The sequence below is a fragment of the Anser cygnoides genome, chromosome 3, assembly GCF_040182565.1.
Source record: "Anser cygnoides isolate HZ-2024a breed goose chromosome 3, Taihu_goose_T2T_genome, whole genome shotgun sequence".
In the NCBI taxonomy this organism is placed as follows: Eukaryota; Metazoa; Chordata; class Aves; order Anseriformes; family Anatidae; genus Anser; species Anser cygnoides.
In genome coordinates this window covers 111715763-111778961 of record NC_089875.1, presented here as the reverse complement: position 1 = coordinate 111778961, position 63199 = coordinate 111715763, and the positions used below count along the sequence as shown (strand labels likewise).

Below are 63199 nucleotides of genomic sequence, written 5' to 3'. Positions count from 1 at the left end.
ATGAAGTTGCAATGGAAGAATTAATAACAATTATTAAATGAGGTCAACAGATGTCAAACAAAACACATTCACTACTTCCTGCCAAATTCTACATGTGTGGAAAATTAAAACAATGCCTCAGTGTTAAACAATCTTAAAACAAATTCTGAATCCTGTACTCAGGTTTTGCTTAGGAAATACTTTCTTGATTGCCAAATCCTGAAGTCCTTATGCTTTTAACCACTACCCATTCTAGAAAACTTCTATTGGTGTTCTTCTAAGTAAGGACTGACAGAATATTGACCAGCTACTTTATCATTCAACTTACTGACACATTTTCATGTCTACAACAAGAAGACAAATGGACTTTTAATTTTTGGCCCCAGACAATACATACTGATAGAGATAAGATGCTGACAGCACTCTCCTTTTCTTTCTTTCTTTTTTTTTTTTTTAATAGAGAATGTGCAATTTTTTTTCTACATATCACTTTGTTAAAAAAAAAAAAACAAAAACGTTTCTTACACTGTAAATTCCATAAGCTGTAGGTTTAACAGGCATGAAATGTCAATAAGCTTGTGTCCAGAATGCCATTTTTTTGCAAAATAATATTTGAAAATCTTCAAGTATCTCAGTGTCATGAAATAAGAAAACTTTTGAGGACTGCTGATTTCTTGTTGGATTGCCAAGTTTTTGAAGAGTGGACCATGAGACCTCTAGAAACTGTAGCTGTGCAAAGGACAGTTGCTGTTAATATTCTCAAAAAACATCACCTCAGATGTGATTTTTGGACTATTATTTTTGGACTATTTGTCCTTTTTACTGTGTAATCAGTAGATGATGAACTGTTAAGCTAAAAGCAGTACTCAAACCCATTGTATGGATATGGTTTAAGAACTGACTATATTGTCTTTATTTTACAAATGAGTCCTAATCTTTGAGATATTTATTCATTTTCTTTTGGGAGTCAGTGCTTTCAAATCTGAATTGTGCTTTAAGGGGAAAAGTTTAACTTCAAGGCCATAGCGATCCAGAGGCAGAAAGGAGACTTAGGGATTTTAGAGAGTGCCAAGTAGCCCTCAGTGGTTAGACTAAAGGTAAAAAAGCTTTGCAAAAGGTTGCAAACAAACTTGAAGTCAGAGATAATGGATGAATAATTATCTTCAGTTCTGTATATGAAAAATTGTACATTACTAGAGAAATTCTTACTAGCAGCCAAGTCTGGTGATATGTCTTATAAGTAATTAGTTTAACTGATGTGGAATCACTATAACCCCAAGACTTCAATAATTGTTTAAAGATTTAAGTTTCACAGTTGGTTTCATAAGCCAGAATAGTCAGCAGCCAGGTTTGTGTCTGAGTTGTGAAAGTTAACAGAACACTATGTCAGAACTCGCTTAAAAAAAATAAAATAAAATAAAATCATGGGACTGCTAGTGAAAATTTTTGATCAGGATGCAAAATTTTACCTGCCACAGTTTAAATTGTGAAGAAACCCACAGTCTGTATAAAAGAGATACCTAAACTGAGACACAAATTTCTTCCTGCCTGAGTTTGTTTGTGCAGGCATTTTCCCAGTAAGTTTAGAAATAAGAACAGATGCTAACTGTGATATACCAAGAAAAAATAAATACATGCTAGAAAGGAGACTTGAAGAAACCCAAGTTTTTACATGACGTTGGACATGCTTGAAGGTACTGCACCTATAGACTCAGGAGGTTTTAATTTGAAAATGTTGCAACAGCTTTTTCTGAAAGAATCATGGCTTTTTCCATTTAGCAAGACACCGAAGGTACTCCTACCCCAGATAACAACTCTAAGACCAGGTTAACTAATAATAACCCCAGAAGTGATTTTGGCAGTTATTTTTTCCCTCCTGCTTGAGGGAAAAAACAGGTCTACTGTAATAACCACCTCCCTGTACCAACAGATGTAAGCCCATTAATTAACTGAGCCTTAACTTGTCAGTTAACTGAGTTTATTCTAAAACCTTTCTTTTTGACTGCACAGACTCAACAGCTGACCTGAGCTCCAAGTTGTGGAACCTATTCCTGAGATCAGAGGAAGCTTTCTGGAGGTACAACAGACCTACTCCTTCCTTCCAATGAAATGGATGAAACTTTTGAGATTCAAACTGCCAAACGTAATCTTTCTACAAGCTTAGGGCTGAGTGGGATCTGTCTGTAGTCAGCAGAAGGAACATACATGGCTAACTTCAGCTAAATATCTGTTTTAAGCAGCTAAAATTAAATGAGAGAAACTTCAGCCATGTCTTACAACAGAGATTAGTATCTGTGAACCATCAAAAAGAAAAAAAAAGTCTTATTTTTCCTGGAGCCTGAGAAGATAGGATGTGAAATCTCCTTCTCAATCTAAAGCAGTTTATATTAAAAAAAAAAAACAAAACAACAACAACAGCAACAACAACAACGACAACAAAACGTGTGTGTGTGGGGGGGTGGGGGTGAGAATAAGCTCTGTATCAAGAATATATGTAGTTAGTTTGTATCTGAAATGAAATAAAACAAACACTGGAAGCTTCTTACAATGGTGTTCACATTCCCTGCTAAGTTCTACAGGCCCTAAAACAGATGGTGAGGCATTTCACAGTCAGATATGCCACACATCAAGATGAGGAAAATGTTTTAATTTTCAACAGACAAAGCTGATGACAAAGAAATAAACTACTGTAACAGTTGCTTTATACGTCTGATGTTCTGAAGAGTCAGAACTACAAGGTCTAACAAATTTAGGGTCATATCCTTACTGGAACATTTCGTCTGAGGTAATGAAGAACTGATTCAAAAGAGACAAAAGGAATCAGAAAAGAAAATTAAAAAAAAAAAAAAAACAAGAGAGAGAGAGAGAGAGAAAAGAAAAGAGAAAGGAAATTAAAAACCTTGTCCTCAACCTTTTCACACTTTCAGAACCAAACTGCAACCAAATATTTTCGAAGTCCTGGAACAAGTAGAGAGAGGGTTTTTATTTTGACAATTGTAACTGCCATCAAGGTCTGAAACTGTAACACCACAAAAATGATGTTTCTGGCGAGCACCTGAAAGGTGAGTGCCAGAAATCTCACATGAAATGCTGGTTTTCAGAAGACTGCCAGTTCAAACTGGAGATTTGATAGCTTCAGATAATTTCAATAAACATTCAGATTTTTAGATGATTTTCTGAACCAAACTTGCACTCTGAACCTTTCAATTCAACTGCCTGAATAGAAAATCATATTTATAGATAATAGCATTATTTTGGGAACATATTGCTCAATAAAGAACATTTAGTCAGCAACTTTTGAGACTTACCTACCAGTGAGCTCTTTTTTCTCCTCCTTACAACTTCAGTATTTTACAGAATGACAGGATCTGGGGGAACATTTTTTATATCTGAAATTTGTTTTCAGGAAGCTGGAAGCAAAAACAAAGACCTCACTGAGCTGTAAAAACACAATTAATTTATTTGTTAACCATGCTGACAATAATAATTTTTTTTTCCCATGCATGTCACCCACAGCCTGATATACTAGAACATTTGATTTTCATTTTAGATTTACTCCAGTAATATTTTCTTTTTTCCTTTCAGCTGATGGAAATCTCTGAAATGAAGAGCTCAGGTGGGTTTCTGGTGCGTAAAATAACATAAGTTTTCTGGACATTCAGAGCTTATGTTAAGCTACCAACCTCTATTATATCCCAACTTCAGATTTGTTTAAACAAGCTTCCACCTGCACAACAACCCCTTTTACTACCAGTGAAACATACTCTTCCCCAAGGAGCCCAGTATTATAAATCACCGAGGTACACATGCTGTTGCTGCCAGCATGAGAGGGGTCTGGCACGATGAATATGAGGAGTAATGAGGGACGTGGAATAGCCCACACACATAAGAAAGGAGAAACCAGAACTCAGAGTGTAGAAAGCAGTGTATCAACAATTTTTAAACACAACCTATTAGATTTAGATATGGAGCTTTAATCTGTTAGCTGTGACCATGAAGAGAGCAACCAGTCCCAAACCAAATACAAACCATCAGATAACTCAGTATGCATATGTACATACACCTGTGTATTATAAACTAAGAATAAATTATAACATCAGACTGCACTATGTGCTTTTCATAATAACAAGATAGTATCTTCAAATACTTGTACAAAAACTCTAATGAATTGAGTAGGCTAGAATCTGAGACCCGGTCCTGCCCAAGCTGCACATTCTCAGTATTTCACCAAGTTTGTTCAACTGAATATTTTCTCATCAAGGTCGCAGGAGCTGATTATGAACAAACAATGACACTCAGCCTCTCTATCCAGCTGCAGTTCCCATTGGTAACAGTAAATTGTTTTCTGTTGCAAGACTCTGTACTGCCTGTAGTCTCCATTTACCCTAGACTCCTTCCCCTTTCTGAAGGAAACCGGTGGTCTTATGGCATCCTGGGGGTGGTCTGCAGACCTCCTCTTAGCTGCAGTTGCTCTGGTTCCTGTCTATGCTCCAACCAATTCATACCCAGCTCAATGCCACCCACAGTGCACAGTTGCATGTGAATATTAGAAGGTTTTCCTAAAGATGCCAGCTCTATCTTCCTTTGATGCACCACATTAGGTCCTAATGGGCCAAATTCTTCCCTTACACACATGCAACTCCTGCTGATTTCAACCAAAGCTGCAAATTCACAACACACAGCTTTATGCTAAGTAGAGACTAACCACAGTTTCTGAAGTATCTCAGAATACAGCTTCCTGCAGTCCAAGAAGTCATGTTCTTCAACACCTCAGCTGTACTAGTTGCTGGAATCTGTTTGTCCACAAAAGAGGACCATATCTCTGTGTAAAGACATTTTTATGGGCACACTATTGCAAAATTTTAATTGCATTAAATAGTTCTCACTGCCTGTGGATTATTCTGTACTGTGTCTGTAAATTATCCATGTAGACATGAGCCATTTCTAAGTAAATTAGCTTGCACACTTCTAGAAAAGTAGCTAGAAAGGTAGCTAGAGATTCAGTGCAGGGTGCAAAACCCACAAAGAATATGGGTAAATGTCTTTGAAAGTCATGGAACTTACCCATACTTTGTTCTGTACTGAGATAACTGCACTCCTAGCAGTACAAAATGAGTTAGTTTGAAGATAACTCAGCTTCAATGAATGTCTATGAACTGCAGCGATAGTACAGACCTCAGTAAATGCATCCCTGAAAATAGCGATCATTAATCTCATCCAGTTATTTGCAGGACTGAATCTTAATTATATCATAGCTGTTCCGCTCCTTCATCCACCATATGTGCAGACCACAAAGCCAGGTTAACAGAGCATGTCATGCGTAAGTCTGTGGATTTTTGTTTAAATTTTTTTAATAATGGACAGACATTTTGCTCTAGGATTACAGTGATGAGCTGGGTACAGTTCTGAAAGCAATCAGAAGCAGTTATTTACATTTATCCTCGAAAAATGCTACATATGTTGAACCCAAGGCAGTTTATAAATTACACAGGGTAGCAGGAATACTTCAGAATAATCCTTTCTATATCTTTTCAAGATTTTTGAAAAATAAGTAAATATGCAGCTGTCAGTACTGACCTGAAAGTTTCCCATGTTGTGTATACATGTTTTCTATTTTTTTGGCAAATTCATTGGCACAGGATTATCCCAACAGCAAAGGCTATATTGAATTTTATATAGCAGAGACTCACAGAATTTGTACCCACATCACTCATTTTGTAGCAGCCTGCAATTAATTTGTTGCAGAAGGATAACAGATTATTCATTCATGAGTGGTAAATTTAATACAGACTGGAAAATCTCGTGGAAAATTAGGATTGGACTATTCTTAGTTAGCTCAGGCAGGAGTGTCTTGATAAGATAACATAGACACAAAGCAAGACGAAATAAAACAAAACAGAGCAAGGTAAGGTAAAACAAGAGAAGGTGCACAGTTATGTGGGGTTGGGTGCTTTGCAGGATCCCCTGTCACATCCCTGCTAGGGAAGTGAGGAGTTACCATCATTCAGTTTTTCTTTATGTGTTGCTGTCTTCAGAATATCTGTTCAAATAACATCTGCTCAAATGAAATATAGGCAGTAGGAGTCCAGTACAGATGAAATGGTAGGACTGACTGCTCTGTAGCTCCTTCCTTCCCTGTCTTTTTTTCTCCTCTAACCTCACAAGTTTTCCCCTTTGCAGGGTCACGTAATGCTGCAGAGCTTGTGAAGTGTGCAACTTCCCCAGCACGCTGATTGCCTTGGCATTCATCCCTCAGAGTCATAAGGCCTAAAGCTGTGACAGTCCAACAGTCATTTTACTCTGCCATGTTTCCTGGCAACACGGTGAGAGAGAAGTTCTGCCAAAACCATCAGTGAAACAAACTGACTTCATAGAGCTGGTTATTTTAGATTTTATTGAAATTAAGGACAGAAGAGACAAATTAAAACTGTTTCATCTGGACCTGCTGTTTATCCCAAGACATTAGATATCTGTATCTCCGATCCAAGCAGCTATTCCCCTAAGAACTGTTACATGAAATATGTAATCACAACTCTGTGTCTGGAGGGTCTTACCTCAAACAGGTATTGGGGGGCTCAAAAAAGGACACAGTGTGCCAAGTAGGCCCTCACCAGTGCCAAATGGAAGGATATAGTGACTTGCTTAGATTCTCTAACAACATTCCTTCTAATGAAGCCAAGTATACATTTTGCATTGTTCATGATGAGAGTACACCATGGACTCAGGGTTTTCTACCTTCCCACCAGGGCTACTATTCAAGCCAGTTCCCAGTTTGTGCTAAAGCATGGAGTTGTTCCATCCCAGGTGCAGACTTTGCACTTTTCTTTATTGTATTTCATGAGATTTCTGTTGGCCTGGTCCTCAAGTTTATCAAGTTCCCTCTAAAATGAAACTTTATTATTTGGTTTGTCATTGACTTCTCCTAATGTATTGTAGACCTCAAACTCACTGAAGGTGTGTCCTGTCTTATTATCTTATTATGGAGTAGCAAACATTATGACTATGTTCATGGCATAAAAGGTAAGGGATGGACAGAGGACTTCAGATCCGCAAATTCCCACACCAGAAAGATTCATAGCACAGTGTTCAGTCAGATCTTCTTTTCTCTTTGCACACAGGCTGCAAGCCATCTCCTGTCTTTTCTTTCAGATAGGCCAGTACAAGTAAGTTGTTCCAATATTCAATCATTCTCACTGCTAGGAAATTCTATCTTGTTTAAGTTTGTTTAAGGAAATTCTTTCTGCCCTTTTCCAACTGTTTCAGAATTCAGTCTGAAACCTTACTTCAGTGTTACATGAATTTGTATGAGAAAGCAAACATAGAATTTTAAGATTTTTTTTCCCCCCCATTTTAAAAGTTCATATTAGAAATTTTCTACTTCTCTGATAATGGGGAAATGAATCTGTGAAAACGTTGCATGTATTTTCCCACTTTATTTGCAATATTTGAACTTTTACATTTTAAAAATAATTTTACTCATTCCATTGTGAGATTACTTACACCATATCTAATAAAGGAAGAAACTGTTTTCTGAGTGTTTTATAGATCTGTCTGTATTTCATACAACAATGACTATGCACAATGAAGTCACCTCCATCTGGTATATACGAAGGATGGTGGATCTAAAATCTATGGATATATTTTCAATATTTGTGACCAATTAAGAAGTTCCTAGCCTACTCTAGACTTTATGTACTGCTTCTCAGAAGCTCTTGGTTTCAGAGTTGAGGAGAATAGGATGATGTTATTAATAAGAAATAATTCAATATTGCTGTCTTTTCACAGAAAGAAATCTAGTTATAGTGAATTTAAAAATCACAGCAGGGGAATTTACCCACAGTATGGGTAAATTCATGAGTCTTCAATGACCTTCCTTGTGGGTTTTGCACCCTGCACTGAATCTCCAGCATACTAATTTAAGAAACAGAAGTTATGACCTGTTTGGGTTAATGCTGTCAAATACTTAGTTTTTCTTTCTTCTAATATTTATTTTCCATGTATTTTCAGTGCATCTGGAACTGGTACTAATCTTTGATGAGACAGTAAGAAAGGTGAGAAGGTAGAAACAATAAAACTCTGCAATATAGATGTTCCAGCTGTTATGTACTTATCTGGTAACACACAGCAGCCTTATATTAGTTAATCTACGTTTATGGCTGTCTTGTCTCACTGGGGTAACATAAAGCCACTGGAGCATATCAGTGAATCTGGTTCTATGAGTATGCTTTTGACCAGGTCTGACATTTAGTTTTATTTTTATAATTCAGGAAAAATGATTCCTTTGACATCAGTGGAATAGTAGCTAGTATGTGCATGAGGAAGCTAGAGCATACTGCTGAGAACAAAATGCTTGTATTTGCAGCATTAAAATGTTATTTGAGATCTCTGCATGCAGTTCCTCATTATCACAACAATTTGGTGAAACTGTCTGCATGGCATCATTTTCCTGATTGTGACCTGTAGAATGGTGGTGGAATATTTTTATGTCATCCTTTTTATGTCCCTTTTACTTGCGGTAAATATTGAGATAAAGTAAATGCATCCTGGCATGTCTTTGAAAAACAATCAGCACAACAGAAACCTAATTTGTGATGAATCTGTAAAATAAGGTTCAAACTCCTTAATTCATGCTTAATAATGCTTTAAATGAGACACAAAGAAAGTTCACATACACTCTGTCTTTTCCTGCTTACAGTGTTAAACAGTTTGACTAGATCTATTCATATTTCTTCTAATATGCTGGTAGCATTTTCTATTACACTAGCCAAAAAGGGTGAACCTCTGATAGAATCCTGGAACTGCACAACACCTGGCTTTTTTTGCCAAAATATTTTCAAGGTGTTATACAGTGGTGAAAAGTAAATTTTGAAATTTGTTTTTCCCCCCACTGCTAAAGCTTGTCTATTCCCAACATAAACATTGCTCATGTCTCAGGAACTCTCTGCCTCACAGGCTACTTTATGAAGAAAAAAAGGAGGGAGGGAACACTGCATAATTCCTCACAGTCCTCTGCCAGCACCTACCTCATCAGTAGAGTTAAGTCTGAGACGTATTGTTAAATCCTTATGCCATCCTTCTGAGTATTGTATCCAGTTTTGTCTCCCTTTGCATGTGCTTCCAGGGCCAATGGAATTGTTTCAACATCAATTAAAAAAAAGAAAAAAAAAAGCAAGAGGGGGAAAAAATAATCCCCCAAACTCTTTATTAATGTGGGAGGTCTCAGCTCCCCCAGAAGGCCTGTGAGATCTTAACCATGCTCATTTGGAGACAAATTTTGGCAGTTTGCCATCATTAAAGGATAATGTGGGATCCCAAGATGTGCACAACCTCTGCCACTCTGTAGGTGTTTGAGAAGTGGTAGCTGATGGAAAACATAATGTGAGTTCAAGCTTATGTGTATTGTGGAATAACAGGATGATTTTCTCTCTTCTGTTCTCTTCAGGGGATTCCTGCATTTGTGTGCAAAAATGGGAAACTGCCTTCGTCTCTCATCTGATTGGAAAGTGCTTCTCTTGCTGGCCAGGAAACCAGGCAGGTGGGCGGATACTTCTTTCCAAAATTTCCAGTTGCACTATATTCAGCCAGGTATGAGGCTAACTTGTGTACATAACATTTCCATTCATTCGTCGTCACCCCTCTCTCAAGCTACTCATTTAGGAATCATATTTTTGATTGATTGCACCAGTCCTATTTGCCTAGTTCTCTCTTTTTTTTTTTTTAAATGCTCCACCTTGTTCCGTTGTTTATTCCCAAGCCACCTATGAACTGACTCACCTGTTGTATGCTGAGAAGTCAGATGATGAATACCAGTTCAGTAAAACTGTTCAGAAGAGGCAAATTATATGGCCATTATAAGCCAGTTGCATGAAAATCCTTGGGTAAACATCATGTAAGTCAATGAACAGAGCTCCAAGTTGGCACGTTTTCCTTTTAGGTAATGGATAACCCTGCATACAAATACTAGAGTGTTCCCTCTGAACTAATAATGAGGAGGAAGCAAAGATCATACTTGGATTTAGTACAGCCAAGTGTGAGGGCAAGAGTTTTATTAAAGGAGTTCAAACAAAAGGGCAGGCATGACCAAGATGTTATGCCTAAGGATTTAAATTTAGTTTCCTGTGTAAGTATGCAACGTCTGCCAAGAGACAAATTGTTTCCAGGGTAACATTTGAAAAGAGTGATCATATATCCCTTAGAGCCAGGCTGTTGAACAGTTGTATAGCAAGACACCACCATGACTTTGTGCGTGCATCAAGTTTTACACAGTAACTGTGCTAAGTGAGGTTATACTGGAGGGAATATCATTCATGGTAGTCTTTTTTTTTTTTTTCTGCTGTCTTCTCAGAGGAGGGCCACCAGCAAAGGATTTCCATCTAGAAGTGTATTACTCTAGACATTGCTGAGTGAAAATGTAGATGACTATATGAGAGCACTATAGCTTGAATTTTGAGGAGTGGCTGATGGGAGTTAGGTACTCAGTTCTCACTGAATTGCAGTTGAGTTTGCATATTTTTCTTTCAAGCTTTTTTGAAATCCCAGACTAACAAGCCATTACACTGTGAAATGGATAAAAGACTGATCATTTGGTGCATCTGATGTCTAATGGCTGAAGTTATGATTATGATAAAAGGAGTTCCTTATTGATGCACCCAGTCTACCTATTGCTAGTATATAACTACTTCATTTCTTACATGATAATAAATACAATAAGCAATGCATTACTACACTAGTTTTGAAAAATATGAACGTGTCGATATGAAGGGGCTCATAGCAGTCATGATGGTGACTAGTTTCATCTCTAATATATTTACACTGCTCTAGGATGTTGAAAATATTGTACTGACATCTTCACAATCATTTTCTGAAAACAGAAAAATAAATCATGAAAGAGCTTTAGCTCTTAATGTATATCCTGCTTTTTTCTGGGGTCAGGTTAGAAGTAGTTGAGAGATTGTCTGATCTTTTATCATTTTTTTCCCTATTAAAAAAAAAAAAGGAATTTGAAGTCACTTTAGTTTGATTTGATTAGGGAGATTTCATTTTTTTTTGGTAAAATACAAATTCACAAATTATTTAATTTGGTGTAATGTCTTACTTGTGTCTTTATTCTTTCTTTAGTGAAGTTGAAACCGCTTATAAGAACAAAACATCATTTTTTAATCAAAACCTTTTGTTCTGAAAATGTCAAAATGAAGTCTTTAGAATTAAACAAAACATTTCTAGGAATCAGCACCAATTTAAAAATATATTGGTTTATGAAATTTGCGTTTTTACATTTTATTGGAAAAAGAAAAAAAAAAGATGGTATTCTATTTTATTTTATTCTAGTTAGAAATCTAGTTAGTTTTAGTTAGAAAAGGATACAAGATGAGTGAAAAAACTAGACTATAAGAAAGCAGAGTGCCAGGGCATTGTACTGTGTCACAGTTGTCCTGGTGTAAATGCAAAGATACAAATTTTCAGGGTTGCATTTTTCTTCTGTTAATTCAGAATCATTTCTCTCCTGGGTGGCTGAGATGGAAGTGTGCAAATTTTAAATGTTAGCTCTCACTTTTATGCTTGATGGAGCATATTTATTTCTGCTTTCTAAGGTTGATTTAGACTTTACTGAGAGAAACTTTTGTTTTAGAACCAAAGCTAAGAAGTGTGGCTTCTTTCTACTCAAAGCTGAAATACCCAAGATCGTGATCTCCTTCTGTAAATACTGAGATAACTTCTGCTCTTGAGAGCAAAAGCGTTTAAAGGATATAGTTGGCTTAAAAAATCTCTTTTCTCAAGCATTTGCTTGAGAGAGTGGGGTGTGGGGGAAGGAGGGTTTGATTGTTTGTAGTTTTACGTCAGGAAGTCTAGCAGAAGCCACTGCAACATCTCATAAAACATTGTGCAGCTGTGTGCAGACCTCAGGGTGCACAGATGCGTATGTATTATATTTCCTTGGAAGGGGCACAAGCTGAACTTTTTGATTTTGACACCCGACAGCATCCAGCAAAGGTGAGGTCTGCTACTTGTGCTTTAGGTTTTAAAATTAAAACCGTGTGTTTTGTAGTGCTCACATGACATGTATAAATTTATAAATGAGGGCCATTAAGTGAGTGAGTTTAAACATCATTTAAATGAAACAACACACCTAACCAGATGGGTACCTAAAATAAGTAATTGTGTACTGTTATTTCTATAACGACTGCCCTTCCTAGTATATCCTCACTTCTCTTCTACATCCATCTCTTTGATTTGTAGTCCCAGACTCTGGTATGCCCATCTCTTTGATTTGAGCTTCCGGACTGGAGGCCAGGACCTTTCTTCTCTATGTTTTCTGTGAAGATCTTGATGTTATTATGTGCAACTGGAAGTGGATTTTTTCTAACCTAACTTTAGCCATCAAACACTTAGGCATTTAGTCTGAGCTTAGCAGTTTGGCATCCTCAGTAGTCAATGAAAAGAAAAGATGCTTTTGAGAGGACATTTTAACCCATTCAGAGAGATACATATAAGACAAGTTGGTCCATGTAGTCTTCTATATATGCTTAGCACTCCTTGCTCATGAGTCTGGATGACTTACTTGGACAAAGTGACAACTTTTTGATAGAAGCAGTTAGTAAAGTGGAACCAAGCTTATGAAATAATAATGAAGGACTAAAAAGATTATCAAAAAGTAGGAGAGTGGCAACATTTATGGACTTTTGAGAGATATTAAATCCTTCTACCACATATCTGCATATAGCAAGCATATAGCATATTTCTATAATATTTTATTCTACTTTCCATGAGAAAGTCTGTCAACAGTGCTGCATCTTATTATGGTTTCCAGGATGGCTGCCCAATTTAAACAGGAAAATCAGGTCTCAAATCTTGACATGCATGTAGGAGGACTTCAGAAGCCAAAATCTAGTTACATGTCTATTAAAGTTGGATAAAGCTACCAAACAAAAATAGCATGTTAACTGAACTACAATCCCTCTTTCAATTCAGACCTTAAACAAGTCAATGATGTGAAGTATAAACTCTTGTTTTTCATATTTGGTAGTCTTTGTTCTTGAAAATTAGCAAAGCATTCCATGCAAATACCTCCCTCCATCCAGATAATTCTATCCTATAAGAGGTTGTCAAAACACATCTACTTCTTTGTTTCTGTTATATCAACTTTCATTCTTTTTCTCTCCACAGATGGTTGCACTGGGTCTGGCCACAATGGTAAGAGAAAAATAATAACAATGCCAGCTTTCCTTGTAGCTCTTTTTTTCCTTAGATTTCAAAGTGCTTTACAAAGGTCAACATAATTATTCCTCATTTTTCATATATGGAAATTGAAGCATTTAACTGTGAAGTGGCATTCAAATATAGAACCAGCATATTAGTTTCGAGTTAAAAACAGAAGCTGATATTATTTTCAGTAGCATTACCAGCAGCTGAAGTGTGTCTTAAGGAGTACTAGTATTCTAGTACCAGCGTAGGAGTTCTAGCACAGAGAAAAAGAAATCCTCAAATGTCATTTATTATTGTGTCCTATTTTGCTGTCATGGCATTGCTCTTTGCCACATGGGTATGCCAGACATCTGCACACCAAAATGTTGCAACCTCTGGACTGTTCATCGATTGTTTTTTATGGTGATAAAGTGAAAGGTGAATTTAAAATAATAGCGGGTACATGCTCATGTGCACATGCATTGTGTGTAACATAGGTGTGTATCCGTATGTTATGTGTAGTTGTTTGGATGTGGTCTGAGCTGCATCTGTTAGCAATGAAAAATATGTGTTCTCTCACAGACATAAAATTCTGGGCAACTTAACGGTGAATATTTTCATCAGATCTCTCCCCATCCTGTTATTTATAATCAGTGAAACTAGTATGCAGTACTCTAAGTCCATAGAACAGATAGAAAATAGCCATGAAGGGAAAAATTTTTAATGTTTGCCAGATGATAATCCAGAAGGTCTACATGTTCAGAATTTTGATTGTTGACCCCGTTACCTTCTTCAACAACACAAGATGGAAGAAGATAATCAGATTATGTATTAGAAAGCAAGTAGTCAGCAACGTAATAGGGTAGACTTCTTTTAAAGTATGTAGACAAGATTTTATAAGTAATGGGTAGCTTTATGCACATGCTACACATATGCTGTGGGATAAAAAGGAACTGACTGGCTCAAGGGAGGAAAGGGTGGAAAGCATGTAAGAGGACAGATGCGAAGAGGTAAGTAAAGGTAGCAGAACAATACCAGCCAGTCAGCTCTCTGTGAAAAGGGAAAAGTCTTAAATGAAGGATCCTTTCTAGATTTTTTAATATGCCATATATAATATACTGCTTTGTACTTCCTGTTTATTTTTTGGTGTATTTTATGAGCTCAGGAGTGTGATTCCAGTCAGACAATGCAAAAATGGAAATGTTTTGCTGGAAAAGTGCTCTGTTCTTTTCATGTGATGAATCCTGAAATAATAATTCCTTTTGTTTTTTATTCCAAATAGTGCTGCAGAACAGCTACAGCTCTTCAAGACACTTCTTATGTCTCTCTGGCTATACAGAATCATAGAATCATTAAGGTTGGAAAAGATCTCCAAGACCATCTAGTCCAATCATCCCCTTACTACCAATGTCACCCACTAAACCATGTCCTGAAGCACCATGTCCAACCCTTTCTTAAACACCCCCAGGGACGGTGACTCCACCACCTCGCCGGGCAACCTGTTCCAATGCCTGGCTGCTCTTTCTGAGAAGAAATGTCTCCTAATTTCCAACCTAAACCTCCCGTGGTGCAACTTGAGGCTGTTCCCTCTAGTCCTATCACTAGTTACCTGTAAGAAGAGGCTGACCCCCAGCTCCCCATCACTTCCTTTCAGGTAGCTGTAGAGAGCAATAAGGTCTCTCCTGAGCCTCCCCTTCTCCAGACTAAACAACCCCAGGTCTCTCAGCTGCCCCTCATTGGACTTGTGCTCCAGGCCCTTCACCAGCTTTTTAGCCCTTCTCTGGACATGCTCCAGGGCCTTGATGTCCTTCTTGTACTGAGGGGCCCAAAGCTGAACACAGTATTCGAGGCGTGGCCGCACCAGAGCAGACTACAGGGGGACAATCACCTCCCTGGTCCTGCTGGCTGCACTATTCCTGATAGAAGCCAGGATGCCTTCTTGGCCACCTGAGCACACTGCCGGCTAATGTTCAGGTGAACATCAATCATCACTCTCAGATCCTTTTCCTCTGCACAGCTTTCGAGACACTCTCCCCCAAGCCTGTAGCACTGCATGGGGTTGTTGTGGCTAAAGTTCAGGACCTGGCACTTAGCCATGTTGAACCTCATCCCATTGGCCTCTGCCCATTGAACCATCCTTCCCAGGTCTCTCTGCAGGGCCCTCCTACCCTCCAGCAGATCAACACTTCCACCCAACTTGGTCTCGTATGTAAACTTATTGAGTGTACACTCAATTCCCTCATCCAAATCATCAATAAACATATTAATGATGACGGGCCCCAACACTGACCCCTGGGGAACACCACTGGTGACTGGTCACCAGCTGCATTTCACTCTGTTCACCAGTACTCTCTGGGCCTGGCCATCCAGCCAGTTTTTAACCCAGCGAAGAGTGTACCTGTGCAAAATGTGGGCTGCAAGCTTTTCCAGGAGAATACTATGGGACACTGTGTCAAAGGCTTTGCTGATTTCTGGGTAGTCTACATGAACAGCCTTTCCCTCGTCCACCAGGCGGGTCACCTGGTTGTAGAAGCAGATGAGATTCGCCAGGCAGGACTGGCCTTTCATGAGCCCATGCTGACTAGGCCTGATCCCCCGTTGTCCTGCATATGCTGCATGATTGCATTCAAGATGACCTGTTCCATCACCTTTCCTGGCACTGAGGTCAGGCTGACAGGCCTGTAGTTCCCCAGGTCCTCCTTAAGACCCTTCTTATAGATGGGTGTCATATGAGCAAGTCTCCAGTCATCCGGGATAACTCCAGATAAGCATGACCACTTATAGGTCATTTCTCACTCTCAGCATTACTTCTGTGCCTCTACTCTAGGATTTGATGATTCAGGATCTGTATACCCAGTACAAAGCTTTCTCTATTTTTTTCACTAGGTTAATTCTGACATGGTGTTGATTTTCATTTACAAATTGAGCAAACTTGTTCAGAGGACACTATACAAAACTAATAATGAATTAGCAGTGCTGAATTTTAGAATCATAAAATTTTAGACACCAAGATATGTGAAACTGATTTTCATTTAATAATGATTGCTAATTGCTCAGTCATGTAAAGTTTTGTTTTTCTCGACCTATGTGATGAACAATTGGAACTAGTTTCTTTTGAAATTGATGGAGTTTTTCCATTAATTTGGTTGCATTTTATATCAGTCTCTATTATGAGCATTTCCAGTCCATCCTAAAAGCTAAATTAGCACAAGAATAGTGACAGAGAATCTGAAGTGTAAAAATCCCAAATCCTTATGTAGACTATATTGTTCACAGGCATACAAATAAGCTTCTGATTGACTGTCTGTGTCTGACCTGAGCTCTGACCTGAACTGCACAAAGCTTGAAGGTTTTACGTCCAAAGTGTCTGTTCTCATAGTGTACTCTGGAGTTCTTCCAGAAATGTCCAGAACTTCCTCTTTGTCCCAGGACATATTGCCTTCCTCTTCTGGCAGCATCCCATGAAAATGTGCAGGTAGAAACAAAACAGAAAGTTTCTAGCCCACGGCATATTATGTTAAGGGAATCTATTGTATTGACATATGGGTAACTAGAGATGAATGAACTAGTTCAGTTTAAATAACAACCAGCCCCAACCTTTGCCCACTAAAAAAGTGACCCTAACCCAAATCTTTTTCCAATTTGGATTGGTTCAGAGAGATCAGCTGTCGTGTCTGTCAGCTGGTAGCCAGACACCAGAGCAGACATAACTAATTAGGACATACTCCCTCATCTGGAGATTAAGCATATTTTGTGTGCTCTTTACATGTTCTCATAGTTACAACTTGCATTAAAACCTCCTGGTCTGAAAGTAGTGTCTTCAGATCCAAAGCAAGTGAAAAAGAAATGTTTTCCCAGAGAAACTTGTGGGAGTTGAATTTGTTGTAACTGGGTGTTTTCTCCCATGGTGAAGCTTAATCTGCACAATTACTGACATCCCATCTACACAGAAGATCTGATTGATTTTCATTAAGAACTTCTCAGCTCTTTCAGTCAAGTCAAACTTAACACACTTATCATTAAAATTTGTCCAGCAAATATTGCAAATCCAAAAGTTCTAAAAACATCCATAACTTGTGACTTCAATGAGGTGCTGTGTATTCTGGGTGGCTAGAATTCACAAGTAATCTGTAGAATAAGGACAACCTATAGCACTGAGAAAATTTAACTGGAGCAGCTGGACTTAGGGACCCTACTAAACAGCTTGCTGACTGAGAAAGGCATAGTATGAAGCTTCCCTATCTTTCTAAAAATAAACATTGGTGCTGATGTATGTGTTCTTCTGCACTTGCTATAATTGCAGCTTTTGAGTGGCTTTGCTCTACCATTTGTTATTTTCTGCCCAGATTTCAATCTGGTTCCATAATTGTCAGACAGTGTACTAATGCATTTGAGTCAGAGTATATTTACTCTGTACTTTGATGCCAGAGGTATTCAGAATCTGAGGAACAGTTAATATAATGGAGGTTGGGATCTCAGTAGGTTTCAAAACCAAGTTTAAACATGCTTATGGGTAGACTATAGGCAACTTTTTGATAGGGATACTAAACTCACATTCCACATGTGTCAGTGAATGATGGAAAAGAGATCTGAAGAATAATTTCAGAGGAACTAAACATCATGTGCTTGATTTCTTTTCAATGTAGATTGTGCTCCTGAAAAACATTTTTAATTTCATATTGCATATACAGTATCAGAAATACTATAGCCATTTTGCATTCAGAAAGGTAACTATATTGTCTGAGTAGGATGGTACAGTTAGTTGTTTTTTTTATATATATATTTTTTTTTATATATATATGATATATATGCCAAACTGTGAATTGATTATGTGTAAATGATGGTTTTATATAACTGGAACAGGAAGTATATTACCATAACCCATGAGTCAAATCTGTAAGACAACTGGAATGGCTTTTTTTTTTTTTTTTTTTGTGCAAATCAAACTCAAACATCCTCTTGCTCAGTCAGTCATTGCAACAGAAATCTTCTGCTGTTGAAACTCACTCCTTAAATATTCAGTGACATGGTGACCTGGATTTATTGGGCATAGCAGAACTTGAAAACATCTGTACTAGTAGGCAAAGCAGTCAAGATTTGAATGGGTACAATATTCATTGAGTATTATTTAAATATTTATTTTATTTTTACATGACCAAAAATGCCTAGCAGCAGCTTCTAAATAGTTTGCCTCAACTTTATGAATTAAAAGTTGGGATTGATTTCACCTGCATCAGCCATGTACTTAGCCAGGTACATACGAAAGCATGCATGTTTTCATTAATACCTTACTTGCTGTCACCTGGCTGCCAATCCAGACGTGCAAGGTTCCCATGTTTACTGTGCCATATCTGTTCATACACTGCAGCTGTGTCAGGTACCCTAAAACATTTCGAAAGGCACCAGAAACCTGTATTTAAACAAATGATTCTTCCTCTAGCTGACAGCTGAATCACAGAATCATAAAATCATTAGGGTTGGAAAAGATCTCCAAGATCTTATGATCCAATCATCCCCTTACTACCAATGTCACCCACTAAACCATGTCCCGAAACACCATGTCCAACCTTTCCTTGAACACCCCCAGAGACAGTGACTCCACCACCTCGCCGGGCAACCTGTTCCAATGCCTGGCTGCTCTTTCTGAGAAGAAATGTCTCCTAATTTCCAACCTAAACCTCCCGTGGTGCAACTTGAGGCTGTTCCCTCTAGTCCTATCACTAGTTACCTGTAAGAAGAGGCTGACCCCCAGCTCCCCATCACTTCCTTTCAGGTAGCTGCAGAGAGCAATAAGGTCTCTCCTGAGCCTCCCCTTCTCCAGACTAAACAACCCCAGGTCTCTCAGCTGCCCCTCATTGGACTTGTGCTCCAGGCCCTTCACCAGCTTTTTAGCCCTTCTCTGGACATGCTCCAGGGCCTTGATGTCCTTCTTGTACTGAGGGGCCCAAAGCTGAACACAGTATTCGAGGCGTGGCCGCACCAGAGCAGACTACAGGGGGACAATCACCTCCCTGGTCCTGCTGGCTGCACTATTCCTGATAGAAGCCAGGATGATGTTGGCCTAAATTACTCTCTGTGCTTCTTAGACTATTCACTGTCTTAACTGACTACTGCAGGGGCTTTGGTATTTGGCCCACATAACTCTATACGTGTAGACAATTAGAGCGTCTAAGTCTCTCACTGAATATCTCCCTTACTCTGTTTAATTTCTCAGTCTTCTCACAGATAAGAGGCAAGAATTCCCACCCCAAACTAAGAGCAAGGTATGCTTTCTTATCTTGAGATTGCCAGTCTCCACTGATCTTTTCTCTCTGTTGACCAACAATAGGACCCAAGAGAATGACATGAACCTGCAAAAGGGGAGGTTCAGGTTGGATACTAAGAAAAGGCTCCTCACTAGCAGGGTGTTTGGGCACTGGAACAGGCTCCCCAGGGATGTGCTCATGGCACCAAGCCTGATGGAGTTGAAGTAGCATTTGGACAATGCTCTCAGACATATCATTAAATTTTCAGGTGGTCCTGTGTGGAGCCAGAAGTTGGACCTGTTGAGCTTTGTGCGTCCCTTCCAACCTGGGATGTTCTATTGATTCTGTGATTCTATGAATGGAAAACTGTAAATCTGACGTCTAATTTACCAGGTCAGTGGTGCATCCCTAACAGCACCTACACTGGACATTTTGTCTTTGGATGAATAGGGCTACAAATATAACAGGAGAAATGAATATGGAAGTGTTTTCTGTGTGCAGCATATCTTGTCTATTTCTTTGCTTATTTTTAACAGTTTTAAAGATTTGATATTTTTCAGGGATTGTGACTGCTCTTCATCTGAGAATTTCAGTATTTTAGACAGATTAAATTAGCCCTCACTTTATATGTATATGCAATGTAAGTTTTATTGCAGTTTACACAGTTGTCATTGGTACATAGAGAGAATCAGTTACAAGGTGGAAAGCTGAAGCACAGTCCAATTATCCAGTCTCCTAAAGTTGTCACTAGAAATCTCTAACTAATATACAAGAAATTCTTGTAGACAGGGTTACTGGTGTAAGGACCTTCACTGAAAAGGTCAGTGCTTGTCAGCAGCTACTATTCTGTGGAACCGTGAATAGAAATCACCAGTAATATTACTGCTTCTGTCAAAATATATGGAAACATGGAGATTAACTTTTGAATTGTTCATGTTGCCAGACTAGGAAGACAGCCCTTGTTATCAGCCTGATACATAATTCCCTTTTTAATATGAAGCTTTCTCTTAGTGTGTCTTATTTAAAAAAAAAAAAAAAAAAGAGAGAGAGAGAGAAAATAAAAACTCAAGCCCTTCTGGGTAAAGCTGCAATTTGATGCACAGTCATAGAGTACATTTTCAACCATCTAAATGCCACTCCATGATCTCCTCAAATTCCTCCATCTATTAGCAAAAATACACAAAGATTGAACAATTTTGTTGGTGTGACATTACCTATATCCAGTGAAAGGGGATTTAGATATGTCTTACTCACATTTTAATACTGGTACACAAAAAAAGTTGTTAATGTAATGCAATAAAGGAAAAGACAACCTTACCATGAAGATCCTACAGTCCACGGGCTGAGTCACATACTGCTTATTCGGTTACTGCACCAACTGCTTTGGCTATAAATGATGAGTCACTAGTCTTGGACAGAGAAATATGTAACTGTGTTTGAGCAGAATGATATCCTCATTTAGCTCACTGCAGTGAACTTAGTAGGTTAGAGCAAAATAAGATGTAAACCACTATGTTTAACTGATGTGAAGTACTGTTCATTTCAAAGTTAACAGATTTTAAAACCAGAGGTAGTGCTGTAGTCATCTAACTCTTATTTCCTGCATAACACAAGCCAGAGTGTTCTGCAGATTAATTCATGCTGTGGATTGAATCATTCTTTCTTTTTTCAAAGTCAAGAGTACTGAATTCAAAAACTTGTGGTTGAACTAGATATAGAGGTGATAGGTTTGAGTTTATTTGTTCAATTATTTCCTGGAGAAGCTGCACAAGGAAAGGTACAGAAATCAATTTTATCTTTTCAAATCTTCTTCCTCAATTGTCTTATTATAGCAGTGTTTATGATCTGGCCTATATTTATTGCATTCTTCACTAGCATAGGCCTTGCATTCCTCACTTGATGTTTGCCATGTGTTGGGCATTACTTGAAATAAATAGTTCTGGTTTCTTTTCTCCACAGTCACCGGACAATTAGCTGATATAATGTAGGCAGTTTTTGAAACTTCAAGACATCAGTTATAAAGGTAACATATTGCTTGAGTATTGATATCTAGAAGATGTCAGCAAAAGAAAGTAAAAGGCAATAAACAATCAAGCTGGCACTGAAATCCAGCAAGACTAGTAAAATGACACAAACTGTAACCCACATTCCTTCACTTTCTTTCCTTTTCTTTCTATGCATACATGTACATATATACATATATATATATTCTTGTGTCTGTATGTAAAGTGTACTGTTGCATCTGACATAAAACATAAAGGATCAGGTTTATTTTTTCCTAGCTATGAGATGAGCAGAGGCAAGTTTCACCAGTTTGACTTTGTGTGTCCAGATTTTTCCTGTGACTATTATTACTCAGCACCTGTACTTCCACTGCTTCTTGTCTCCTGTAGAAAAGTAGGTCTGTTCAATATCGGAGCAGGTAGAGTGAAGGCTATGTATGAAGCCATTGCTTTCTATTTGTACAAGCAATAGGTACAAAGTGGACATTAAACAGGCACCCTGTTGTGTACCTGATCAGTGTCTGTTTCATGTCTATAGTTTTCATATATTTATCTTATACCTGCTTCAGGAGCTGTTTCTCTTTCTCTCTCTCTCTCTCTCTCTCTCTCTCCCCTCCTCCCCCAAACACACACTTCTTATTTCTTTTCTTTAAAAAAGGTGATGAATTAGAGTTAAAAGTGGCATCTTTGCAGAAGATTAGATAAAACAGTGCCTCCGGGACAAACACACACACACACACACACACACAAAATAAATAAATAGATAAATAAATAAAGTCAGCTACAGGCTGATATTTTTACAGATAAAGCTAATCAGTTAGTGAAGACGATTCTTGGAGAAAAATTTAGAGCCAGTATAAAAAGATGGGATTCAGTCTATGTGACACACTCACCAATTCTACATCTATATTTCTTCTTCTCATTGCCCAACTTTTTAATGTGTCAGGCTCAAGGGAATTGATTTCTAAATTTAGGGATTTCAGTTCTGTGGGCTTCATTCACCTCTGAAATTACCAAAAGAGCCTGCCTCTCCTCATTGACTTCAATGGACATCCTGGCAAGATAGCTCATGGCATTAGCTGACACCTAAGAATGAAATGACTTCTAATAAGCCAGGAGGAAAAAATAAATAAATTACCTTGTGTGTATTTGTCCTTGCAGCTGGTGTCCACTGAGCCCCTTCACGTGCTCCAGCTCTTTCGGACAGATGTTGCTCTTCCAGAAGTCTTTCAGTCTAATGTTGGGATTGTTCCTGTAAGTGGTACATGGAATACATGCACAGGCAACCCCCACTAGTTGCAATCAAAGAAATCATGGATGATGCTGGTGAGATATCTAGAATAGTAATTGTATGGTGGCCTCAGCTGTCTTTCTGGGATATATCCATCCATCAGCTTTTACCTTTCTTTCTTTTGAATTGCTGACTTTAATGACTATATACAAGGATTTGATTAATTAGTTAAGTTTAGCAAAAGATAGTAGGGCATTCAGTGACTTCATAGGAGTTAAATGTAATCTAAATTTGATGTGTATTTTTTGCCTCTGCCATTTTGTGCTCTATATATGCCATCTGAAATCTTAACTTGAAAGTCAAAGGCAGAACAGATACATATTCATGTACTGTCCTACGTATAGTCCCCTCCAAAGTGCATATTTCAGATGACAAATGCATGTTCTCCCAAAGACTTTTCCTCTGATAACCTGTGACAGTAGCAGATTAGTCACTCTGAACAAATCATGATTAATTTTATTGCCCCAGGGAATACAGGGGCCAGAGAAAAGCACTGAAAGACTAAAGATCTAAGCAGACATTTTCCTCTACCTAAATGTCGCTCTGGCCCCATGAATGAATCTCATTCATGGGTTCAAAGTGGACCAGGAGGTGAGACAGGCTCTTCTTCTGAACACTTTACAGGTGTTGGTTAATGAGCTTTGCTAGAATGTGGGACTGGTGGCCTTCCACCTCTTTTGGCCAACACGGGTGCAGATCCTAGATCCTTCCCTCCACTTTGCTTGGCCTGTTCTGGATAGGGTTATATCTTCCTCTGGTGATAACCAGCTGTTGTCATTGTTATGGTAAATATCATCTGCCAGACAGATCTTTTGTGGGACTGAGTTAGGCAGTCAGTCTCTGCAACCTAAATGTTGCACACACATCTGTTCCTCTGAGCTACACCCATCCGGAGGGCATGACAAAAACTTTCAGTACAGCACCTAAGCATTCAGTCGGGGGAATTATGGTTGCTGATCTGAAAGCATGTGCACATAAAATACATTCTACGGGTTGGTCTCAGTTCCCCCAATTTACACACATGGTTTGGTTCATTGTTTCCTAATTAATCAGACTGCGTAATATAAGTGGTTAATTTCTCCATACAGTTAAGGAGGAGATACAGGTGCTTTTGAAGTCCTACAGATCATGATTCTTCTTACCTAGTTTGACTGATATGCTCTGATGAACATAACATGGAAGGAGCAGACTAAAGCAGGGCAAGATTCTGTGCTAATACTTTTCATTTTGTAACTTCAGATGTCTTTGTTGTGATTACAAAAAAAGTCCCTCCCACACACTGTGTTCTGTTGAGATCTTCCCAAGGGTAACAACAGTTCTAAATATGTCTATCTTTTTTAATTATGTCATAATCTTTGTACTAGATACTGGGCTGAACCAATCAAAATGTTCCATGTTTGTTACCAAACATAAATTTCAGATGTTACTGATCTGTACTGGATTTAATCAGTGACCTAGGAATTTTACCAACAGGCCCCTCAGCTATTCCAGCTAGATCTGGTTTTAAACAGGTTTTATTAATACTAATTGGGGATACCATTTAAGTATCCAGATAGGATGTTAATTGCAAAGGCATTTTGTTGGCTGTTCTAATGGTAATTTTTATGATTTCTGACTCAGATTCCATTCTTCAGATTGTCATTTAAAGCATTTCAAGATGCATCTTCTGCAGTATGTCAGATCCATGTAATGACAATGAAATTGTTCCAACTAATGCAAGAAGTGGGGGGAAAAAAAAATCCAACAGCATTCCAGTACTTCAGAAAGTTCCAGATTTCAATTAAATTGAATATAAGCATAACTATCCCAAAAGATCAATTCAGCTTCAAGAAAGATTGCTGCTGTAAAATTAATCATATTCTAGAAGAAGGAGAGCAAGTTACTTTGGAACATATGTAAATATGTATATATATATATATGCATATTTTTATATGTATACCTAACAGTGCATATATATAAAAAAAGAGTAAAGCTTTCATCCATTTTTTATCATCAGTTAAGCCCATTCTTTACAGATGAAGAAAATAATTTTTATTTGCATAATCACATCATTCTATTTTCTTGTCTAACGGATTAAAATATGTTGACAGATCATAAAGAGAAAAAATATACTGATTTTTAAATTCCTGATTATCATCATAAAACAAAACTAAAAGAAGAATAAAAACTTTAAATGAAAGAAAGGAAAGAAAAAGAAAAAACAACAAACTAACAAAAAACTGCATTGCTTGAATATAATCCTACTGATATCAATAAGTGTGTGCTTGAATAACCTGGAAAGAGTTTGGCCCAGGATGTGGAAACTATTTGATAGAAAATGCTGAATTAATTTAAATTGCCTGGGGTATGAAAACTATCCTGTGGAATGAAAAGTGGCTGAAGGACTATAAACAAAAGCAGAAGACAAAACATTAAAATATAGATTTGTGAAAGGTCTTTTCCCAGTGAAGTATTTCAGGGATCTATGTTGAGTATGGCTTTATTTAACATTTTCACTAATCATCTAAAAGTAAGCCACCCATTAATGAATGTCTACTACGGTGAATAAGAGAGTGGAGTTGCAAAAAGTGAAGAAAGAAAGATCATACAAAGGAACCTAGATATTGATCCAAGATCCCCATTCAGTTCAATAACCTTTGGAGCAGATCAACAGGGATATTAGAATGAAAGGCAGGAAAAATAACAAAATGAGATTCATTTTGAAAAAGGGAAATAGAAACATGGAGAGTAGCACTATAAGTGAGTTTGCAATGCATTAGAGCAAGGTTAACAATATGAATACAATTTAAGGTTTATATGCTGCACAAGAGGTACCATTTTCTTGTGCTATGGGTAGACATTGTGGAATATTACATGGAAGAGTAACAAGGGATCCAAGGGCCTGTTTACAGAAGAAAAACAATGAACTTATGCATGCAGCAATGATACAGTCACCCCAAGACTGGAATAGATCTCTACTACAGCTATACATAGCCCACAGGGAAGCAAGAAGAAACAGGTCCCCAAAATGACTTGAAAAGTGCCTAATGATAACACAAACGATGATGGTAATAAACATGACAAGATAATGAACAACTTGATCTTATGTCAAAGCTAGCTTTTCTCTGAGGCGTCACTGACATATTCAATTCCTCTCCAAAATAAAATGTTCAATAATTCTAAATATTGGACTGTAGCTGTAGCAGTGGTAACAGAAGGACAATTTGTTTTTAAAAGTTTTGCCACATCTAGTTCTGACTTTTCTTAATATTTCTGTAGACATCTTCATGAAAATTTTGTAGAGTTTAATGATGTTAATGATGTTAAGTCAAAATTCTTAATGAGTGACAATTGCTTAGGTATATTTAGGAGTGGCATAATCATTTTCCCAGGTGATGGAGTCTGACAAGTTGGGCTAAATTTTCAAAGTACATAAATAATACTTAAAACATCTTTAAGGATGTTTCTTGTTGAAGAATTTATGTACGTCCCACTAGATGCATTTAGCTGTTGGTCCTTAATGACTGTCTTAAGGTCACAAAAGAAATTAATGATAGGAAAAATGATGAAATTAATACAATGGATAAAAGTTTACAAGTTTGTAGGGTCACTGTAAGTATCAAAGATCACTAAAAAGCTGGCTTTTACCAGCCATCTACAATCTTCCACTGGTGTAGACCAACTTAGACACACTGGCCTTAGATCCTTTTGGCCTACACAAATGATACCTTTATTTATGCTGGGATTCAGAAAAGTGCTTAAGCACATCATTAACATTAATTTAAACAAATGCTGGAATGCTTTATTGAACTGGGATGCAAAATTCATGATTTCCTATTAACCAGACTCAATTCTGCACATAACAATATAAACATTCTTTTCAAATAAGAAACGCTTGCTACTGCAGTTCAGTTCTGAGCATTGTTCTACATGTTTCGGAAACAAAATAAGTCTGGGGGAATAATGTGTTTTCGAAACTTTTTATTCCCTCTAACATCAAGTGGAATTTGTTTTAAAAAATATGAACTTCTGAAAGGTACAAAGATGTGTGAGAGAGATTGGGAAGTACAGCTATATCCTGGTTTCTTTTGTTATGTACCCTTGTAAATCAGAAGCAGCTCCAATGGAGTTTAACTATTAGGAAACTAAAAGAAAATAAGATCAGAATCATGGCACTAGCTTTTCCTTGAGAAGAAGTTAGCATTTCTGTGATGCTGGCTTCAATCTGCTAAAGTAAAAACACTTTATATAACTCTGGCACTGTCTAGTTCTAGCCCACCTGCCATGGGTAGGGATGGCACTCACCAGATCAGGTTGCCCAGGGCCTTGTCAAACCTGGCCTTGAACACCTCCAGGGCACCCACAGCTTCTCTGGGCAACCTGTGCCAGTGACTCACCACTCTCCGAGTGAAGAATTTCCTCCTAACCTCTAATCAAAATCTCCCCTCTTTTGGTTTAAAACCATTCCCCCTTGTCCTGCCATTATCTGACTGAGCAAAAAGTTTCTCTCCGTCTTTTTTCTAAGCCCTTTTTTCTAAGCCTTTAAGTATTGAAAAGCTGCAATAAGGTCACCCCAGAGCCTTCTCTTCTGTAAGCTGAACAGACCCACCTCTCTCTGCTTTTCTTCACAGGAGAGGTGCTCCAGCCCTTTAATCAACTTCATGGCCCTCCTCTGGACCCTTTCTAACAGATCAACATCCTTCTTGTGCTGGGGGCCCCAGACCTGGACGCAGTGCTCCAAGTGGGGCCTCACAAGGGCAGAGTAGAGGGGGACAATCACATCCCTCCACCTGCTGGCCACCCCTCTTGATGCAGCCCAGGATGCTGTCGGCCTTCTGGGATGCAAGAGCACACTGCTGGCTCATGTCAAGCTTTTCGTCCACAAGAACTCCCAAGTTCTTCTCTGAAGGGCTGCTCTCAATGAGTTCTTCTCCCAGTCTGTACTCATGTCTGGGATTGCCCTGGCCCAGGTGCAGCACCTTGCATTTGGACTTGTTGAACCTCATATGGTTCACGTGGGCCCAAATCTCTAGCTTGTCCAGGTCCCTTTGGATGGCATCCCTTCCTTCTCTTGTATCGACTGAACCACTCAGCTTGGTGTCATCTGCAAACTTGCTGAGGGTGCACTCGATCCCACTGCCTATGTCATTGATAAAGACATTAAACAGCACTGGTCCCAGGACAGACCCCTGAGGGACACCACTCATCACCGTTCTCTGGCTGAACATAGAGCCATTGACCACTACGCTCTGTCTGTAACCTTCAAGCCAACTCCTTATCCACTTGTTTTTCCATAGGTTTTCCAAAAAGTTTTCCCAGCTTTTGGGACTACACACTGACTGGTCTACCCATCAAGTCCATGTCTCTCTAATTTGGAGATGAGGATGTCATGTGGGTCCATGTCAAAGGCCTTACAGAAGTCCAGGTAGATGGCATTGGTTGGTCTTCCCTTGTTGACTGATGCAGTCACTCCATCACAGAAAGCCACCAGATTGGTCAGGCATGATTTGCCCTTGGTGAAGCCATACTGGCTGTTTTTGATCACCTCTTTGTCTTGCATGTGCCTTGACACTGCTTCCAGGAACATCTTTTCCATGATCTTACCAGGCACAGAGGTGAGGCTCACTGGTCTGTAATTCCCTGGGTCCTCCACGAGTGATGTTTCTCTTCTTCCAGTCACCAGGGACTTCACCCTACTGCCACGAATTTTCAAATAGGATGGAGAGAGGCTTGGCAACTCCATCAACCAATTCCTTCAGGACCCTGGGATGCATGTCATCAGGCCCTTTAGACTTGTTCTCGTTTAGTTTCATCATTTGGACTCAAACCTGCTCTTTGCTTATGATGGGAGGGACTCTGCTCCCCCAGCACCTGCCAAGAGGAACAGAGACTTGAGAGACACTGGAAATCTGACTGCCAGTGAAGACTGAGGCAAAGAACTTGTTGAATGCCTCATCCTTCTCTGTGTCTGTTGTTAGCAGTTCTCCCTTCTCCTTTATCGGAGGGGCTACAGTCTCCTTGGCCTTTCTTTTCTGAGCAATGTACCTATAGAATCCCTTCCTGTTATTCTTTGCATCCCTTGCCAAGCTCAGTTCCATCTGTGCCTTGGCTTTCCGATTCCATCCCCGCACATTTGGACAGCATCCCTATAGTCTCTCCAGGCCACATATCCCTGCTTCCACTGCCTGTGAACTTTCTTCTTGTGCCTCAGTTTGATCAGCATGTCCTTGCTCAGCCATCCTGGTTGTCTGCCCTCCCAGCTCGTTTTATTACACAGGGGGATGGAGAGTTGTTGTGCTCTGAAGAAAACATCCTTAAAGAGTTGCCAGCTCTGCTCAGCTCCTTTGTCTCTAAGGACAGTGTTCCTGAGGATCTCATCCACTAGGTCTTTAAATAGTTCGAAATTGTTCTTTGGTCAGGGTCCTGACTTTGCTTTTTGTCAGGCCCAAATTCTTTGAGATCACAAACTGAACCAGGGCATGGTCACTGCAGCCCAGACTGCCTCCAGTCTTCACCTCTTTAATGAGTTCGTCCACACTGGTGAGAGCCAGCTCCAGTAACCCTTCTTCTCTAGTTGGTTTGTCTAATACCTGGACCAGGAAATTATCCTCAATGCACTCTAGGTATCTCCTGGATTGCTCACAGCCTGTTGTGTGGCTTTCCCAGCAGACAACCTTATGGTTGAAGTCTCCCATCAGGATGAGAGCATGGTGACGCTTCTTGTAGTTGAAGCAAGAATGCCTCATCCACAGGCTCCCCTTGGTCAGGTGTCCTGTAGTAGATTCCAACCTCAGGGTGTCCTTTATTGGTGTGTTCCTTAACTCTCACCCACAAGCTCTCAACCTGTCGGTGGCTCTTTCTCAGAGGCAACTCTTTGCAGTCATTCCCTTCCCTAATGTAAAGGTCAACACCCTCTCCCCTCCTTCACTGCCTATCTCTTCGGAAGAGCTGGACTATCAGTTGCATCACTTTTCCAGAAGAACATTTCCTGATTACTTTGGGACATTTCACAAGCATTTCCCTATTGTTTCTTAGAGTGACAATGTTCCCAGGTTTGCTTCCTTCACTCAGAGGTACATCTGCTTCCCCCACCACATCTAGTATAAATCCCTTGTGATAATCCCAGCCAGCTGACTGCACAGAACACTCTTGTCCCACGTGGTCAGCTGCACCCCTTCTGGTGTCAGCATACATGGTCTCTCAAAAGTGCATCTAAGATTGCAGAACCCAAAACCTTGAGCATGGCACCAGCCTCGCAGTCAGTCATTCACTTGGTCATTCATCTCCTTCCTCTTGGGTCCCAGTCACCAACTGGGAGGACAGAGGAGAACAGTACTTGCTCTCCTGATGCCTTCAACGTCTTTCCAAGAGACATGAAGTCCCTTTTGATGTTTCAGAGTCTTCTTGTTGCAGCGTTGTTTGGTTCTACATGAAAAAGTAGGAAGGGGTGGTAATCTTTGGGACCCACTAGGCTTGGTAGCCTCTTTGTAATATTGTGAATGCAGGCCCCAGGCAGGCAGCAAACCTCTCTGGAGAGATTATCCGGATGGAAAATGGGGGCCTCAGTGCTTCTCAGAGAGGAGTCTCCAATTACTAACACCCTTCATGCCTTTTTTTGTGGCACTGGTTCTGATATAGGTAGGAGACTGAGCCAACTTTTTATGATTAGCCTTTCTGAGGTCTTTACTATTACTCTCAGAGTCTCCTCTCTCTTGCATCGTATCTGTTGCACAGTGGTACTTTTGGGGCAAGGACTCCTCCAGTTCTGGGCAAAGACAAGGGTCCACTCTCCTTTGTCCTGTGAAACTTTCAAATATGTTTGTTCAAGGCTGGAAGCTTGTTTACTTTCCCCTTGCCAGGATTTAAGGCAGGGCTGTTGCTCGGCCTGTGTCAGGACATAATACCATTTGTTAATCTCCCACTCAGATTCCTAGATGCTATGTAGTCTGATGAGCTCCTCTCGCAACAGAGCCACCTTTCTGAGAAGTTCATCCAGCTGGGCACACTTGCACGCATGACACCCAGCTCTGCCTTCAGGACTTGGGGGACTTCCAGAGACTGGAGTTGCCTGGAACTAAGAGTCTGAGCAGCTCTTTTTATCCTTGTGAGGTCTGTTTGTGTATAGGCATCTGCCTGGGGAGTTTGTGGCCCCTCCGTCTGGGTTTCAGCCTCAGACCAGCAGGTTCGGCGGGTGGACACCATTTCCATTGCAGTAGAAGGCCCTTCCTCTGCTGTTTCTGACAGTTTTAGTATTCTGGGAGATTAGATTCACGTTTTCTAAAAGCTACCCTGAGTTTTCATCTGTTTCTAGTATTGATCCTTGTCTATTTTATATCAAAGCTGTTACATGGCTTTCCTGTTCACATTAAAAAGTCATGGCTGTGTGCCTCAACGCTCTGGGTCATGATTGCTCTAGGTCAATAGCTTAATAGCAAACCACCTTTCTAAGAATGAATGTTTTACTCTGACAGATCGATAGAGTTCAATCTGAAAAGCAGAAGAGATATTCATATATGAAGTAGTTCATGATTTACTCTACAATATATAGTTGCTTCACATAAAGCAGTGTAAATTTCAATATGGTCAATGTCAGGATACTGTTCTTAATGAAATGTGAAACTGCTATTCTCTTGTTTTTAGGTTAACCTAAATCTACTGCATTTCTACTACACATATAACTGTCACCTATCTACCTACATCTATGCACATTTCATGCACAGATGTCATTGTATTCTGTCTCAGACTTAATTTTACTCTTAGTCTGTGTGGATTCTACACTAACTGTATATTGCTTACAGAGACAGCACAGAGTCTCTGACATATGTTACGATCCCCTTCCCACAGTCTCCTAAAATATATATATAAATATATATTCCAATATAATTGTTAAAAGCCCCAGAGGTTGATTTAAACTTTCAGCTAAGGAATTGCTTTAAGAGTAATGCCAGAATTGCAGGGTTCTGAGATTTAAAAAAAATATTTCTGAACTTTATTATTTGTTATATATTCCATATGATGACAAATGACCTTAGAAAATACTGTAAATATTTAATACATTTGTGATATTAGCCCATTTATAGTAAATATTATGGGTGGAGTTATTTTGTGGATGATTTAGTGTAATCTGTATGCCAGCCAAGCAAAGTGAAAAGAGTTGTTGTTTTTTCTGCATAGAGTTCTGTTCATATATAATATGGCTTACTATGTGATTAATAACTTAGTGCTTCTCATTGGGATACATAAAATGTAGTAAAAATAAATAGAACCGTAAAACAATTAAGGAGATTTGTACTCACTGATTCGTTCCTGTTTATGGATATACAGTGTTAATATAAACAGACAGGGGGTCCTCACTTTATCCTTTTATCATTTCCAAATGTTGTCATAAGATGGTAGCCTCACTGAAAACAAACAAAACAGCACGTCATGTAAATGTAACTTCAGTCTAACATTGTGTTAGGTCAGCTTGGCTTTGAGAAATATGTGGCTTTTTCAACTGTTACTTTTGCTGGAAAATTCTGTTTGCAAATGTCAATGATATCACTTAAAAATAAAACAAGAAAGCCTTGTTTAGAAAAGATGCAGAAATGGTGTTCGCCAAAAGCAATTTTCAATTAAAATCTTCATAAGATTTACATTTTATTTATTTAACTTCAATAAAGAAAACTTGAGTTCATAAAAGGATTCTCTGTTCTTTGTCATGTAAACTGCCCAAAATGTATCTCTTAAATTAAACAAGTTGTGTTTCCAGTGACATTTTCATTTCATTGAATGTTGCGCCTTATTTAAGATGTAAAGTTACACCCTAATGGCACTATACTTCTTCTCCACTTTCTAATTTGCATAAGACAAAGGGTGTTTCTATGAAGATGGCCAACTGCATGGCTGCCAAGCATGAAGGAAGCACAACTGCATGAGGAAACATAGCAGGGGCCAAGAACCAGCCTGCAAAGGAGTGGCAAGATGAGTGACAACTTGTTAGAGAAGTGAGTCACATCTTATTTTCTATGTAGGTAGAAATCGTGCTATCCCACCGAGTTGCGGTATTATAAAAGGAAGGGCATGAGGGACTGCAAATACAGTCAATATTCTTCTGAAAACAAAATGCGTGGGAGTATTCTGTGGGTTTAAATATTATCTAAAATCATGGAAGAATTAGATTCAGAAATGTGGGTGCAGATCTTCCTCTCTGGAAGCTTCTACACTGTTGATTGCTGGAAAAGTAATTAAGATATAACAACAGAAATATTGCTGCAGGTTGGTTGCCTTTTACTCCTTCCCTCAGATTCCTCTGCTAGCAATAGTCCTCATACCAGGGTTGGAAGAATGATGCTGCTTCGAGTCTCCTTTGAATTGCCCAACACAAATGTCCACATGTTTTGGTAAGTGTAGGACAGGGTGCAAATGTTGAACATTAAAGAAAGGGCTACATAGTCTCATGTACATGAAATAGGTCTGGCAGGCAACAACTCGAGAACTCCTGTGGTACTTATCTTGTGGGCTTTGACACAAACAAGCTTTTAATTACTTTTTAATCATTTCTCTATTTCTTTAACTACTATTGTGATAATGCTCAGTTGATCTTTGGGATTAATTTATAAGTCTCAAGTCTTGAATATTCCTACCTTTTTCCTTACTATTAAAACAAGCGCTTAACTGTGTTTGCAAAATGTTCTTATGTTCATCTTTGATCATCATTTTCCTTTGTGAAATACTTTCACTAAGTTGTAATATTCCAAAATGAATAGCTTTTACTACTGATAACTTTTGGTCACAATAGATATGCATCGCTCCCTGTATTCAACTTCTAAAATAGTTAGTGAAATTGTCATGACCATACCCACAGGCATATTTTACTGCATGAGGAAAGACACTGTTCAACATAAATGTCTCACAATCTGGCATTTCTTTTTGAAGATGTTCTCAAAATAGTTTATTTTGTGATTGTTAGGGAAAAGAAAAAAATTAAAAACAAAAGGAAATGTGTTTATAGTGTGAATACATTATGCTTTTTCAATCAGCATAGCCCTTGGAGAATTTGTATTGCAAGATGACTGTGTGTGGCTCCATGTGTGTTAGCATGTATTGAAGGTGTTTTTCATTTCTGCGATGTAATAAGTCTTGAGCTGATGCAAGAAGAGTATGTTTCATTCTACAAATTTATACTACAGGAAGAGCTCAAGAACAACAAAAATAAATTCAAATACTCTCTGTTCTGTTCAATAATGGTCTTTTGCAGGACAGTCAAGTTTCCCACAGAGTAAATACAATCCATATTATGTAAATATGATCCTGTGTACATTCATTTAATTCAACATTACCATCAGAATAGCACATTTCACACGTGGGAATGCAAATCCCAGCAAGAGAGCAAATTAACTGCCCACAAATTGTTTGCTAACTATGAAGTTTTCCAAAAGAAATCTCTAAGGTATATCTTTACCAAGGGCACAGTATTAGAACTCTAATACCACATGTTTCCATTTGGACAGATGGCAGTGAAAGGTTTGGCTGCAATGTGTTATTAGTTAACAGAAAAAGCCTTGCTGATAGAGATCAAGGGTACTGTTTAAATTTACTTAGAAGAATGGCGGTTTGTAATCCATTCATACTTGCAAGTATAATTACTTCATAATTACTTGTAAATGGATAGAACCTAGAATGTCCAATCTCTTTTGTGCCCCAGAGACTATATTTTATCTGCTATTATAATCTTCCCCTTAATGTGTTGAGATGTATTAATTCAGGTTCATTTAAAAGAAGTTGCAACATTATTTCTGTAATTTCATTTTGAAAAATTCAGAGGAAGGAACACATCTTAAAAATACCATGACTTTAAGCAACAAGAAATCAATGTGTATTAATGATATAGTTTGATAAGCATCACAAAGCTAAAGCAAAAAAATACATATATTATTTCTTAGTTGTACTATAATAATGACTGCTGGGTGCTGGAATTCATACAGGTAGAACAGTGTCCTCTGACTGAAAGTTTTAGCCTCAGCTGGCACATCAAGAAATGCAACCTCCCCCCACCTTCTGATTGACCACAAAGTGTTCAGTGTGGAGTGGGTTCAGCCCTCGGTCCTCCCTGTCAGATCCATAATACTTCCCATTGATGGGCAGGATTGAGTTAAGTGACTTCAGAAAAGCCCTGTCTGAAGTTAGTGGGACCACTCATCTGGACATAGTTAGCCATACATATCAGAGTCTGAAGGACAAGGATGAGGGGTGCTGGGCTAAGCTTGCCATTTCACATTAGAACAGTTATGGAAAGATGTATTGAATCAAATTATGTTGTATTTATTTGATGTGATTAGATTAAGGATAAAGTAATCTGCAGTTAAATAAGAATAGAAAATGATACAATGTTCATGTCAGAGAGAAAAGTTTACAACAAACATATGCCAGCACTGTGGAAATATAAGGGTGTTGCTATATTTCAGTTCTAAACAAGGATCTAAATAGCAACTGAACACACATATAGTATATGAATAAGCCAGTTTTCATTCTGCAGGAAATTTCCCATTTTGTACATGTAAATTTCCCTTTTTAATAAAATGGAGAATTACGAAGTAAATCTATTTCTTAATTTAATTTAAGATGAAAGTTATTGCAATCACCTAAATGTGTTCAAACAGAGGCAAAGTGTATTTTGAAATAAATTATATAAGAATAAAATATTCCCTTTTCAACATACCAGGTTTTAGCACTATATTAAAGCAAAAATCCTGTTAAGATTCAGTATGAGATATGTAACTATAATTATCTCTAGAATGAAATTTTTTTTTGCTAAATTACTTTCAGAAAAAATATTTTATTTCACTTGGAATAATTATATTTGTGGTATAAAATACTTTTTAAGTCTTATGTGACCCAGTTACTCCTTCAGCCTTTTACTTTTTCAGAAAGGTGATTTTCTTTTGACAAAAAACAGAATGTAATGAAAATATAACTGTAAGAGAAATGTTCCTGGTTTTGTGCATGATTCAACTATATATTAGTGCCAAATGCTAATAAAAATTCTCAGCTGGCATTTTACTCCATCTTAAAATACTTTTACAGCCTGTTTTGGCTATCTCCAATAGGAGATGCTGGGAACATGATATCATAGTCCTTTGGAAAAAAAAAAAAGAAAAAAAAAAGCAAGAATCATATATAAAGAGTACACATATGATAAGATCAGTGTAAGACTTGTAATCCCTTTACTCAACACTGCTAAGCTTTTCCTAAAACTTTGCGGGGTTTTGGGAACCCATGCACTAAGAAGAACTTTTAGCCATGAGAGAGAGTCCAGAGAAGAGATCAAAGGTCTAGAAAATATGACCTCTGAGGAAAGACTGAGAGGAGATGGTTTGTTTAGTCTAGAGAAGAGAAGACTAAGGGGAGACATGATAACAGTGTTCAAATATGTACAATTTTGTTAAAAAAAAAGAAAAAAAAGGGGGGGGGGGAATAATTCTTTATCCTTGTCTGCTTAAAAGAGGGCAAGAAATAGTGGTATTGAAATGAAGCAAGACAGAGTTAAGTGAGAAAAAAAGCTATATTTATAGGAAGTAAAAAGTTTGGGTGTCACAAAGAGTGGAAAAATAATTCAACAGTAGTGATGGATCATTTATCTGTCAAATAAGATTTTCACCTCAGGTCATTTTTCTATTCCAGTAAGTTGAGCTATCAAAACAACAGAATGAGTACCCTATCTGTAAAATATAAGATAGTATTTCATAAAATTCTCACTGAAGAACCTTTTGGTCATTACCAGTAGCCAGTCAAGTATGTGTTCAGCTATAGCCGGGAGGCAAGCATTGATTTCAAACATATGACGTAAGTAATACAGATTTGGTACTTTATGCTAATTCTGCAGATAATATTTGCAAAGTTCTTAAAATTTCTTGGGCTTGGTTCAGTTGTCAAAAAAGAAGCATCCAATGCCTTTTAAGTTACTAATACCTAGTACATCTGTGTCCATACAGGACAAGCAGATGTATCCCCAAACCTAACGGAAACTTTACTTCTGAAATTGCAGCTGGAGGCCAGCTGCGATGGGTGAAGCTTCTACAGGAGTGCTAGAAACAAGCAACTGAATTGAGCTTCTAGTGCCTAGAATTTAAATGTTTGCCAGTAAACTGGAGAGTCTGTAAAATCCAGGTTAGAAGCATTCAAGGTTTGGAAAACATAGAAGCTGCACCAATTAAGAAGATAAAAATGAAGGTTAAAAATGTGAAGTTTAAATTATTTTAATTTCTAACAGGGAACAACTTGTTAAACATTTTGAATGCTGACTTTAACAAGTTCACACTAGAAAGTCAATACACATTCTTAACAGTGGAAGTCACTAAACAATAGTAGAATTTGCATGAAGATCATAGAATCCTAGAATTATTAAGGTTGGAAAAGAACCCCATGATCATCTCGTCCAACCATTCCCCTACCACCAGTATTACCCGCTAAACTACATCCACTAAACTAAGTACCACATTCAACCTTTCCTTAAATACTCCCGGGGATGTTGACATTACCAACTTCCTGGGCAAGCCATTCCAATGCCTAACTACTCTTTCTGAGAAGAAATTTCTCCTAATTTCCTACATGAAGATGTGATGGATAACCTTGCAATAAGAAATTCTTTAAATTAAGATTAATCTCTTAAAAAGATGTTCTGAGTTTAAAATAGAAATTACAAACCAGGAAAAAAGAAAACTGTATTTCTCATGCCTGTGTTATGCACAATGCTAAATGATATCTGCAAGTCTGTAGTAGGGCCATGGCCAAAATATTTGTCCTCAACCTTCAGTGTAATTTCCAATGCATGTACTGACAGAGAGGCCTTTTGAGGGTTGCTATAGATGCATCCATATCAACAACAAAAATTAATCTGAAATAACTACAGTAAATGTTTATAAATGTTTCTTTTGGTCTTCAAATGACCTAGGAAGTCATTTCAACCTCTTTTCCAGAATACTGATGACTTTTCTGTTACAATGTCAACTTCAGAGCAAGGCCAGTTATGAAAATTTTGTACATGCGTATGTAGATACGACTATTCTTCCTTTCATGAAAATTTTAGAAGGCTAGAATTTTAAAAGACTAGACCTTCATATACTTAAGCATGTGGCTTGCATCAGTAATGGGGATAGTTTCACAGGGGTTCAAAAAGGTGATCAGGGCAAGATTTAGTATGAAGCTAAGATGTCTACATGCAAGATTCTATAGATAAGCTAGCTACCTAAGGGACCGTTATTGCCTATGGAGGGTGGGATGTAATCTTACCTTACTTGAGATGTCCTGCAATAACCTGCAAGGCTGCCACTCCAGAAGTATATACTCTAAAATGTCTACTCTGCCAGCTTTGGCTGATACCATTTATCTTTGGCATCTACAAAGAGCTTGGAACATCTTAAGTGCTACTAGTTGCTTACTTTTAGGCAGCTGAATTCCACTCTTGCATCAGTAAAAAAGCCCACATACATTCAAAATAATAACAAACAAGAATAAATAAAACTAAAATATGATTTTTAAGGATTTTCTTTACCGTCTAAAATTAATGTTTCACGGTCTTTCAATATTTTTACCCTCCTTGTGGGGCAGAGGAGGATTTTACCCTCACTTAACTGCTGTGGGAACAAAAACACCATAAGCAAAATAATTCCTCAATGAAAGGTTTCTAATAAAACAGAAAATCTGACCTTAACACTCTACTTTCTGTCAGTGAAGAATTATCACAAACCACAACATAGCATATTGGTAAATTTATCATAAAGTTAGTCAAAAAATGAATAGTTTTGTGAAAAATAAATCAAATAATATTAGCATAGTTAAAGAACATATCCACGACTGTTACATGGGAAATGTGTGACCGAAAAGTAGGTCTCCTGAATCCCAAATCTTTCACACTCTTCTATATTCTCAGTTCTTCTACCTATTTGCTTGTTTTGAGTATTTTGTATTTAAAAATTCATATACAGTCTGTATAATATATATATATATTTAAAAAGAGAATACTAAGAGCATGTTCATATAAAGTTAAAGCACACATATACTGATCAACCCTTGTATTAATAGTAGCCCTCCAAAAATCAGTTGTCTTTTGCCTTTATGTCACTACACTTCACATGTAGCTTAGCAGGGGTGTGAGAAGAAAGGATAAAATATGAATGTACAGAAAGTTGCTTTTCTTCTCTTTATCTGAGTTTATTTTCCAGTACAGAGATTATTTTATAACACACTTATTTGGCAAAGTTCTTTTTGTAATTCTGGATGATTTCTCTAACATCAGAGCTCTAAGATATTCTGTACTGGATCATGATGGCAGATATATATATATTTTTCAAGTCTCCAAAGTCTAAAACAGGAACTTAAATCATGACTTCACTAAGTTATTTTGAAAAAAAAGTCAGCTGGAGCTGTGTAAGAATATAATGGAATCTCTTTATAAATTGCTGCAAAAAAAAAAAAAAAAAGACAAAATACATTGAAAAATGTAAATGTTCTTATAAGACATTAAAAATAAATTTCTATGATATTTCTTATATAATTAAACAGCAGATGCATGAATATTTTGTCTTTACTTACACAGTCTGTTTTTATTCATTCTCTCCACTTGTCTTGATGTCTTAAACACATACAGTCTGGAGAAATGTAGTATGAAGATACTGATCTGGGATCTTCAGTTAACATAATTCAGCTTCACAGACAGGTGTCCTTCTGATAAATTCCTATAGAAAAAGTGCAAACTTTCAGTATTTACCACAGTGTCTGGGTGCTGTACAGTTCCTTACATAGCTGAGATCAGGCCAGTGCCAACGATTGCTGAGAAAACGAGCTGGAGGCAGCTGTGTCCACAGTGCCCCAGATAGAATGACTTTGGGAGAGGGGAGCAAATGGCTTGCTCTAAATTGGAGCCAAAACACAGAGCAGTGTGTAGGCAACATTTACAGTCTGAGACTGGTCTCCCAATAGAGTTCATCCAACGATACAGCCATGGCCTGGAAGTCATTTACATGTAGATGAATGGAGAGTTTGACATGTATTTTCACTTCAGTGTATTTCTTTTTGGCAATAACATCTGCTGACCTCATTCTTCCCTTAGTGTACTATGCAATACCATTCACCTGCCATGGTCTACTATACAATTGACCAAATATTTGTGATACCCTTCTAACAGTCACTTGTTGGTCCTTGGCATATAGCTACAATAAGACTAGACAAGAACAGACTTGGTAGAATAGAATAAGATTGCCTTCTCTTAAGATACATGGTTCAGGAAATTTCTATAAACCATTGCACCTTGAAAAAAGAATAGTGGTTTCTATTTATAGCAGCCTTTGCAAACAACCCCTTGAATCTCCATGCAGCTTGTGCAGTATATGGAAGGGACTGGATAGAACTTATTATTTTTAGTAGAGTTGGAGGAGACCTGAAAAGCTGGCAAACTAGGTGGGCTTTCCTGATGGCTTGCTGATCTCGAGGCGTCTATGGATATCTCATAGCTTACACAGCTGTAACATTCTTTCACACACTCTGGCTGGACTATCGCATATGTTGCCACAAAATGTTAAGACATCAGGACTCAAATGTTCTTTTGTTCCCCTTTCCTCTCTTTGTATGTTTTACTCAGTAGCTTTGTTTATTTTCTTAAAATATTTCCTTTTTGTTTGCATTTCTTGGCAAAGGCCTCTCTCTGTTTTTCTAACTGTAATCTTCTTTTGGTCCCTCTTCCAGCTATATTACCCAAGATTAGCCACAAGTGTGCTCCAAGGGCTTCAGTTCTTCAGAAGCACTCGGGATGTTAACAGGAAACCAAAAATAGCTTTTCATTTGCCTCTCAACCTAATTCATTCAGCCCAGGTACAATACTGAAGTACAAAAATATTTTATGTTACTGTTTTCCTTCCTTTCATTTATTTACTGTCAATAAACAAACAGATTGTTTGAAAGAAATAATCTTATACTGAAGAAATTCTACAAAAAGCTGGTCATTGCCTTCAGTGGCAATGTGGATTCTATTTATGTGGATTTTTTATATGGTAGGAAATGGTTACTGGAGAACTGAATAAATTCCCTCAAATGCCATTTCTGAATGAGAACTGCCTTAATAGCTACTCTCGTGTCAGTTCAAATTTAGTGTTGGGAGTCTGTGTTTCTGGAGCAGGTGAACTAGAATGCTCTTCTTGCTCCAGTGAGGAGTGTTGTGAGACAACCATCAGCTCCTAGGTTCTCCTAAAATGTTACAACATGTCTTTTGTGGGGAAGTATAAAATATTAATTTTAAATCAGGTCAAATGAAATACTCAAATGTACTTTTTGATCAACATTTCCATATAGTCAATGTCACTTGTGGTGACGGACCAGAAGAAATCTCTTTTTATGGAAATCAGGATTCCCAAATGGTTAATCCACAGACATTTTGCAAAAAGCTACATTTCCAACCTTGTGCAATTTTTTAAATTGTATTTTACTAACAGGCTTAAAGTTGTTGGCTTGTCAGAAGCCTCCTTCAAAGAGCTAAATACCAACACCTCCTGAACTAACAATAAGACATGTTTTACTAGTAGTGATGAAACATCTTCTATAAACACTCCCTACCTTACTGACCATCCTTTCCCAGTATTGATTCACCACTGAAATATTTGTGTCACTTGAGTTCAAGTACATGAAACCAAACCTTTCAGTGCCTGGAGTTGTATGAGTGCCACTAAAAGCAGCATGCACTTCAGCAGTTAGTGAATTAAATAAGCAAAAGCATGCTAATGGTCTCTGTGAGACCAGTACTGCTGACCTGAGAAAGAGAATGATAATAAAATGAAGAATAAAAACAAGAGATGGAACCATGGATCTTTTATGGGTCATATCAATAGAGCATGCAGGGATTCAGACCTACATGTTATCATTGTCAGACCATCAAAAGAAATGTATTTTCTGTTTCTTTAGAATTTTGCTCTCAGAAACTACTCAGATAGCAAAAATTCAGGATCCTATCCCTATTATATTTTTGCTCAATTCAACAGCTGATAGCAATTAAAAAAAAAAAATCTCCTAAAACCAAGAAATACACCAGTTAGGGGAAGCATTTATTTAATTTCATAAGTCACAATACGGTCAATAAAACACGTAATACAAAGAAATGCAAAGAAATTATATGGAAATCGTTTTCATTGACAAGGTATTTCACAGTTGACTAGAACTTGACTTTTCACCTACCTGGAATTATTTAACTTAATGTTTGATTCTAAGGATTACAATAATTAGTTAAAAACAAACAAACAAAAACAAACAAACAAAAAAGCAAGTATTATCTTTAGATAACAGATATTTGAAACTGAAGAATGCCAGATTCAAATTAAATGCCAGAAATATTTAATTATGATTACCCTTTAAAATATATCTTATTATATATTTAGCTAGAGACACATAATCACAGAATATATGAAAGAGAATAACTAATATGAGATAAATTATACTTTTTTTTTTTTGGCATAATATGCCTACATATGAACAGCAGTTTAAATCCACAAAATACAGTGGGGCCAACTATGCCCTTTTAGAAGTCTTTCATGGCTTGAATAACATGTTTTTTTTTTTGTTTTTTTTTTTTCTGTGAATGCATTGCAGGGTTTTATGTAAAACTATTACCCATTTATTTAGGCTTTATAAATAAAAGAAAGATTTGGATCAAAGCTGGGATCGAAAAACAGATTACCTCTTTTACCTCTTTCAAAATATGAAAGTATCCTGGGATGTTTTGTCTTGACATGGGCAGATGTTGGCAGTCAAGCAATTTTACCCTGGCACTATTTCACTGAGTATTTTCAATCACAGGAGAGAAGGAGTGAGTACATGATGTTGCCGAAAACTTCATGCAGTATTTTTAATATCATTAAAATTAGGGCAGTAGGGCAAACATGCAACAATGAATAAGAGAATTGTCTTGTTAGGGAATACAAGAAAACAAAAAAAGGGAGTGAAGTAACTTTCTCCCTCTCCAGAAAACAGCAACATTATGTGTCCCAATTCTATAAACATTTATCCAGAAAGATAATTTTGCTTTCAAGAAAAAAGTCCTATGAAGGCTTATAGGTTATAATCTTTTTGGATGATGGTCCATGCTTTACCCAATACAGTGGATTTATGATAGCAGTGAGGATTACATGGAAAATATTACATGGGAATATTCTTAATACCTTTGCACACAAAGCTATACATAACAAATTATCACCCAAAACTGTTAGTTGTTGTTGTTGCCTTTTTTTTTTAATTTATTTCTTACTTAACAATAAAATATTATTTTGATTATCTAAGGTATAAGGGCAAGTAAGAAAGATAAGATCAGGAGAAAGCTTGTAATATTTTGGCTCATAAACTGTTTAGTCATATTTTGGCTAAGGGGAAGTAAAGCCTTGTTTCTTTGAAATACTGCTGGCATATACAAGCTGACATAAACTCGTTAAAAAAGAAGAAAAGGAAAATTAAAAAATAACTCTTCCAAAGCTACCATTAATCAAATGCAGAAAATTTGTACTTTTACTGACAGACAGTAGCCATTTTTTTTCACTTTGTTGTTGTTGTTGTTGTTTTAATCTATGTGTATTTTTGCCATGCCCAAATTTTAAAGAAGGTAAAAAAGTTAGACTTCAAACAAAAACAAAGTTAAATATGACTGTCACTAATTGTTACTCCAGTCTGGCTTTCCCGACGCTCCTGTCTATTGATGTCTTCTCTGTCATCTTCTTTTACATAAATACCTCTTTCCACATCTTTCTCTTTCTTATTCTTCATTTTTAATTTTCTATTCTCCAATCTGTTTTCTTATTGAGAGGTGCACACCCTCAAAGTATTAAGGACCAAAAGAAAATTTTGTTCCTGTTATTGTTGATCATGAAGAATTGAAACAAGAAATGTTAAAGTTCTGTAAGTACCTTTTTCTTATTGATGTCAGCACTGACATGAAACATTCCCTCTCCTGCATATTTTAAATAAGACACACATGAAATAGTACATCGCTCAGAGCCTACTGGAAATAGGTCATAATTTGTGTCTTCTCATATATATTTTTGTAGGTTTCCTACCAATGACTGCTTTCATTACTGACATATTGCAGCATCATTCTGCCACAAAGGGGACTGTCCCAGGGCTGTTTACTGCTAACATCAAGAATGGTAGAATTTAGATAGAAAAATCCCACACAATCACAGGTAATTTGTATCTTCCACAGCCTGGAGAGCGGACAGGTTGAATGACACTTTTACCAGTGACATGTTCATCCACTTACGCTTATTTATGACTCAGTCTTATCTTAATACAAACCTCTACAAATATAAAGTGTATATTTTATATACACCTCCTCTATGTAGCTTCCATCTTTTATCTACTTTTTTCTTTTTTTTCATCTGCAATTAATTGTCTGAAGAAATCCATGTACTGTAAGCACTGGTGTGGGTCAGAGACATGCCAGACAGATGTGCACACAAAAGACACTAAAAAGTCTCACTTGTGTTTACCTTGGTTGCATACTAGCAACAGTTAAACAATGCTTTGGCTACTTGTGTTTTTAGAAGCAATGTGAAAACACTAGGAAATGAGGGAAATTAAGGGCTCTGTGTATGGGAAATAAATCCAAGTGCATGCTGCTAATTGCTCTCTCTTTAAAAATCACGATTCAACAATTGCTTCTACATAGCAAAGACACAATAACACATTTTGCTTAATAGATTAACAGTAAGAATTGCTGCTAGAGAAGCTGACTTTTCCTTTAACTACTGTTCTTTAAAAGTGATTCTGTTCAACAATGTACAAGGTCGACAAGTCAACGCAAGACCACCCTGCTTGGGGATTTGCTCTCAACACAGAGTTGTGTCGAATCCCTCAGCTGAGAAATGTCAACCAGCACCTTTCATATTTATGGTGACTCATAAACAGGAAACTCAGCCCTGTCCACGACACTGGAGCTTTTTCATATCTTAGATCCTTTTAAGAAGGAAAAAAAAAAGGGTAAAAAAAAAAAAAAGGAAAGAAAGGAAAAAAAAGCTCTCAAAACAAAACAAAGAACTTAGCAGGACATTTAAAGCAGCTGCCTTGTATTTCATGTGCCAAAATAAATATTGCCAAATTAGTAAGGCATACTGAACAAATTAAGCGCTAAATGCAAATTTATCGACTGAAATACAATGGTAGAGTAGCCAAGGAGCTTGCAATGGTATCGTTCATCTTTGTAAGTAGGTGTTTTGGTTGGCCAATTGCTGGAGAGTGACATGGGAACAGTAATATAAAAAGAGAGCATTTCTGTTACACCCAAGATGAAGAGTTTGTTTTACAAAGTTCAAGTAAACATTTTCTAACATACATTCACTAGTTTTAGAGTGTCTTTTGCTACCAAGAGAGAGATAAAAACTGGTTTAAAATGTCTCTTATGAAAATACAACATTTCAGAAATGGTAATGTCAGTATGATAAATTATCCAACAGAATTTTGGTGGAGTTTCTTATTTCAGAATAATGAGAAAGTCTTGGTTCCATTCCCCCATATTCTTGTAAGGACACACATGGACTTTTTATCTCTGATGTGATTTAACCTTAGATAAGTAGAAAAAGTGTCACAAGAACTTCTACATACACATGTTATATAAGAATATATGCACGTATACTTACACCTAATGTCCAGAAGGAAATAACCAGTCTAGTAGTCTAAATCTAGTGCCTGGGCACTTCACACATGGTGTACATGAGACCACATGAGCCATTTTTGTCAGTGTACTGTTCACTTTTTCATAAGTAAATTTCAATGTTACTAAAATAAGTTAATAAAAATAATAATAATGAGCACAAAACATTTTCCACTGGGAAATCTGAAGCTCAGAATTTTGCTTCAGGTCAGTCCAACCCGGACTCGCTTGGGTTTTGGCATTATAAGTTTGTTGGCTTGATACAAACATTCAGATTTTAAATGAAAAGTTTAAGGTCTCCTTTTGATAAAGCTGATAATACATTGCAGGAGACTTACTGTGGCCAAGAAGCTGATTCACGTGGAAAAACAGTAATGTTTTTTTTTTTTTTTTTTTTTCAGTAAGGAAGATTCCATAGGAACTAAGGTTCTTGGGGTGATACAGTTAATGTTGAATTGATTTGGATATCAAGCATACCAGCATACCTCTCTGTTCAATAAGCAAAACAGAAGCATCGAGATTCAGGGATATAAATGTATTAAAAGAAAATTGAAACAATATTTATCAATTAGTGAGTCAGAATTAGTTGGAGCTTTTCCCATGCAGAACACTTTCAGTATTTTAACTTTTCGTCATAAACTCAGGCTGAAACAAACAGTGAAATATTAGAATGTTTCTTGGAACCAGACTCATCTTTTACTGTTGCAATTTTCCTTCTTGGCCTACTATAGCTACAAGTTCTCAGCTAGTAATCCCACCTTTACATTTTGAGCGAAGTACACCGAGATTATTTTCTTTATAAAAGTAAGATCAAACTAGCAAAATCTCTCCCCACTAAAGCAAAAATAAAATGTTAAATTGCATCTAAAATTGCATTTATTTTCATCTAACTGGAGGTGCAGACTGTTTGAAAACAAGCAGCACCTGCTTCTGACAAAGATTTCAGCTTCAGCTTTATTCTCTTATGCTCAAGCATCTGCTTGGTTTGAGCATCTACAGAGTTGCATCTGAAACTTGTCTCCCAGCATACTCCGGGGAGTGACCACTGCTTTGATTATCAGCAAGAACATTTTGCAAAACATTTGCGACACAATTAAGAAAAAACAAAGTTGTGAAGTTTACTGTTTGAGTCAGCCCAGTTCAAAACAAACAAGCTTATTCCAGCAAAATGTTATTGGTTTCCTTGGCTATAGAGCCCTTCTGGAAAAGAACCCCCCCCACAAAAAATCCCAGTGCAATTTTATATTCTGACGCACTTTGGGGGTTAGTTTTTCCTCACAGAACACTGCAAACGTGTTTTTTCACATTAATTTAAAATCAGACTGGATATTTTACAGAAAGCTGGCTTTCTGTGCTCTAAAGAGGCCTACATGTTTCTTGCTTTGTCATGAAGTTTTGGTCAGGGTGAAAGACGGAATATTTCCATATGCTGAAAATTTGTATGGGCTTTAATGAGGCAGGGACACAGAGAAAAGAGAAAATAAAAACTGACTCAAGAGTTTTCTTATAACTGAAAAGGGTGCAAAACCTATCTGTCTGCTTGGACTGAGGTGGTAAATTTATATCACCACCCTTTTACCTACCATGGTGGAATTTAGAGTAGAATTTTTAACCAGCACCATACTGCTCCTCTTGGGGGACATGACTATCTCCCCATCCCAGGAGGCCAGTCTTGCAAGACAAAATACCAAATTATTTTTCTTTTTCAGATTTATACATGTTTATCTTTTTTAGTATTCATCTGAAGTAAAATGGATCCAGCTTTCTTTCAAATAATACAAAACATATGGGAACAGGGTTGTGTAAGTCACAAGTTGACAAGAACCAAAGCCCTTCAATGATTGTCTCAGACCCACATGATATTCTCAAATCTGACACGAGCAAATACTTGTAGCCAGCCAGCCAGCTTTGTATCAGCTTCACAACACAGCAGGGAAAGTTATTCCACTTACTTGGTATTCAGGCTGATTTTTGTTACACCATTTTGGAGGGCAGAAATGGGTGAATTGCATCTTGTGCCAAAATACTCTCAGTGTGATTCAAGCCACTCTTGCTTCTGTACAACTAATATCTGTACAAGACCTACATCAAACTAACTTGTACATATGAAGAAGCCCTCCAAACTTACTAGTGTCAGTGTCCTTTATGCTGAATTGATTGACACTACATTGTAAATTTCCATTGCAGAAGTAGCCATTGATTTAATAAGAATGGAGGAAAGAAGAGTCCATTTCTTTTTTTTTTTTTTTCTTAATATGAAAATTATAAATTAGAAAGAATTAGTAATATAAATTTCTTCATACTGACAGACATTAACAGTCACAGCTGCCTTCTACCTTTACAGCAAAACACCTTTTATAAGAGTTTACCAGTATGGATCACCCATCATATTCACCCCTGAATTTGGCTACTAGGGATGCCGAAGATGTTTATTTCATCATGCATGTGTTACCCCCTACCCATAACATTCACCAGAGTTTCAAGGTTTCAGTGTGCCTTACGCAAATTAGTCTCCACCATGACATCTTTCTAAGGTGATGGGTACTTCCATGCTGGACACAGATGTGAGCTATCACCTGCTGTTCTGTACCAGACATGCTATAGGTGACATACAGTCAGGTTTTCAGTGTTATGCAGCGAGGTGGAGCCCAACCCATTTAAGAGCTATATTTAGGGAACACAGGAGCTCTCATGGTGTCTAGATACCTGAAAAGCTGAGAAGGTTTTTCCTGACATTGATCACCAGCGCCTGACCTAGAGAACCTGCCTCTTCCACGTTTCATAAAGAGGCTCAGATAGGATGAATGCACCCTGCCCCCAAAAGGTTGGAAGGGCACTCAGTCCAGAGCATCCATGCTTGTTTTCCATAAGCAGTTTAGCAGCAGCATGCTGCAGCCCAGCCTAAAATAGTAGCTGTGGCATAGATAGACAAGCCCAGTGTGTTGTACGGAGGGGAGCTCACAAGCAGGAAGCACCAGTGGGTGTGACAAAAACTGGAGCTGGAAGCAGTTAAGCATGTCGCATTATATAAGTAGCTCAAACTATGCAATAGCATAAGTTCTGCACGTGCCACAGACAAAGCAGGGCCAATTTTGTTTTATCAATTTCATACTGCTGTATTGTCCCCTTCACTTTTCAACATTGATCTAGTGGAACCAGTGCATTTAGAGACACACTTTCATATTCTCTATTTCTCTCTCTCTCTCAAACTAAAAATATTTCAAAGGACCCCTTCCCATCAGTAATACCATATGGTTCTATTTTACTTAATTGTTGCTCTACATAGGAAGACTGGAGATAAAAGTTATTTTCTGCAAAGTCACAGCTGTATTGCCAGCTGCATTACTGGCAAAAGCAGCTTTTTTTTTTTTCTTTTTTCTTTTTATATTCTTGATATATAGCTTAGATGCATATTGTCCTCATTCATGTGCATAAACTGCAATAACCTAGTGTCAAATATCGACATCAGAGACACTAATTTAATGAAAAGACACGTAACTGTAGCAAGCTTCCAAAAATCATGTGGAAAAATATCACTTAATGTATATATACGGAGCTCTGGGGAATATAATCAAATATAATCTGAGGGTAAAATTTGGCCACTTACTCTACTGAAAATAATAAGAAAAAAAAAGCTAGAAGTATACCTATTCCTCCAACCCCCATATTATCAGGAGCCAATTTTTAACAAAGTGTAATTGTGCTAGGTTCAATCTGAAGAATACACTATATTCTTTTAAATGCTTAAGGATTAGTGTCTTCAGCTGGGGGGACAATCTTGCTATTGTCTCCAAAGTTCACAGTCTTGTTTTATCTCAAAGGAAGTTTATTCCTAGATAGTGATCTTCTTAACAGAGTCGAGAATAGAGACATTGACAGTTGGTGGATATAGTTTATTGCTTCTTTATAAAAGCACTGTTTAGTAACAGGAGTGAATATTTGAGTCAGCAAAGACTTGCATTTGCTCCTCTCAGCTAGTCTGTCAGTTTTTGCTTATTTATAGATCTTAGGAGCTTCTTCATAACTTTTGACCATAGCCAAAATCTATAGTTCTGTCTGATTTTTAGATTTCCACATTGTTTTTGGAGAGCACACAGTTTAAATTTTAACTTCTATACTTTCGTAGGACATATAAAATGCTTGCATATTGTGGTTTGTGTGCTGAAAGTTGCACAGATCAGAGAAGATAACTGGCACCAGGAAATTCAAGACACATTCACAAATGTGTTCACATGCCAATGCATCCCAAAAGTTTTCAGAGCTCACTTTCTAGTGTATTGTTGGCAGCCTCAGAGCTTTCTCTGCCTCTGAAAATCTCTTACAGTTAGAATATCACCAAAACAGTAACAATTTCTAATTAAGCTTTGAACATGTTGTCTGCATTTATTTATTTATTTATTTATTTATTTTCTATGAAACATTATTTAGTCTTCTGTTTGGAGAAGAATTACTGTGGTGTTCTTTCTTGTTGTTCACTGACTTAACAAATGGATATTACCAGAAATAAATAAATAGAATTACCAAAGCACCTTTCTCTGTCTCTCATGGCCATTGGACAGAGTACCTTGAAATCTAAAAACAAGATACTGATTATGTTGTCTAAGTAAGTTAGTGACATTTTAAGAGAAGGTACTGATTATGTTGTCTAAGCAAATTATTGACATTTTAAGAGACACTCATCTGTGTAAAAATTATTTAATTTAAAAGAATCAATAACATTATCCCAGATTCTTGATTATTGCTTGTTCTTTCATCAAGGTTGACAAATGATAGTTAATAAATATAGATAAAGGACACTTTAGGGAACTTTTTGGTTGTCATCCAACTACATTCACGCTTTTGTTTCCTGCCTTCTGAGAGTCTCAAAACAACCTGCAAACACCCAGCACATCCTATACATTTTTCTGTAACACAGTATACTTCTCTGAGAACTGCCAGTTCAGTCTTCAGCCAGGGTCTGTGTTCTGGTATTTTCCAGACTGAGCACTATCACCTCTTGATGACACTGCTTCACTTGTAATGTTAGATAGCATTAGGAGCAACCTACTAGCAAAGACAAAATGTGTACAAAAAGAAGAGAGAAAGAAGACAGATTTCTGTCCGTCTCTGCCTCTCAACCAAAGCCTCTTACCATTTCTGAGTTCCCACCATCTTCTCCTTCTCATCCCAATCCCCTAGTGACCATTTTCTCTTCAGACAACATCTAACCCAGATCCTCCCAGCTCCCTATCAGATGTCTCTGCACCATTCCCAGCTCCTTCACTTCCTTCAGGTCCCTTCCAGATGGGATTTATCATTGTGACCCACATCCACTCTCCTCCTTTTTGCTGTGCTCTCCTGAGTGCTTCACACTCCCATGGGCCACCAGCACCCATTCCCAGTAGCCACAAGCACTGTCAACATCAGCTTCCAGTGTGGTTTTGAAAGAAGCACCTAAACATGGAGTGAAGACTTAGATGGGGCCCTATGAGGACAGAATATGTCTGGGTGTAAGTGAAACCCAATAGCAATTGCCTGCTACTTAAGTACTCCTGTAGAGCAAATAAGAAGTATCCTTGCTTCCTGCAGACATATTTGAAGTGATGATTATTTTTTCTCAGTTTCCCATATATTTTTAGAAATGACACTTCTAGTAAACTGCTGAAAATGTGCATCTGTCTTTAATAAGGAAAGGACTTAATTAGCACATCTCCTCTATTGAATAAGAAAAAAAAAAAAAAAAAAAGGGAAGAGAGACAAGAGGAAGAGATTTATTTTGGTGCCATTTGAATCATAGCTAGCCTAGCATGCAAAGTCTGAAATAAAGCTAAAGCTGAAAGAAATGATGTATAAATGGAAAAGTCACCCCCCTTGTTTAACAGCAAACAGTAGATACAATACACCATGTTCTGGTGCAGAAGAACAGCTTTCCAGTGGAATTATTCCAGATTTATACTGTTGTGGCTGAAATGAGAAACTGTCCCACAGAGCATATGTAACTATAGGAGTAACATGATATTCTTTTTCCTTGTATGATCTGCTTGCCACAACTGGCAGTCAGTAACATGGCCTGGTTGTGTTACGTAATGGATAGTTCCATACCTGAAAAGCTCAGCATTTGAATATAGTATGAGGTAGTAAAGGAATATATAAATTATGGATAGAAGTGAGAGTATTACCGACAATGAAAATAATAATTCTGGCCATTAGGCCATGTATTATCACATTGTTTGAAGACATTATGAAAGAGAGGAAATAAGGAGGATCTCGATATCATTTTGTGGATGCTCTTTCCACATGGGTTAACAGAGATAAAACATCAAGCTGGTTTTGGTAAAATTGGACTAAAGGAAAATCTAGATATCCCCCTTTACTCTGCACTTTTGAGGCCCCACTTGGAGCACCGCATCCAGGTCTGGGGCTACCAGCACAAGAAAGATGTGGACCTATTTGAACAGGTCCAAAGGAAGGACACAAAGATGATCAGAGGGCTGGAGCACCTCTCCTACGAAGAAAGGCTGAGATAGTATGGATTGTTCAGCCTGAAGAAGAGAAGTCTCTGGGAGACCTCATTGCAGCTTTTCAATACTTAAAGGGGGCTTAGAAAATAAAGGCAGAGCAACATTTTTCTTGGGCAGATAATGGTAGGACAAGGGGAATGGTTTTAAACTAAAAGAGGGGAGATTTAGATCAGATGTTAGGAGGAAATTCTTCACTCAGAGGGTGGTGAGGCGCTGGAACAGGTTGCCCAGAGAAGTTGTGGATGCCCCATCCCTGGAGGTGTTCAAGTCTAAGTTGAGTGAGGTCCTGGGCAACCCGGTCTAGTGAATGGCATCCCTGCTCAGGGCAGAGGGGTTGGAACTATATGATCTTTAAAGTACCTTTCCACCCATGCCGTTCTCTGATTCTATGACTCTATGATTCGATGATTCTATGATGATTCTGTGATGATTCTATGATGATTCTATGATTCTATGATCATTTGTGGCAGAGAGCACTGTTTGGGGGATAGAAAACTATTGTTAGCTTTGCTCTTACATCACCTTACATGGGAGCACAGGCCACTGTGAGCGGGCAATCAGAGAAGGCTTTCGTTCCTTTCATCTGATCATCATAGGAGTGGAGGTGGCAGGAGGTATTTTGTTGGTGTGTAAAGATATAGTTATCTGTTAATAAATAAATAAATGAATAGATAGATAAATTCACGACCCAAACAGATTAATTATAAGCTGAGAAGCAGAGTAAATTAGGGCTTTTAGAGTTACTGGTGTGCTACCATATGTTACAAGCTTAAAAAGCACATCAAGTGCTGTGTCCAGAAAAAATTACAACTCAGATGCAACTGCTGTTTCACAGTAAATAAATAGTACCAGGCTGTTTTCTGCAGAAACTAAAAATAAGATAGAAACAGGCATGATCTTTGGTGATTTCTTCTTTAGACACATGAAATTTGTGCTCTTGTGTGCTTTGAAATATATCCTAAGATTTGAGTTCATGCAAAGGAAACAGGACAGGCGAAGGATTACTGATCAGTGTTTGTGAGGGTTGAAACTATGTCTTGGTTTATTTTAACAACCCTCCCTTCATCACTGTGTGTTCCAAGGATGTGGCACAGTTCTCAGAAGACAGGTTCATCTTGGGTCTCAATGCGACTGTAGGACTCTTTGTTTTCTTCATGGCCTACTGCAAAGTCAGTTTAACTGCGTAATTATTTAGCAGCTCCAGTGTTCAGTAAATGGCGGGGGGGTGGGGGGTGGGGGTGGGGTGGGGGGTCGGGGGGAGAGGAAGGTGTTTATTTAAGAAAAATAAAAAGTAAAAAATTAAATCCTTTCGAATATCTCCCTGTATCTTCTGTTGGAGTATGTACCATTTCGCCTCACCAGTGAAACTGTCTCCCTGCCCTGGGAATGTTATCTATCATAGCTAGCCCTGAGGCAAATCTACTGCATGCCTGCATGCCAATACTACCACCAGCCAAAGGAATGAAAGCTATTTTCTTTTCATCTAAAACTTTCAGAAATTATTTACAGCTATGTATTACTCCTATTTATGCCACTCAGTGCCTGCCACTGTTTTAGATTTACCATTTAGTTGCTTTATCAGAGCTGTCCGTGTTGGAGATTCGATATAACTTTTAATTAAGGAGCACTTGAAGAAAGAACAGCCTTGACTTGTGGGAATGTTAATGCAATGTTGTCAATTCAAAGAGTGCCCTTGTTTGCTGGTCTACAATAAATGTTGAAAAATCCTATACAATAACATCTGTTATTACACAATAGTTCTCTATTTGCTTCCAGCAAACTTACACTAACCCAGCATTGCGTAATTAAAAAAATATATATATATATATTTTTTTTTTTTTCACATAAAACAATGAGAGCATATGCTGGCCTGTAAAAGATTGTATGGCCTCGAGTAATAAATACCTCTCAAAGACACTCAGCACAAAACCTCATTGTTAAGAGCAGTTTTGCCAGAGAAGTTTCATTGTGGTTCAGCCCAGTGAAGAGTAGCTCTCTTGATGCTGAAAGATTTAATTTGTCTTAGAAAGATTTAGAAAGAATTCACATATCAGGCAGATGAGTAATGGCAGATAGAGACACTTGTGTGATTTGAGAATGACAGGTGTAGTGATGGCTGCACAGCTTAGGCACAGAGTTGCGACTGTGATTACAGCCTTGGCCATGCTAAGAAAATCATATATTCCTAAAAAGTGGGGATAGCTAATTGCTCAGCCTGCACAGACTGTTTTTGGAGGTTCTATACCTATGGGTTCATCATATCTCTTCTCCTGGATTTCATTGCCAGACAAGTTGTAACTTTTTTTTGAGTCAATAATGTGGGAAATTCTGGTCTGAAGGTTAAAACAGTATGAAAGATTTTTGTTTTCTTTCAAATCATTGATCAAGGAAAATTCAGAGAAAAGCCTGGTTTAACTCTCCACAAACTCATACCATTCTGAACTTTTTTCTTGCAGAGAATTGTGACCAGTGACAGCAGACATCACTGTGTCCAGGCAAAAGCCTATTGCAGCTATAGTTTGTGTAAAGAATTTGTTACTATTGTTAATTGCTTAACATTTGAAATTAGATGCCTTCTGGTTAATACACATAAATAAAGAGAACTAGATGGGATCCAACTGACCAGATATAGATTTTTACATGTAGACTGGTCCTCAAAATCTCCTCCTGTGGTCAGTGGCAAGAAAATACCACTTACAGGCTTTGGTTTATCTAAGTCTAAAGTAGATACCTAGAACTAGCCATCTGAATACCCATTCTCATATCTCCTGTGTCTCCCCCAACAATTTCAAAGCAAATTTAGGGAAGCGTCTATGTTGCAGATATCAAAGTAGAAAGTCTGGGGAGACGAATCCTCTCTCTCCTACCTCAAAAACTCTAATGCCTAAATCATTTCCTATGTCTTAAGCAGATATATACCTATAACTCTTTTAAAATAATGCATTCAGAAATACAAAACGAAGATGGAAAGAGGAAGGAAGGAAGAGAAGTATTTATGTACTTACTGGTTTATTTTTGACATTGCATGAAAACTAGTGCAAGTAATTAAAGTCCATTATACCCGCTTAGTAAAAATTAAGCATGAAGGTACATTTTTCATAGGATTGCTGTCGACACAACCCTGTTAATATTCCAAAAGTTAACACAGATTAAAAATTGATACAGAAGTAGCCTTGACAGAGTCATAGTAAAGGATATGTCTTATAATACATTTTCTGTCCCACCGTCTCTGTTAATAATTATTGGTGTAGTATGCTTTGTATGGGAAAAGCAGAGTTTTTACTGGTGTTTCTTCCCTCCTCCAGGTTCTAATACTGGCCTCATACAGATTGTTGCGGGCCAAGACCAGTTATTCTCTGACAATGATTTTAATGAGGAGCAGGAAATAGGGAGATATTTTCAGTCCTTTTCGTTTGGAATTAATGATCCCAAAAGAGTACGATGTAACATTACTCAACTCCAGTTGAGTAATTCCAGTGGTTCGGCAAGAGCATCCTAATCCAGTTTACATGGGATGGCGTCTTAGCCAAATAAATGGTAACAGTTTAAACCAATTAAGACTTCCACTGAGCATTTGAAAGAGCTAGCACATTAGGACATATTTGTCATGCTTATTTACCTTTTGAAATATCAATGCTTAGTTGTAGCAACATGCCTGGCTGAAGTCTGAAGCATGCTGCTGCAATTCTTTACTACTTTCATTCATGGTGCATGCTGGTTCACAATACACGTAGAAAAAGAGGAATCATTGTGTTGATTTGCTCTGCATTTTCAGTCTCGAACTTAGGAGTGAAAAGTGTATTATCACAGTGATTATAAGGTTTCACTGCAAAGGCCATATTAATGTAAAATGTGTTCTGTGAAAACGAGCTTGATGTCTGAGCTGAAATGAAAGGGCAATCAACAACTGATGATATTCATATTAGTAAGGCAAACTGTAATGAAATAGATCTCTACTGGAATGATAAAATAGTAGAAAATTATAAACTGACTTAAAAAAAAATAAACATGATCTTTAATCCAATAATAATACCATCCTTAAAAAGGGGAAGGCTGAACAGAGAGAAAAAAAGATGAAGAGAAAATGATGTAAGGTCAGAGAGTCTTAGATGTGGTAGAAAAATGATAGGATAGTGCTTGTTCTTCTGCAGATTTGCAATCCTCATGTGTTTTCTATCAGTAATAAGTCTAAGAAGTTCATTTGCAAAGACTATGATCTTGATTTAGCAGTCATGGTTTGTCCAGAGAGTTACTATGTAAAATGACCTTAATGATGGAAGTCTGTAGACCTTATGGGTAAGTTGCTGAAATATTCCGATAGCGGTAGGAGATATAGCAGCAAAAGGTAGAATTAGGGCACCAGGGTCTGTGTAATAGCTTTGTATGCAACCTTTTTTCTTGCTCACAAACCTTGGCTGTGGTCCAGCTAATCATTCCTCTGTTATCAGCTGCAACTTTTTCATCATGAAGCCATACTTTCCTTCCAAAATGGAGGAAAAGCCAGGGAGTTGGTACTGTTGAGAACAGAAAGAGAAGCTACAGGGCAGTATTGGATTTGGTGGAGTTTAGCCGTCTGTCAGTGTGCAGCCACTAGAAGGGCTGATGTGAAATTAAGTTGGCTGTGAGGAAGATGGAATCCACAGACTGAGGTCAACTCTGCAGCTTCATGATCATTCAACTATCAAAGCTGTAAATACTGTGACACCACAGTCAGTCATTGGGAGGACAATCTATGTACTCCAGAGATGTGGGAGTATCATGAAAAGGTATAAGACACCTAAAATTTTGTAGAGGAAGAACCAGCAGACTTTCTTGTAGTCTCTGCAGAACATCACTTCTTTGAGGTAAGACTTTGGGAACTGGGGTAAGATGGGCAGAGGGTCAGCAAGATTTATACAATATGGAGATACAACTGAATTAAATTTTGTCACAGAGCAATTTCATGGGACTTTTCTTGTTAAAAAATGAGTATGATACTTATTTCCTTTTTTTTTTTTCTTGTTCTGTAAAAGACTGATTTCATATGATTTAGAGAAAAAGGATGTTCACAGCTGTCTTATAAGGGGGGTACAGGAACAACATTTTGAAACTCACGCAGCAGAAGGAAAGCCCTGTGACAATAAGACACCCTGAATTTCTTTTTGTACTTGAAGATATCTAAGATAGCATATACAGTACTGCTAATGATGTGGTCTTGTGAGGAACCATTGTAGCTCTGTTTTCTGCCCAGAACTGATTCATAATTTTTTTTAAGCATTTCAACATGTTTTATTTTGTATAGCCAGAAAACCTGGGAGATGAGGGAGGGTGTAAAAAGCTGTCTCAAACATCAAAAAATATAAAAACAACAATCCAGACATCTCATAGTTTAAGAGCAGCAATGTATGGAGAATGGGGAAAGAACTGAAAAAAAAGTCATGAACATACAAGATTAAATTAATACATTGTATTATATGTGTAAAATCATTCTTGACTCCTGCTCTAGAACAAGCCAGATAAGCAGCTCACATTTTTTACTTCCAAATGGTGTAGAGAGACAGAGCCTAAGAGGCAAAAAGTTCAACACTATTTAAGATAAGGACTGAGGAGACTTTGTTCAAGTCTTCCTATTACCTTTTTCCATATGTGCTTTGAAGATAAGAGAAATAATTTAAGTCAGCAGAAAGCCATACCCTTTATGATAAGACAGTACTATTTTGAGATCATTTTGTTCTTACAAGAGGGAAGATAAGTATTTCTTCAGTAACTTGAGGATAGCAATAACCATAGTACCTTCCCCAATGCAGCCTGGAGAAGGACTTTCAGTAGAGTTCAATGTTCTTGACTTTTGCTCCTACCATGAGCCATCCCTACCTTCGTCTACCTTGACTTCAGCAAGGGTTTTGACACTGTATCCCATAACATCCTCATAGACAAGCTCAGGAAGGGCAGCCTAGATAAGTGGACAGTGAGGTGAATTGATAATTGGCTAGATGGCAGAGCTCAGAGTGTTGTGCTTAATGGTGTGGAGTCTAGTTGGAGGCCTGTAGCTAGCAGTGTCTCCCAGGGGCCCAGTGTTACTCAACTTACTCATCAACGACCTGGACGATGGAACAGAGTGCACCCTCAGCAAGAAAGCTCAGAGGAGTGGCTGATACCCCAGAGGGCTGTGCTGCCATTCAGAGGGACCTTGACAGGCTAAAGGGTTGGGCCGAGAGGAACATCATGAAGTTCAACGAGGGCAAGTGCAGGGTCCTGCACCTGGTGAGGAATAACCCCGAGCACCAGTACAGGCTGGGGACTGACCTGCTGGAGAGCAGCTCTGCAGAGAAAGACCTGGGAATCCTTGTGGACAGCAAGTAGACCAAGAGTCAGAAATGTGCCCTAGTGGCCAAGAAGGCCAATGGTATCCTGGGGTGCATTCAGAAGAGTGTGCCCAGCAGGCCGAGGGAGGTGGTCCTCCCCCTCTACTCAGCCCTGGTGAGGTCACACCTGGAGTATTGTGTCCAGTTCTTGGCTCCCCAGTACAAGAGGGACATAGAGATACTGGAGTGAATTCGGAGGAGGGCTCCTAAGATGATTAGAGGACTGGATAACCTGTCATACCAGGACAGGCTGAGAGAGCTGGGCCTGTTTAGCCTGGAAAAGAGAAGACTGAGGGGAGACCTCATCAATGTGTACAAATATCTGAGGGGAGGGTGTTGAGAGGATGGAGTGGATCTCTTTTTCAGTTGTGCCCAGTGACAAGATGAGAGACAACAGGCACAAACTGAAGTACAGGAGGTTCCGGCTGAATAAGAAGGGGCACTTTACTGTGAGGGTGACAGAGCACTGGAACAGGTGGCCCAGAGAGGTTGTGGAGTCTCCTTCTCTGGAGATATTCAAAACCTACCTGGATGCCATCCTTTGCAATGTGCTCTAGGTGATCCTACTTGGCAGGGGGGTTGGACTAGATGATCTTCAGAGGCCCTTTTCAACCTCAGCCATTCTGTGATTTTCTGATTCTGTGCTTCTGTGATTCTGTGATCCCATCTGAGCGGCTCCCCATTAGACCACTAGTCTAATGTTTTACAGATGATCCAGTGGCATTCAAGGAGATCCAGCTCATGCACAAAGAAACATTGACAAAACTCTGGATGTAACTTTTTCATCCCAAGTTCATATCAATCATTCAAATTGTTTTAGTTTGAATTAATCTGAAGGATTTGGGTCTGAAGTTTAGATTTACCCCATTCTAAAGATTATATCTTCTTTCATGTTTCAGATGAGGTAGATGGCCTAATTGCAAACTTCCTGCTTAGACATTTCTCCAGGGATTTCTCATTGTCATGAGATGTAGCTCATTAAAAATTAAATTTAGAATGCAAAAGTGTCTCTGCCAATTAAAAAAAAAAAAGCTATTTTGCAGAGGCAAGCTTGAAACCACATTATATTTCTGGATTATTTTTTTTTAATGGAAGTGATGACACAACCTTAGATGGCAGCATCTTGAATAAGACATTGTAATAAATTCTCCAAAGTGGTTATTAAGGGAGGAGAAAGACTCAGTATTCATATTACACCATGTAGCCTTTTGTACCCTAATCTTCAGCCTTATCCAATCTTGAAAGATTTATAGTTTGATAATTCTATAGGGCAAAAGAACATTCTCCTACCCAGCAAGGTCTGTCAAATCCACTCCAGTCAGTGATCAGTGGATTAACACACATCCCTGAACTCCCTATAATTTTATACTGCCAAGACATTTCAGTTGCAAACCATGACACTGTGAATGTTGAAATGGACAGCTGGGCTTACTTTCTGGTTGCTGAAGGCATGAATAAATGAAAAACCCTTGGCAATATGTTCCATTCATGTATCCCTGTTTAAAAGGGGGTCTGCTCTCATAAAGTTGGTAGAGAAATAAAAGTACTGATATATATGCATGTGTATATAGCTGGAGATTTACGGAGCTCTAGAATATTTTTGTTTTGTTCTAGAGGAGTCAAAAAAAATTTCTCAAAATCGCCACAAAATATTAGGAAAAAAATAGGTTGGAAACAGATATGGAGACTTGATCCAACTCCACCGAAGTTGAAGCTTTCCCACTGACTTCTATGGGAATAAATCACACTCTTGGAGTGGGTGGTCCCTCCATTCTGCACAGTGGGCCAACTCACCCCCAGATCCTAACTCACCATGTGCTGTGGTTTGGACTCACTGCTGCTTTCAAATTTCAGGTTTGGCTGAGCTGCACAGTAGGAGGAGCGCAAAAAAAGGATGGGTTCATACCAGACTGATACTTTTGTCTTCCCAGCCTGGCCCCTGGCACAATTTAGAACATCCTAAGGTGCTAAAATCTAAAAATTATGAACAGCAGTAATCAGACTTCAAGGGCAATACTGGCAGCTGAAAATGCAATAGCAGTTACCCACACCCATTCCATAGATGTTTAGTAATCTTTGCTGGCTTTATTCCAGTTGAAGATCCCCCCAAACATATCCTCAGCTGTCCTTTAGAATCACCAGAATAATACAAGGGGACTGAAACTGAGCTGAGTTGCCTGCCTTCTGCTATGATGCTTGTTTATTCAGACATGTGTCATACTTCTACTCAGGCTCCGTAATTTTTTCAAGAAAGTGGCACTCTGAAAGAATGACCAGAGCAAGCAAAAGAATCCTTCAGGTACTAATAAAAATTTCTTTTACTTTTGGTGTTTCAGCACTTGTTAGCAGCTGTCCTTTGCTGGCCAAGTTGGCTAAGGTATGCTGAAATCATGGAGCTATAAAAATTTACATAAACTGAAAACTAGATCCAATCTTTATTTCTTATTTGCTGTAACTACATAACCTGTTCTTGAAAAGATATTAAAGGAGAAAGTAAATATAGCATTCTTTGAGCAGATCAACAAATGTAGTAAGCTGCCACGACACTTCTGAATTACTGGAAAAATATAAATTTGCACCCATTTAGGACCCTTACATACATGCTTTTACTTGAAAAAAGTGTTTCCAAACATCTGTATACAGTTAAACTCCGAAGCACAAATTTCAAGGTAAGATTGTACATGCTGCACATCTACAAATATTATCTGTCAACAAATTAGCCTAATTCATATGCCTAAACATAGCACTGAATTTGCTTACCCTGTCAGTAAATTCGAATGGTCAATTAGAATTATTACATTTTTCATGAAAAAAAAAAAAAAGTGTTCTGAATTTACTGCCCTTTCATCAAGTGTCTTACTGTTCTTACATTACATGTTTGTCTGAAAATGAAAGGAAGGTTGCATCAAATAATTTTGCTAAAACCTTTGTAACCCTTTTCCCATGTATTTTATGCTGCCCCACTTGTTGCCATCTGGTTTATATAAACCCTGCACCGCCATATAACTGTGTTCAGGTATGTTAGGCTCCAGGAAAGGAACTGGCCCACTGCACAGCAAGGCTTGGCTGCCAAGTGTCCACAGGAAAAATTAAGTAGACGAAAGGTTCTCTCCATCTTTTATGAGTTGCCAAACACTGTCATGTTCAAGACACTTTAATCTTCAAGGGCTGGAAGACAGTCTAGGTTTATCATAAGGTGGATATTTAAGACATAAACTGCTGTTGGTGTCTATATCTTGAGCTCTTTATGCAAGATACATAAGCTTCTTTGTAGTATGCCTTAGTAGGCATTCATGTGATAAAGTGTTCTTGCAACTAGCATCTTTTGGGAAAAAAGAAAAAAAAAGTACACAGAAAATGACATCATTAGCTAATTTTTGGAACATACCATGCCTGTTTTACTCTCTTGTTTACTTCTCCCTGTTTCCTTATTTTTCACTTTTGACCCTCCATTTGAACTCCACACCCACTCCATTCCTCATTACTCACTACTTCATATCACGTGGTGTTCCTGGTATTTCTTTAACAGCAATGGGAATCTGACCTCTCTGTAACTTTCACTATTAATGGTATTTTGCCAGAGCTGATACCTAATGAGTTATATGGCCAATATATTCAAGCAATGACATTTTTGTTACTTCTTTGTCTTTGCCTTGGTGTTTCATAATACTCAGAAGAATTGTTGTGAAGTATAGGACTTAAAAGACTCTTCAATGTACCATATGATATAGTTTGGTAGTTCTAGATTCTCTGCATGTGGTGATCAAATTGCCAAATTATGAGCTAAAATATTCAGGTTGTTAGTTTTATCAATATAAATTATCCCGATAATATCTTTTGGTTGTTCAGTGAAGAAACATTCTTCACTGAACACAGTCAGTAAAAGGCTGACTGAATACAATGCTTAGCACTGCCTAGCACTACAAATACTCTCCCTGCTGAAAGTCCTCAAGCAGGATTTTTTTGTGAAATAACCATGATTTGTCCACTTCATCTTCCACTTCACTCAAGTTATCCTGAGGCACAGGGCGTTTCTGGTGTTGTGGTGATCTTACTTAAATGCTATGACAAAACTACACAGAAGAACTATATTTTGCCAAAGGATTACCCCAGATTTTGATTCCACAAAATCCATAAAGATCAAGGAAAAGTATGCTTGCTTTTTCCTAGACACAATAAAATGGTTTTGACAATATTAATGATTAAGTTCTATATAAACTAAGTAGTTATTTTCTGAACCATACTAAGTTCTTAACTTCAATAGCTTTCACAAAATCACAGAATGGCTGGGATTAGAGGGGACCTCTGGAGGTCATCTCATCCACCCGCCCTGCTCAAGTGGGGCCAGCTAGAGCAGGTTGCTTTTTGAAGCTCTTCAGGGAAAGAGATTCCACAAACTCTCTGGGCAACCTGTCCCAGTGCTCCATTATCTGCACAGTAAAGAAGTGGTTCATGATGTTCAAACAGAACCTCCTGTGTTCCAGTTTGTGCCCGTTGCTTCTTGTCCTGTCACCGGGCACCACTGACAAGAACCTGCCTCCATTGCTTTTGCACCCTCCCTTCAGGTATTTATAGATATTGATAAATTCCCCTTAAGCCTTCTGTTCTGTAGGCTGAAGACTATCAGTTCTCCCAGCTTTTCCTCATCAGAGGGATGCTCCAGTCTCTTAATTACCTTAGTGTCCCATCTTTAGACTCTTTCCAGTAGGTCCATGTCTCTCTTGTACTAGGCGACTGTGGTGGCTTTACCATGCTGTGCAGAAAACTCTATCATAACTATATCCTATTCGCCCTCCTCAAAAAAGAGGGGGAGAAGAACGTATGATGGAAAGACAAAAAATGCCTATGGGTTGATATAAGGATAATTTAATTAAATGGGAAAAAAAAAAAGACCTCAAGGAATCAAAGAGGGAAGGAAAAAAATATATATTCTCTACTTCCCATCAATGAGCAATGTTTGTCCATGTCCAGGGAAGAAGGGCCTCAATATGCATAGTGGCCATTTGGGAGGACAGACTT

At 38.0% G+C, this 63199-nt stretch overlaps 1 long non-coding RNA gene across 1 annotated transcript; it reads right to left on the bottom strand.

Moving 5' to 3' along the window:
- Positions 1-2948: 2948 nt before the first annotated feature.
- LOC106047379 (uncharacterized) lies at positions 2949-40638 on the bottom strand. Its single transcript, XR_001213742.3, has 4 exons — positions 39252-40638; positions 31976-32080; positions 22548-22661; positions 2949-3389 (listed from the first exon to the last, which is right to left on the bottom strand). It is a non-coding gene; the product is annotated as an uncharacterized lncRNA (long non-coding RNA).
- Between the last annotated feature and the right edge of the window lie 22561 nt (positions 40639-63199).